This window comes from Cenococcum geophilum (genome assembly GCF_001692895.1).
Source record: "Cenococcum geophilum 1.58 unplaced genomic scaffold K441scaffold_21, whole genome shotgun sequence".
Taxonomy (NCBI): domain Eukaryota; kingdom Fungi; phylum Ascomycota; class Dothideomycetes; order Gloniales; family Gloniaceae; genus Cenococcum; species Cenococcum geophilum.
This window is the reverse complement of record NW_027137579.1, coordinates 1792672-1862349: the sequence shown is the minus strand read 5'-3', so window position 1 is coordinate 1862349 and position 69678 is coordinate 1792672. Positions and strand designations below refer to the sequence as shown.

Below are 69678 nucleotides of genomic sequence, written 5' to 3'. Positions count from 1 at the left end.
TTAGGGGTTAAGGTATTCTAGTTATAGTAATATCTAAGTCTATAATAAGATCTTCACAGCCGTCTAGTTATTTAGGTCTTACTTACGCCTTATAAGAGCGTCCGCACGGGTTATAGCGCCTAGTCTATATATAATTAAAAAGTTAAACTAAAATAGAGTATCCGCCTAATATGCCTAATAGGCTATAAGGGCCTTAGTTATTATAAAGTATTCTAGGGCCTTATAATCTAAAACTACCTTAATTAGCTTAGGGGTCCCCTCTAGCTGTATACGCTAGTGCTAAAAGCTAGAGATAATAGCCAGCATTTCTTTATTATAGATGTGGTAGTTTAGCTTAGCATTTATTATAGTCTTTAAATAGTATGTAATAGGGTACCATTCTCCGTCCAGTTACTTCTAGAAAAAAATACTAGCTATTACGCCGTCTAACGTCAGGAAAACGGGGGGTGGCGTACGAAATTTAGTTTCGCTAAAAGTGTTTTTGGGGCCCGGGGCTAGCTCTCCGCTATATTAGCTGACCCCCTAGAGCTCTACGCTAGCTTTCCGCCATATTAGCTGACCCCCTAGAGCTCTACGCCAGCTTTCTGCCATATTAGCTAGGCCCTAGAGCTATACGCTAGCATTATGCTAGCTTATGGCTATAAAATAAATATTATTACTATTATTGCGTTTATTGCTATTAGGGTATTAAAATCCTAAAGGCCTCCTAGTAGGCTCCTAGCAGGCTTTCTAGCAGGCTCCTAGTAGGACTTTAATTTTCCTGGTTATCTTAATCGTCCTAACAGCGACCTACAGTGCTATTGGGTCCCCACTATATTCCCGGCAGCCTTTACGTGTCTTTGTATACCCCTTATACACCACCTCGTTAATTCCGGTTGTTAGCGCCTTACTAGTGACGCCTCTTGGGCGGAAATCCTTATATAGATTAGTATGAGTTTCCCCGTCTTAGCAGCGAGCTTTAAAAGACCTTAATATTAAAAATTTATAAAGCTTTTTAAAACTAATGATTGTATGGTAGACTGTCTATATATAAATATTTCTGAAGTCATAGTAGCCAAATGAGTATTAAAATTAACGCTTAGCAATTAAATGACTGTCTAAATGTCTCCTTTAAGCTCTTGATCGTCCTCTAAGCTCCTAATCGTCCTCTAAGATCCTAATCGTCCTCTAAGCTTTCTACTGTCCTCTACCACTTGGTAGGTCCCCCTTCTGCTTTAATTACTGCCTAAAGGCGTGCAGGTATAGAAGTAACCAGTTCCTTAAAGTAGCAGGCCTCCAGATTCTCCTATTCAGATTTAATGGCTGCTTGTATTACTTCTTTTATTAATGGGCGAGGCTTCCGCTTAGCTAATTAAGTCTTTATTAAATTCCAAACGGCCTTAATTGGGTTAAGATCTGGGCTGTTTGCTGGCCACTAAAGTAACTTAATATCGTCTTCCTGGAACTTAGCCATGGTAATACGAGCTTTATAATAGGGAGCTCTATCCATTTATATAATTGTTAGGGTACTTCTAAATTCGTAATTAGGGAAATATACGCTATACTTAGCGTTATAGAAGTCGTAGAATTCTTTAAGCTTTAGATAGATGTGATCTAGGAAGCCCTGCGCCGTAATATTGCCCCATTCTTCCTTGTTCCAAAATAGTAGAGGCCCTTTTTCTACACCGTAGAATGCAGCCTATACCATCGTATGAGGTATATTAGTGAACTTAGGACAGAGGCAGTTAGGATAATATTGTTTACTAGGTCTTCTAATAACATAGAGCCGCTAGTGCCCACCACGATGCATAGCTGCCTTATCTATCTATATAACTCTCCACCAATCCTCTTTTTGGAAGTGACGGTAAGCTAATATAAATGCCAACCGGGCGCGATAGTAAGCTGTAGTAAGCTAGGGCTTTACATAAGCAACGCAGCGTTAAAAGCCCTCCTTCTTAAGATATTGGGCGACTGTAGAGTCGGAACAAGGGACTCCTACATAGAAGGAAAGCTCTAAGTAGGTAAAGCGACGCGCCTAAGTATTTAACTCTAGGAAATTAACTAGTTAACGCTAAATTGGCGAGCCGTATGTAAGAGCATTTTAATAGCCACCACGTATTGGGGTCTGCGCTTTATTAACAATGTAGTAAACAGTAGAATATAGTTGCTTAACTAATGCAGCAATGCAAGAGATAGGTTCTTAAAGATAGCGATAGAGGCCTTTAATTGTGCATCTTAGGGAGTAAGGAACAAGCGCTTAAGCGTTGCTTTCCTAAAGCTGTCGGCGACGTTAAATACGTTCTGCAGCTCGCTCCTCCCGCTCCTATTCCTTACGTCTCTCCCGTCTATTAAGACGGGCAATTGCTCGGCGAATGCGACGGTTGGGGGTAGTAGGCGTTAGAGTAGAAGAACTAGATACAGTAGAGCGAATAGAGGGAGTATTCAGCACAGTTATATTACTAGGTAAGGAAGGAGTAAATAAGCTAAAGAAGCTTCTAAAGCTAGGAAGGCGTAGTGGAGCTTTAGGATTAGGTAAAGTAGGTTCTGGAGTTCCTTTTGTACGGGAAGGATCGTACCTAGAAGATGGTATGGTGGATACCTTTAAGGATAGAATCTAAAAGATTTTAGTTAGGACTTATTGTAGGAATATGCAAATTTAGTATAAAAAGTGGTAAGGATGGTATTACCTTATAACAGGCGCAGATAAACATCTTTATACTTAAATCTGCAGAGCCATCTAAAGTCCCTTACGATCGCGCTAAGACTTAGTATTCACCCAAACTTAGAAACCTTATCTGTGACCACCGCCATTAATATCCGTTTTAATAGCGTAATTAATACATCTAAGGGCCTATTTCTAACTTCTGTAAAGTCACCCAGGATAAAAGCAAGCCATTTTTGAACTGATTACCGCCGGAAAGGTTATTCGGACGTAAGAGCTGGCAATTGTCGTGATAGAGGCTTAAGGAAGGCCGTAATAGAGGAGGAAGGTCGTGATAGAGGCTTAAGGAAGGTCGTAATAGAGGCTTAAGGAAGTTAAGGATTGTTATAAATAACGCGTCGGCGGCTTAGAAGAGGGGTAGGAAACTAGAAAACGTGTTATTAGTAGACTTCCTGAGTTAGGTTCCTTACCGCGTGGAGCTTACTAATATACCTAATCACGATGCGGCTGGCAGAGGCGTCGAAAAGCTTCAAATTTGACTGTCAGGTGAGGTTGTTCGGCAGTCTCTTTCTGATATTCAGCTGCCAAGCCGGATAGACTGAATTCGTGTTAGTTGGTGGCTTAATCAAAAGCGCTAACAACCGGAATTGACGAGGTGGTGTACACCTAAATACCACTTATTTTTTTTTACCCTTCCTTCCATCCTCTCTACCTAGGGAGGCACTACAATGGCAGCTAGTAGATGACTGTGGCTAGAACCAGACGACCGTCGCCAGAACTAGATGACTGTTATTAGGACGACCGTCATTAGGACCAGACGACCGTCGTTAGGACCAGACAACCGTCGTCAGGACCACCGTCGCCAGAACCAGACGACCGTTGCCAGAACCAGACGACCGTCGCCAGAATTAGACAACCGTTGTCAGGACCACCGTCGCCAGAACCAGACGACCGTCGCCAGAATTAGACGACCGTCGCCAGAACTAGACGACCGTCATCAGGACGGACGTCATCAGGACCAGACGACCGTCGCCAGAACTAGACGACCGTCGTCAGGACCAGACAACCGTCGTCAGGACCAGACGACCGTCGCCAGAACCAGACGACCGTCGCCAGAATTAGACGACCGTCGCCAGAAACTAGACGACCGTCGCCAGAACTAGACGACCGTCGTCAGGACCAGACAACCGTCGTCAGGACCAGACGACCGTCGCCAGAACCAGACGACCCGTCGCCAGAATTAGACGACCGTCGCCAGAACTAGACGACCGTCGCCAGAACTAGACGGACCGTCATCAGAACCAGACGACCGTCGCCAGAACTAGACGACGATCGTTCGAAACAACCAGTTCAGCAACACCACGAACGACTTAATCGATCGATCGAATCGAACCAGAGCCTCGATATCAAGCCCGCTACCGAATCAAATTGAATTAGGATACCATGAGACAGATATAGACGGTAGGCCACAGACAGGTAGGCATAATACAGGTAGGCATAGATAGGTATAGGCAGGCAGGTAGGCAGGCAGGTAGGCAGGCAGGTAGGCCAGGCAGGTAGGCAGGCCAGGTAGGCAGGTAGGTAGGTAGGCAGGTAAGGCAGGCAAGTAGGCAAAGCAGGTAGGTAGGCAGGCACACAGGTAGGCGGGTGCTAGGCCTAGTTAGGAAATCAGTACACGGCCGGTGGATCGTCAGGAATTATCGCCAATTGACGATTTGGAGCCTCTGCAAGAGGCTTCCCACTTATTTTAATTAATTGCTTAATAACCAAATTTTAAAATTTAAAACCTATTATTATTCCCATATAAATATTGCAGTTATAGAAAATATTTATAACTATTATAGTAAAAAGATATATTATAATTTTTAAAATTAATAATTATTAATATTACTAATATTTGCTATATTGCTAATATTGCTAATGTTGCTAATGTTGCCTAATGTTGCTAATGTTGCTAATGGGGCCCGGGGCGCGTAAAAAGTGTACATGAGCAGATCAGCGGATCCAGCTAAAATGACCCCGGCCAGCCCCGGGCCAGCCCCGGGCCAGCCCTGGCTAGCCCCTACTACTCTCCCGTTTTCCTGACGAAGGCATTAGTTTTTTAGTATTAAGGGCCGTTCTAGGTTTAAATGGGGTAAGTTAGGGAAGCCGATACTAGCCGTTTCTTAAGCTTATTTAAAGGCCTGCCTATATATAACGTTAAAGTAGAAGGGCTAGTCTTTTTAGTAAGGCGGTTAAGAGGCTAGGTTAATTCTACTATAGTTTTTAATAAAAGGTTATAGAAGTTATAAAAACCTAAAAATAATTGTACCCCCTTTACGGTCCGTGGGGGTGCCTACTAGTTAACTACAGCTGTCTTCTTTAGGTTAGTTTTAATTCCGTCTATACTAATAATAAAACCTAGGTACTTTATACGCTTAACACTAAACTCTAACTTCTTAATATTAACCTANAGGCTAGCCTCGCGGAGCCNTTATAGGACTTTATAGANNTNCTNNTNNTATTCTAGCTNNTTNTTAGAGTAGATTATAATATTATCTAAATAGGCTGTATAGAAGTCGTTAAGGTAGTTAAAAAGTATATCGTTTATATACTGCTAGTATATAGCTAGTCCGTTAGTTAGTCTAAAAGGAAGTACTTTATATTTATACGTTCCGTAATAGGTCTAAAATATAGTAAAATCTTTAAACCCGGGGTTTATTCTAATTCGGTAAAAGGCCTAGCGGATATTAAGCTTTATAAAGACCTTAGCTCTACTTATTTAGGCTANAGTCTTATTAAGTAGGGGTAGNGGATAGNGNTCCTTNNGGGTTATATTATTTAGCTTATAGTAGTTAATNNAGAANNAGAGTCCTCTATTTAGCTTTTTAATAAAGAGAATAGGTAAGGTAAAAGGGGCTTAGCTAGGCTTAATAAAGCCCTTATTTAGGTTATTAATAAGATACTACTTTATAGCCTATAATTTAGTAATAAACTGCTTATAAAGGGGGCTAAAGCTAAGGGTGTTTTCTTTACCCTACTTAATTTTAATCTTATAGTTATACGGTCGGTAAGGTGGAAGTATATTAAACACTACTTTGGAGAATATATCCTTAAATTTCTGGTGTTAATAAGGTAGCTTTTATTCTACTAGTTCCTTACTTATAAGCTTACTTTCTTATCTACTAAGCTTACTTCCCTTTTCCTTAATTATTTAATTAATTTCGTATAAGCTCGTTATAAAGGTGATAGTATTAGGCTAAACTAAGTTCTAGTAGAATCCTATAGCACTAATACAGCAGATATTAACTGGTGGGAGGTCTACTAGTTTCCTTATAGCCGTTTTCTAAACCGTATTTTGCGGTCTAGGGTTTATAATCTTTTTTAGCTTCTATTTTATCTTCCGTAAGTTATTCCTCTAATTTATTAGTTTAATATAATGTCTAACGTCCCTTACTATTCTTTATAGCTATATAGGGCCTAAGTTCTCTATAAGGGGCTTTTTTAGGTTACTACTAACTTTCTAGGTCTTTAATACGGGTGGCGTAATATAGGTAGTCTGGGGGCAATATAGTATACAAATCCGTTGCAAATTAAGCTATATATCTTTCTTAAAGGCCTAGTCCCTACGCATAGCATTAGCCTAGTAAATAGTATTAATCTAGGGCCGTATAAGGTTTTCTATTATAATACTAATTTCTTTTATAAAGGAAGGGGTTAGGGGTAAGGTTTTAGGCTAGATAAGCTATCTACTCTATACGTTAAGCTATAAACCTAAATAGGCTAGCTATTTTTGCCTTAAGATTATATTATAGCTACCTAGGTCTATAATAAGGAAGGGGATATTATACTACCTTTATTTATTAACACGGAGGTAAATTCGCAAAATAGTTATAATAGGTAGCCCCATCCGCCCGTTATACCTATAGATAGGAATTAGTTTAAGCAGTTCTTTAACAGGTATATTTAGAAAGTTAGGCAGCTTTATAGCATACTAGGTGTTTATTAAGGCAAAGGTATTTACTTTAGAGTTAGCTAAAGCAAAGGTTAAAACTTAGTATTTATTACGGAATAAAGTATAAGGGATAGTTAGCTTCTTCTACTAACTAGCCGACCTAGATTAATATCTAATATATTAATCCCTTTAACCCTTAGAGAGGAGTCTTTCTCTAGGGTTCCTCTTTTTCTAACTCCGTATTATTCTCCTGGATTAATAAAACCTTGTCCGCTTTTACGTTTATTAGGCAATCGTTTATATAGTAACCTTTCTATCCGTAAGAGAAGTAAGCTCCTTAATTACTAAGGGCCTATATATAGGGGTTGCTATACATAGGCCGAGCATTTACTAGACCTATAGTAGGACTGGCCGTATAGCTAGCTACTAAATTAGCGGCGGGCTATACGGGTAGTGCTATGGGGGTTGCTAATTATGCTAGGGCATTGCAGGCCGTTCTTATATTACTTATAGTCTGATTTAAAGGGTTTCTAGCTTTATACCGTTTGGCGCATGCCTTAATTTAATAAAGGCCTTAGTTAATAGCCAAGCACTAGTCTATAAGTTTCTTTAGCGTCTATATAGTAGTAAAAACTAGCAGTACGGCTCGCTAGAGGTCTAGGGTAAGCTTATTAAATAAGTCTAGTATTAAATCTTTCTAGGGAATTTAAGCCTAGCCGGCTAGGTGTAGAAAGCGGGTCTAAAAGGCTAAAAAGGTCTCTATCGTTTTTATATTTAGGCTTTTATAATTAAGTTAGGCGTTTTATACTTTAAAGGGGTCCTTATAAATAGAAGATAGGTAAATAATTATCTCTTCTTTAGAGAGGAAGGGCTCTATTAAGTCCTATACGTCCCTACCAGTACGGCTAAAGACGTAGGCCATTTTAGCTTAAGTAGTAGGGAAGTAGTCTATATTAACTTCGAGCTTATCTTATAATTAAAGCTTCTAATTATTAAATATAGGGTTAGTTCCGTCTATAAGTAATAGGGGGTCTGCAACCTTTATAGACCGCAATAATACTAATACTATATATTAGGCTAGAGCCTTAAGGACTATAGTAAGTCTTTAGGTATCTAATAATTCCTTACTAGACGTAGGGGGTTCTCTAGCTTTAAGTAACTCTTAAAGTCGTTTAATTTTGGCATTAGCTGCTATAAGCTCCACCTAAGAGTTTAAGTTAGTTGCTGTTTTACTATTAAAGGTATTTAAGGGTCCTGCGGCTGCTTTACCGGCTACTATATTTCTTAGCATTATAGTATAGTTATTAGGGTAACCTTTAGTAGGATTCTATAGGGGTTCTATTTTATATATATTTTATAGGTCTTATTATTCTTTTCTATTCTTTTAGTTTTGGTAATATTCTTTAGGTCTAATTTTATATTTTATATTATATTATATTATATTATGTTATAATATTTAATTACGCTATTGCGGCTCCCGTTAGGGTCTATGTAGCGGGTCTATATGGGTCTATATATATATATATATAAGAGGGGAACCGTACCGCTGGGGCCGGATAAAACCTCTCCTTCTCTTGTTATACGGCCTATATAGCTTATTATGCGGCCTATATAGCCTCTCTTCTAATTAGTAACTGCCAAGCATAAGTAGACGTCTCTTTAAGGCGCTATAGAAAAGCCATCTTAATGCGTACTCCTGGGTTTATCCGGTGGGGTGTATAGCTAGGGCCTAGGTTCCGTTCCTGGCTGCTCTAATTATCCAGGTAGGGCGTAGGCCGGTAGCCCATAAGGCTAGTAGTAGTGTAAAAGGTTCCATTATTTATATCTACGTTAATATACGCAGCTTTATACCTTGCCAAGTTTTATTAAGTTCTATTAGGATATTAACCTCTACTAAATTCTGCCAGGTTACCAAATTTTATTAAATTCTACCAGGTTGCTAAAGTTCTGCTAACTTCTATTAGGTTATTAAATTCTGCTAGGTTACTAAGATTCTACTAAATTCTATTAGGTTGCTAAAACTCTACTAAATTCTATTAGGTTGCCAAAACTCTACTAAATTCTATTAGGTTGCTAAAATTCTACTAAATTCTATTAGGTTGCTAAATTCTGCCAAATTTTACCAGGTTAATAAGTTCTACTAAATTCTACTAGGTTACTAGAGTTCTGCCAACTTCTACTAGGTTACTATCTGCAAAATTCTGCTATATTCTACTATCCCTGTAGTATTTATCCTCCGCCTCTTAAAGTACTTCCTAGCCTCCTCTTTTTACCCTAGCCAGCTCTCTAGTAAATAAAAGGTGTAATAAGAGGTTTATCTGCATAAACTAGTCCGTAACTACCTTAGCAGCCTTTAGCTTAGTTAGAAGCTCTTTATATCCCTTGGCCCGCTAATTTGCGTCCAGAAGCTATCGATAAGGATTAGCCAATTAGGTAGCTGTGTCCTACGCAGTTTTTGGTGTTCTCGTGCACGGTCCAACTATTTATCGATAAGCTCTAGACACCAGCGGGTCAAGGGATAAGGATATTCTAGTATAGTAATATATTTCCGCCCGGCTAGTAGCGTATTTAGGGCAGAATACCACTACGTGCATTATTAATTGTTAGCTATAGCCGCATAGGTAGGCCGGGGTTAGGTACCCTAGTACTTTTTAGTAGTAGAGGTATTTATTAAGCCCTATATACTTAGTTCTAAGTAGCGTATTAATTATACTCTCTACCTTTATAAGCCTTACGTGGCGTTTAAAGACTTCCTTATTCTATAGCTCGGCCTAGGCCATTATATAGTGGGTGAGCGTGCTCTAGTACTTTTCCTATTCCCTTTTCCACCGCTCCTTAAACGCCTCTTATACCCTAGCCCTTCTACTTCTCTTATACTGCGCTTTAGATAAGTCTATTAGCTGTATATCTATCCCTAAGATAGCGGCCGCTATCCTCTTAAGCTTATCCCGTCTAGTAGGCCACATTAATAGCTTTATTCTAGGCCGGAGTTAGTAGGCTATTATGGCCCGTATAGTATTACACTCCCTCTTAATATACTCTCTTGCTAGTCCTTCCCACGTCCTCTCTACATAGGCTATAGCTAGCTTTTTAAAGTATATCTAAAGCGGCGGGAACCCCGTCTTATACTTTAGTACTACTATTAGCGTTAATTTATACGCCCCCGCAATAGTGCGGAGGTATAGGTTCTGTGCTATACCTAGCTAGCATAGCTTAGTTTTACTTATCTTTTTAGGCTTTATCTACTCCGGTGGTAAGTACTAGATACTATATCTATATAAGATTGCCAGCTGGACTACGGCGGAGTATATTATCCGCGCCTTTTAGAAGAAGGCGCCCTATATAGAGGCCGTGAGCCAGGTTAGTGCGGCTATTCAAATAATCGCCTTTATCTTAACAATGTTAACGTATAGTCCCTATTTAAGCTTTAAGTTAACTTATACCCCTAATATACGTAGGTTACTAACTAGGCCTTCCGTGAAGCTATATATATTAGCTATAGCCTTTATATTAAACTTCTTATAGCTCCTTATAAAATAGATAAGGTAGTACTTTTTAGGGGCAAATACTACCCTATACTAGTATACCCACGCCGTGTATACTTTATGCGCCCTTTCTATAGTTCTATAGTTTTCCTCTATAGTCTTGCTATATATTAATATATTAGAGTTATTAACAAATCTAAATACTGTAGTAGTTCCCCCTTATAGCTCTAGTAGGAGTATATAGGCAAAAAAGAGGAATAGGATTGGCGATAGCGCTAAGCCTTAGGGTATACTAGTGTTTATTTATATTATTTATACCATATATCCTCCAATTAAGAGCCTCGTTATTTAATCCTTAAGGAAGGACTTTATAAACTATACTATCTAGTAGGGCATGGCTTAGGCCTTTACATTATAGATTATTCTTTTATAAGAGACTTAGTTAAAGGCTTTGGAAATATTAAGGCTAAGTAATAAGGCTACTAGGTTTAGGTTACTCCTCTATACTATATATACCTATTAGGTTAGTAGCTCCAGTGCTATCTACGTTAAGTACCCCAGCCTTACTTCTATTTAACTAGCCGGTAGTATACCCGTCTCCTCCGCAATTTTAGATAGTTAGCTAGCTACTATTCTCTTAAGTAGCTTCCTAATAGTGTTAAGCAGCGCAATCGGCTAGTAGGCCTTTACCGTAGTATAGGATGGCTTCTATAGTTTCTAGAGGACTACTATAATAGAGTCTTTAAACGGTTTTAGGTAATATCTAATTACTATATAGCTGCTAAAGAGTTTAGCTAGTACTAGGGCTAGCTACTCTCCGCACGTCTTAAGGAATTAGTTAGTAATTTTCTTTAGACCTAGGGCCTTATTAGGGGCAAGCCCCTTTAGGGCTATAATAATGTCCTCCTCCTTAACTACTTCCTTTACTATTCGCGGCTCTGGGTATATAAACCCTAGTATATCGCTAAGGTCCGCCTTTACCAGTAGCGGGAAGAACTGCTCTATAAGGATAGTAGCCTTCTCCTTATTATTATAGTGTAGGGTCTCCTCTTCTGGTCTGCTAATAGGAGGAAACTATAATAGGGCCTTCGGCTTCCCGTCCGCTATATATACCCATTTTGCTATCCTTTATATCCCTTTAGGGTTATTTATTAGCTTTTTAATAGTCCTCCTCTATAGCTTATTAGCCTCTTATTAGATTACCCTTTTCTTCTTATTCTATACAACTCTATAGTTAATTTAGTTAGGTACTAACTAAGAGACCTTTTACGCCTAAAAGGCCTATTGGGTTTCCTTTACTACTTCTATATATTCCTCTAACTATACTTTAAAGGCTTACGGCAAGGGCCGCACGTTAGGTACTATTTTTGCTATAGTGTTTTTAATTACTTAGTATATAGCCTCCGCTAGTACGTTTAGTTTATCTTTTATATCGTATAGGAGTCTATATAGAGGCTAGAGTTAGCCCTCTAGCTCTCTCTATACCACCTTCTAATTAGCCTTCTTCTATAGTAGTCTCCTAGGTAAGGGGGGCCCCTTTAGTATCTCTACGTCCACCTCCGTAATAATAGGAAAGTGGTTAGACCCTGTATGCCAGCGGTCTTATCTTTAACTCTATAGCAGCCTATTAGTGATTTAGGGGAAGGTAAATACCAGGTCTAGCATGCTCCTTAATATGCCCTTTACCCACATCTCCATGCCCGCCTTAGTGGCTAGGCTTAGGCCGGCTGCCTCTATAGCGCAGATAAGGTTATCTACCGCGTTGTCTATATATATTACTATTACACCCCCCTAGAAGGGGTGGTATAGATTAAAATCACCTAATAGTATATATTCTCCTTTGGCCCTTAGCAGCTCTAGTAGCATATAAATACTACTATTTGTTTATTAGGGGTTATAAATATTATAAATCTAGATAGTCCTCTTGCAGCCCTTTAGCTTAATTATATATGCGTCCACTAAGTAGTATATAGGCGCCTACTTATTTATATTAATAGCCTTATTTATATAAAAGCAGACCCTTATATTATCTACTCCCGCGTATACTAGGTGGTAGGATTTTGTAGTATATATTATATTTCCTTAGTCCCTTCGCCATAGCTCTTAGATAGCTAATATATCTAGCTAGGGGTCTGCCTACTTTACCTCTTATAGGAAGTAAAGCAGTACGCCGTTCCTACTGTTATTGGTATTATACTATATAATTATAAGTGTTTTCCGGTGTCCTAATATAAGAGGTCTATACTAGCCTCTAAGTTAGGGGGTGTTTGGTTGCACCTCTATATTCAATATAGAGGTTCTATATTATAACCGAAATGGAGCTTAAATCTGAATATAAGGTGGGTGTTCGGTAAATATGACGACTTTTGAATATGGAGCTCCTCCATATCGGTAAGCGCGTTAAATTTGCAAGCTATACTGTATACAGTAGTTAAAATGAGGTTCTTGGCACCATTTTAATATGGAGCTTTAAGCTCCCGTTCCATATTCCATATTAATATAGAGCTCCCATATACGCGCCAAAGTGACAACCTCTCGTGATATGGCGACTCCACACACCTCAATCGCGATACTACTGTCGCATTTGCAAGCCTTATATAATATTATTATCTTAACCTTTATGATCGTAATAGGCTTCTTTCTAGGGGCGTTGTTGTAGCTCTGCTACGGCTCCTACGGGAGGTAGGCGAAGGTGTAGAAAGCGTTAGTTATAAAGGGGGCGTTGGCCAAGGAGGAGGTTCCATTATTACACCAAAGTAGGGAGTCGCGATAGAGGCCTGGTGGTAGAGGGTCTCACTTAAATCGCTCACCGACGTCAATTATGCATTATGCGAAGTCAAATATAGAACCTTATCTGGAGCCCAACCGAACAGTCGACTCAATTACATATTTAAATGGTAGCCGCCACTAATTACAAAACGGGTGACACTAAAAGGCGCACAGATTGAGAGATTATAAATATGGAGGCGATTTGCAACCGAACACCCCCTTCTAAGTTGGTACCCTTTAGCGTCCGTTTACTTTCTTATAACGCAGTTTCGGAGCCTCTAGATGCCTCTCTTCAGATCTAGGCTTCTACTTCCACCTCTATATTAAACTCTGTGTTTAGTAGAGGCTCCTAGGTTACTAAGATTTAAATTAGGGCGTATATACTACTATATAGTGCTATTTAGAGTGTTAATTAGAGGGTCCTCTAGCCTATTTCCTTCTTAAAATAATTAAAAGTTTACGGCCGGCCGACCTTCTAGGGGGCTTCCTCTACCTATATAGAGCTCTCTTGCGTAACTGTCTCCTTTAGCTTCCTTTTCTTAGCTCGTTATAAGACCTCCTTAATAATAATTGTAACGGCGCTATCGCACGTTACCTGCCAAATTTTGCCATATTCTGCCGACCTGCGATTGGCCCGCCTAAAGCTAGCGCCTTAGCGGCTTACCCTATATATTTATTTACATCGGTCTTAGCGACCCCTTTTCCTTCTCTTTAGCTTAGTATCTTGGTAATACAGCATTCGTTCAAGCTTCGGTTTAGAGGCATTTGTTTAAGCCGTAACATTATACTAAGCTCTCCCTACCTTGCCTAGGAAGGCCTTAATAATATCCCACCCTAAAGAAACTTCGTCTGCAACGACGCATTAACGCGCTATACTTAGATACTAAAACAACTCTACATTGCCTGGGAAGGCCTGGATAATATCTTACCTTATAAGCCAGATAGGACTAGACCTGTACCCCCAGAATTAAAACTAAAGCGTATAATACTAACGAACCTTAGGAAGCTAATAATGGCACCTAAAGTAAGCTTATTTAAGAGAGCTGCCTCTACCTAAGAGGAACCTAAGATCCAATTGGGATCAGAAATTAAAGATAATAATAATATCGTAGATATACGCGAGCAGATTCGCGCCTTTACAGCTAGCTAGGAAGCTAATTGTCTTAAAGTGAGAAATACACAAAAGACCCTATAAGAGATCCTAGAAAGCCTTACGGCCCTATAAAATAGCCTAGCTTCCCCTTCTTAAAGCCCTAGTTAACCTATTTACTCTACTAAATACGATATACTAGGGAGTACGGATATAATAACGAAGCAATTAAAGTCCGTTAAGCTCCTTAACCCCCTACTACTATTTAATGGGATAGACCCTACCTTTAAGAATTAGAGGATTTAAGTATAAGGAAAGCTCCGCGTTAACTATAACTATTTCCTTTCTAAAGAAGCTAAAATGCTCTACCTCTTTGGTCAAACCACTGGGGACGTCTAACGGCACCTTTAAGCCAAGTTTGAGGACGACTCCCCTGTCCGATTTATATCTGTTAATGAAATAATACGGTACCTAGCGGCTATCTATATTAACCCGAATAAAGTATAGGATGCCCGTTATAACTATAATTACCTAATAATAAAACCGAACTAACCCTTTGCCAAATTCTAGACTTAATTCCTACACCTTACAGGAGAAGGCTAGGTTCCCCTTAAGAACTACTGATTAAACCTATATAATAAGCTAACAATCCGGCTATAAGAAAAGATTACTATAACCTTAAATGACCTACTAACCTATAAAAGACTCGCAGCTTATTACCTATTATTAGACTTAGAACTAAAGCGGATTAACGCCCGCCCTAATTAGCAAAAGCGACTCCGTAACAATTGGAACTCGCTAGCTATACCTATAGGAACTAGAGCAGGAAAATAAGTTACGACTGCTCTTATACTAAAGGCGGTTATAACTACGCACTAATAAGCCTTACCTAACTAGCTATGTACCACGCTATTAACTAGTATTTACTATAATACTCCAATTGACCTTACCTTGGCTATGTGCTTTAACTGTAATAAGTAAGGTTACTTTACCTTATTTTACCCAGAGCTAAAGGATATAAGCAATATTAAGGAGATAGAGGAAGGAGAAACGTCCGATAAGTTAGAAAAAAAAGAACCCTAGGGAAAAACTCCCCCCTAGGGTACCCTATTAATCTCAAAGAGATTAATCTTAGTTAGTTAATAGGTAGAAAGTATTTTACGGTTCTATATATAGTATCTTAAAATGGATATAGAGTTAATATAACCGCCCTTATTAATACTAGAGCAAATAGCTTCGCCTTTATAAATACTGCCTGTGTAAATAATGTTGCTAAGTTTTTAAATATAGAAGCCATCTAACTAGAGAAGCCTATTTAGGTAAAGGGCTATAACGGCTAAGCCAGTTAGCCCGTTACCTACGTCTTAAAGTTATATATCGCTTTTAACGGACGACGCTAATATAGTATCCCCTTTTATATCTTAGACCTAGGGTCCCACGATATAATCCTTAGACAAAAATAGATATCCTATTTTAATATTTGGTTAAACGTATAAAAAAAACAGTTTGTCTAGCCGGAGGATAGACTAAGGTTGCCCTCCTTTATTAGGGAGATCTAAACTGACCGTAAGACACTAGCTATAAGGGCTGATCTTACCTACTAGTAGGATATTTAGGCCCGTGACCTAGCTTTTACCTAAAAGGACGCCTGCCGTAAAGCTGGAAAGAACTCTGTACCGATAAAGATACTCTCCTAAAGCGCTACATTTAAAGAGGACTTTACGTATGGAAGCGGGACAGATAATGATGTAGATAACGTCTAAATTGCATAGATTTAACCGTTATGGAAAAGAACGTATTAACAGGATATAAGGGATGACCTTTAAAAGATATAATAGGAGCTAAAAGGAGTAATAATAACGCCAGTACCCTAGAAGTCCCTAAAGTTATATACGCCCCTATTATTAGTTAACCCCTCTACTATAGATATCGCCGCAATTAGCGCTATAGCGTTTCACTTTAATATATACCAAAAGGACAATAAGGTCTTTATAACGAGCCTATATAAGATTAACCAAATTATTAATAATAAAGAGGAAAGGCTAGATAAGGAAACCGACAAGGAACTAGTTAAACGCCTCCTTTTTACCATTTATATAGGCTATAAGGATGCATTCTTAAAGGCGGCCTTAGATAAGTTACCCCCTTACTAGATATATAATTATAAGATTTAATTAGAGGCCTATAACTCGCTAGGCTATAGCCCCCTCTACTATTAATTAACAGATAAGCTAAAAGTAATAAAGTAGTACTTAATTAACAACCTGGATAAAGGGTTTATTGAGCTAAATTAAGCCCCTTTTACTTCCCCTATTCTATTCGTAAAAAAGCCTAATAGAGGCCTTTATTTTTATATCAACTATTAAAAGCTAAACGCTATTACTTAAAAGGACCGGTATTTTATTCCTTTAATTAACGAGACCCTTGTATGTCTAAGCTAGGCAAAGATCTTTACTAAACTTAATATCCGCTAAGCTTTCTACTAAATTAGGATAAACCCTATATTTAAAGATTTAACAACGTTCCGTACCCGCTATAGTTCCTATAAATATAAAGTTTTTCCTTTTAGACTAATAAACGGACTGGCTATATACTAAAGGTATATAAATGACGTTCTTTTTAATTACCTCGATGAATTCTATACGGCATACCTAGATAACATTCTTATATACTTAGATAACAAACTTAAGTATTAAGTTTATGTTAAGAAGGTCCTAAAGAGACTACGGAACGTAAGCTTATAAGTTGATATTAAGAAATACAAGTTTAGGGTAAAACGTATAAAATACCTTGGGTTTATCGTAACTATAGAAGGAATTAAGGTTAACCCTAAGAAGGTAGAGGCAATCCGTAACTAGAAGCCCCCTTATATAGTAAAAGGAATCCAGTCCTTTCTTAATTTTTATAATTTCTACCGCCGGTTTATTTATAACTATAGAATTATGGCAAAACCTCTCATATAACTAACTAGGAAGGATACACCTTTTGTCTTTAATAATAGCTATATAGAGGCCTTTAAAGAGGTAAAGGATCGGCTTATCTCTTCCCTAATTTTTCGTTACTATAACCTAGACCTTGAATTAATGCTAGAAACAAACGCCTCTAATATAGTTATAGCGGGAATCCTATTACAGTTATATCCAGACAGTAAATGGTACCCTATAGCTTTCTTCTTAAAGATAATAGACCCGGCTAAGTGTAACTATAAAGTATATGATAAAGAAATATTAGCTATTATTTAATTACTCTTCTAATGGCGCGCAGAGCTTAAAGGTATAAACTCCTAGATTAAGATATATATAGATTATAAAGCCCTAGAGTACTTTATAACTATAAAGCAGCTTATAGGGCAATAAGCCTAGTGGGCCAAAATACTCTCCTAATTCTTCTTTACGATTATATATTATTTTGGTAAGTAAAACTCTAAGGCTAATACCTTAACCTAAAGAGAACAAGATATAGGACCCTAGGATAAGCTAAAGACCCAATATCGGACACGCGCCCTCCTCTATTTAGAATAGCTTAACCCACGGATCCTTAAGGAGCTAGACTCTTAGTAAAACGAGCTAGCACTAATAGAGAAGTCCTTAGATAAGCTAATAGGGCTAATTAACCGCCTCCTAACTATAAACCGCACAGCTAATACCCTAAGGGCCCTCCGCGAATAAGCCGTAAAAGGAGACCCTAATTTTAAGATGGAGGAAGGATTGCTCCTATACTAGGAGCGGCTTATAGTCCCTGATATTAATAATTTATAGACCGAACTAATCTATAAAGCTTATTACTAAGTCTTTACGGCACACCCTAGTAAGAATAAGACCCGTAAAATTATTAACTACCGCTACTACTAGCCGAGAATAGTTATAAATATTAATTAATATATACGGAACTGCAAAGACTACTAGAGAGCTATAATCCCACAGAATAAGACTCTAGGACTACTTAAGCCACTCTTAATACTAGAGCGCCCTTGGTAGTATATCTTTATAAACTTTTATAAACTACCTAGGGACCGTAACGGATATAATATAGTTATAGTTATAGTTAACCGCTTTAGTAAACGCCCATTCTTAATTCCATGTTATAAGAATATCAATACTAAAGAGGCAGCCCAGCTATATATCCATTATGTCTACCAAATCTACAGACTACTAGATACTATTATATCCGATCACAGGCCGTAGTTTATATCGGCCTTCTGGAATAAGTTTACCCAAATCCTAGGTATTAAGCTAAAGCTTTCTACGGCTTATTACCCCTAGATAGACGGTTAGACAGAGATTATAAATTAGTACCTAGACTAGAGGCTTAGGCCCTTTATTAACTATTTCCAGGACAACTAGTCTAAACTACTACCCTTAATAGACTACGCGCAAGCAACCCTACCCTATAACTCCACAGGGTTTACCCCGATTTAGCTAGAAATAGGATACTTACCCTATATAAGCTTTAACTGGAAAAGGCTAGAAGAACCCTAAACTGTATAAGAGAAGCTATCCTATACTAAGGCCTAATAGTACGCTAAATAATTGGAGGAGGTCTAGACGGTAGCCCGCGAGAACCTAAAAAAAGCTTAGAGGTTAATAGAATAGTAGGTAAACAAACACCGTTAAGAGCCTGATTTTGCCCCTGGCGATATAGTCTAGGTTATAATAAGGAATTGGAGGACTGAACGACCTAGCCGTAAGCTAGACTACTAGATGGTAGGACCGTATAAGGTTTTTAAGAAGATAGGCAACTTATATAAGATAAAGCTCCCAAACTTAATTAGGGTTTACCCTATTTTCTCGCTAGATAAGTTATAGAAAGCTATAAACGACCTATTACCTAGACAAAAGAACAAGCCTCCCCTACTAGTTTAAGTAAACGGTAATAATAAATAGGAGGTTAATAAAATACTGGCCTATAAGATAGTACGGGGAGCGCTAAAATACCGTGTCTAATAGAAGGGCTACAATCCTAACCTAACCTAGTACCCTATATGGAACTTTATAAGCTGCCCCTAGAAGCTTAAAGAATTTTATAACTAATACCCTAATACGCCTAGACCCCTGAAGTACCTAGACGAATGGATGGAATACTAGTATAATAAAGATAATAAGTTACCGGAAGAATATAGGGATAAAAACGCCCTAAAGCCCTAATACAGCTGTCTGCCAAATTCTGCTATATTTTGCCGTTTTTTGCCAGTACCATAAAATTTTAAATGTTTAGGAATTTTGACCGCCGGTTAAAGTTATCTAATTGGTTAGATCCGTGCTAAGACTTTTAGCGGCTACTCTTTCTGGCCTAGTGCTTCCACTTAGCCTATAATTGCCCTTTATACTTAGTTAGGACGGACTTATATCCCCTTTTATCTCCTTATCTTATATTTTTGTAATCCTACATTTATAAGCCTAGTGCTACCCTATTTTTTCTAACTAAGCCTAAGGGCAGGCTTTCTTTCAAAGAGGGGGGTAATATAACGGCGCTATCGCACGTTACCTGCCAAATTCTGCTATATTCTGCTGACCTATAATTGGCCCACCTAAAGCTAGCGCCTTAGCGGCTTACTCTATATATTTGTTTACATCGGTCTTAGCGACCCCTTTTCCTTCTCTTTAGCTTAGTATCTTGGTAATACAGCATTCGTTCAAGCTTCGGTTTAGAGGCATTTATTCAAGCTATGACAATAATCTTATACTGTAATTGTAATTACTATCCGCTTATAGGTGCCTTATAGGTGCCTACGTAGTATATTAGCATATAGGCCCTAATTGCTACAGCCTTCTCCTACTATGTCCGCTTAACACTATACGCCCCATTCTATACCTTATAGTCTACTTTACAGTTAATACACTTTTTAGGTAGGTCTCCTATACATTTACTAATATTATATTACCTAGCGTAGCGTCCACATCTAGCTTCTCTCCTATAACTCTTAGCTATATAGTTAAAGCCTTAGTATTTAAAGCACTGTATTACTAAAAACGTTATCTTATACCTTATAACTAGGTAGTAGTCTCCTCCTAAGAAGAGGCCCTAATTAAATAGTGTATTTGCTAACTCTTTTAACTATATACCCATAATAAGTAACAATTTAACCTTTTATCCCATTCGGACTTTTCCTAGCCTTTTTTACGCTAGCCTTTCTACTATAAGCCCCGCTATAGTACAGTTCTGCTTTATTATATCTTCTATTATCTACTTAGCCTCCAGGCCTTAAATAGTGAGGCTTATAGGTACCGCGTGGACTTCTACTAGTACTAGCGGAACAGCTAGTATAGTAGAGCGTCTAAGGACCTTCGTCTACTCTATTTCTTATAGCAACCTATTTTTTACGTCTTTATCCATAATATACGCCCTAACGTTACCGCTTTATAACTTCTTTACGGCCTATATCCTATAGGTATCTAGGGGTCCTGCGGCCTAGAGTTTATATACTAGGGCTTAGCTATTCTACTTTAAGGTTTTCTTACGGTCGGCGGCGTCGCCTATGTGGATTATAATCTTATGTACTTCTATAGGTTTATAGGCAACTTATTTTATAGCTTGGGGCATTATAGGTATAGTGGCAGCAACGTGTGCGTACGACAGCGGGCCTATGGACGTCAGTCCACTCTTTATAGCCATCATTGCGGCCTTCCTAAGGGCGCCAATATCTGTCCAGATTACCTTTATGTCCTAGGCATATTACTCCTGGGTTCCTTGGGTCCAGATAAGCTCCGCCAACGTGGCGAAGGCTATCTAGAGGGTTATAATCGCGGTAGTAAGAAAGGAGAGCATGGTGGAGCGCTCCTCGTCTCCATCAAGAGATCGTTTCTGTAGTGCCTGCTGGGTTTGTTCTGCGGTTTGTATAGTCTATAGAACGCGTTCTTAAAAGGCGCGCTGTTCAATTAGGGTTGGTAATTTTATATTTTATTTTAGTTTATAGTCCGTAAATATATTTAAGTTCCTTCTTAGAAAGAAAGGGTAGTTAAGCTTTAAATAATATTAGCGACTTAGTTAATTAAGGCATGAGTATAGTAAGAGGGACGCGCAAGCCTATACGATTAGTAGTCTATAAACGAGGATCTAAAGCTAGAGAAAGGAAAGGAGATAGAGGGCGGCGCCGCTCGACGTTATATACAATCCTCTGGTCACGTGACGGCAACTGTCTAGAACTGTATAAGACTGTCTACAACTGTCTGCGACTGTCCGCTATAATCCACTAATATCTATTAGCCACAATCTACCAGTTTCTACTAGTTTCTACTAGTTTCCACTAGCGCCGTAACACCGTATATTAATTAAGGACGTCGTACTTTTAACCTAAGGTAGTAGGGGTGGGTGCATTTTTTTAATTCCTAAAGTCATTCGTATACCCTTTTAAGGCCGTTAATAAGGGGAAGGTAGGCCACCAATATAAAATAAACAATGTAGTTACTAATATCATTTATAGCCTCTTCTTACTTCTAGTGTATACGGAGATTATCTTTATATTCAGCATAAAGCTAGTTATAGGTAGTAAGCCGGTTTTAGTCTAGCCTTGCTATTAATATAGTAGTAGGTAGTACGTCCGCTAATATAGGCCGATTTAGTAGTTCCAGCTTTAGAAGCTCCTTTTTCTTCTTAGATAGGTTAATATACTACTATACCTTATTAGTTTTAGCAGTGTATTAGATATTAAAGAACTACTAAATCTAATTAGATAGCTTGTTAAGGATAAAGTTAATTTTAGAATAAGATTTGTTTAAGGTGGTCGCTATTTTAGGGTTTAAAAGCGTCCAGAGAAGGGTCTAGTTAGTGTCTTGGCGTAACCTTATTTAGACCTTCCGAACTTTTATTTTGATTTGTTAGTTTGTTTGTCGGTTAGGTACGTTTATCCGTGTGTTTAGGAAATAAAGGAGCTTAAGATGTAAAGATGGAAGAAGTAAGGACTTTTAAATAAGGGAGTAGATTTATTGCTTAATAGATAGTGCAACAGGTAGTGCGATCCGGTTAATTACTCAGCAGGTAGTGCGGTCCGGGCTTACAACTATAAGCTTTACAGTATGGGAGTTAAACTAGCGACTTAATTATAAATGTAGCTCTAAAGTCTCTATATATACTCGAGGTAGGTAGTAGGAAGATAACGACGATAATCTACAATTGCCACCATAGACAACGTCGCTTAGTCGGTAATAGGTAATGAAAATAGGTAATGGAAATAAGTAGTGAGACATATATGTTAAGAAATAGGGTGGTGAGTTATAAGGTGGTGCAAGCTTTAGTACCGGTAGCCGGTTACAGCTATCAACCTTATATTGAGCGACTTAACCCCTAAAATTGGGCGTGTATATCAAATTACCATAAAATTAAAAGCTTTATATTCTTCGGTATGGGCGTTAAATTCAGCATAATTGATTGGCTAGTTCTTATCGATAACCGTTAGGCGCGAATTGACGGGCCAAAGGATATACTTACTACCGCGATATAGGTATATTATAACCGTATAAGTGTATGTATATGCTTAGTATATATACCGTATATTCAGTGTATACGGTCGCTAAAGGTAAATTGTGGCTGCCGATATGCGTTCTACACCCTCTCGTCAATTCCGGTGGTTAGCGTGTTTTATTAACTTTCCCTTAAACAGCAAAAATACCAAAGCTTCCCCTACAAAAAGGCCGTGCAGACGTGGCTGCGCTAACCACCGGAATTGATGAGAGGGTGTATGTGGGTAAAAGTGTGGTGCTGCCGACCTCCACCAATGACCATGCCGACACCCATAGGTGACCACGTTGAGCTTTTCCGAAACCACGCTCAGCTGCACACCGATAGGGAGCAGTATGCCCGCACGTGCGTGTAGACGGTCCACCGAGGGTCTGATTAATGAGATAACGTAGGTGACAGGGTTATGACGGGTGTCAGAGTTATGACGGTTAGGAACACCAAAATTCTGCCGGATGGGCCCAACCATAGTAAATTAGCAGTAAAATTCATCCTACAGCATCCCGCAGTTTCTTTTATTATCCTAAAAAATGAAGCTTTATATTTGTATATAAATTACCTTATTTAGATATTTACTAGAGGCGAGGGCTAATAAGGGCTCCTTAGTCCTCCAGCTATATATATATATCCTTATCTAGCGCCTTATTATCGCTCGAATATACAAAGTCCTCAATAGGCTTATTAACAAGCTTATCTTCCAGCGTCTCCTCTATCTACTTACCCTCTTCTATAACCTTTTTAGAGGCCGCAAGTAATTCTTTATAATGCGCTGCAGCTGCTACATAAGTAGTAGTAGATGATTCCGCTAGTATGTTCTTTACAGCTTAATCTGCTTCTACTACTGCCGCTAATATAGTAGCAGCGGCAGCAGCGTCTTAGGCCTCTAACGTATTCTTCTTCTTTGCGATATTAGTGGCTAAATCTAAAGCCTTACGCGCCTTTTTTGCTAATCTTACTGCCGCCTAAGCGTCCTTCTGGTGTTATTCCGCGATCTTTTTAGCAGTAGAGGTAGTAGAGCGAGCTTCCTTCCGCGCTATTACTTGCTCCTTCTTAAGCGCTACTATATTCTCCCTCCTCTCCTTATCTCACTCCCTCTGTATTCTAGCGTCCTCTTTAGCTTAATTGGCGGCCTCTTGTTTAGCAACAATTTCTCTCATTAAGTCTACAGTAAGTACTGATCCAGTAGAGAGGACCTAGCGCTTACGCTCCTTCCTTACCCTCCTTTCTATAGCGGCCTGCCAAAGCTTATTATTTTCTATTTATAAAAGATGTTCCTAATCCTTGCATAATTCTATATACATTATTAGTTTCTTTACCACTGCCTCTATTGCCTTAGGTGTAGTTTTGGGATAGAGAATCGTATAGGCGTACTATGTATAATTATCGCGATTTTTAGGGGTATAGGGGTGTAAAGGTAAGGATAGGATTGTTGCTTGCTGTATAGAGGATAAGGGGGTAAAAGGTTAAGAGGGCGTAGAAGGATTTATATAGCGCTTAAGTACTTTATCTAGATTATAAGGAAGAAGGCCTGCGGCTTTAAAGGCGCTATTAATTAGTCTTGGTGTATATATCTAAGGGCGGATCTCGCCTAGAATCCTTAGAAAATATTCCTTATTAATTCTAGTAATACCCTACGTTGTATATTTGTCGACTTTAGATAAGTAGAGTTGCTTAAGTTATAAAGAATATTATAAGATCTAGAGGCTGTAAAAGGTGTGTTAAATAAGGTGGCAGGCAGATTAGTATAATTTTATAATCTTCGTAGAATTATATAAACTTAAGATTAATATAACTACTATAGCCGTCTATAATAAGCATTTGATAACTATAGATATAGTTATTATCCTAGCCTTTACTAAGGGCCTTCCATTTGCGTATATATTAAGTATAATACTTAAAATAGCGCAGCTGTTACGGACGCTTTAAGTACGATGTTATAACTACTTGGAGAAGAGACGGAAGAAGCTAGTTGGTTGATTTAGGCATGGTCCGGAATAGAGCCGATAGAACTATATGATGAGGAATAGTAACCAAGGTTATATAATGTGCTACATATTAAACAAGAGGAACGAGAGGAACTTATATACCTTATATATAAGACGTATATTATATATAAGAAGGATTTTATAGGAGTATAGTTGTGTATTTAAGGACCCTTAATCCCTACCTAGATAGTTCCTTCCTTATAGTAATTCTTAGAATATAATTAGAGTTAATCTGTTAGGTAACTACTCCACTAGTTATTATTACGTTGTTAACTTTTATACTTATATTTTTTATATACCTAGCCTATTAACGAACCTATTATAGTTCTTGCTATAAGGTTCTATTATATAATTACTACCTAGTTATAGTATTAATATAAGAAGTTGAATAATATGCCACTAAAAGCAGCTACTATAATGCTATTGACGGTAGTAACTACTTTAAGGATAGGAGGTGATACTAGTATAGCGGATACTAACTTATAGCAACCTATGACGGTTAAATAGCTATAGGAAATAGTTAATTAGCTAATAGCTAATAATATAGTGTTAGAAGAAAGACTTAATGGGATAGGAGCAGTAAAGATTAAGCTACTATTAATTGAGAGATTTATAGGAGAGAAGTTAAAGCTTAAAGGATTCCTTACGTAGATGCACTTTAAGGTCTTATAGGAAGGAGTAAAGTTACCTATACCCGTGGATTGGATAGCCTATATAGGACTATTCTTATTAGGAAAAGCACTTAAGTAGTTTAAACCTTACTTTATGGAGATATAGGCAAATGGAATAATGACCACTAATTAAGACGTATAATTTATGTTCTTAAGTTGGGAAGGATTTGTAGAATAACTTATATAGATATTTGGAGACCTAGAAGGAAAAACTATAGTAGAAAGAAAACTCTAGAACCTTATGTAATAAACTTTAGCAATTAAGTATATAATATAGTTCTAGATACTAGTAATATAAGTAGAGTAGAATAATAGGGCGCTTATGGTATAGTATAAATAGGGACTTAAGGCTAAAGTCTAGGACGTGATTATCCTAATGGAAGATGCGGATACCCTAAAGGAACTAATAGATTAGGCGATTAAGATTAATAATTAGATCTACTAAAGGGAATAGGCTAAGAGAGGCTAGGATAGAGTTCTATAGTTATATAAGGCGNANANTANNNANNANNNAAAGCTAANTTANAAANTATNGTANNGCGNAGAGCTAATNGACCTAAGTGGTACTAAAGAAGCCTATAAGAGATAGAGCAAACTATAGAAACCTAGAGGATAAGGATTAAGTAATTAAAGGTCTAAGGAGTAGAGGCTGAATTAGGGATCTTAATAGCAGAAGATATTTAGGCGGACTCTATAATAAGAGAAATAGTTTAAAGAAGGAGCTTATATAAATTGCGGAAAATAGGGTTATTATGCTAGAGACTATAGAAGTGGGCAGAGTTACTACGTAGTAAAGGGTATAAGATTAGTAGATGATATATATATATAAAGGGACGATAATGTGCTGCGAGGAATAAAAGAGTGTTTAATTAGAAGTTTTGCGTTTTGTTATAATAACGTATACTAAATTTATAAGGACGCTAAGTATAGCGTAAGCTATTAGCTATAAGAGCTAGCACCTATAGGATGTAGAGGAACTAATGAACTAGTTTATAGATTAGATATTAAGAATAATGAATTCAACCTAGGCGAAATATTCCGTAATAATAAGGTAATAAGGGCTGCTTACTAGGAGTGAGTAGACCTTGGAGATGTTATACTAGAGGTAGAGGATAATTCTATTATAGAATAAGGAATATTAGTAGGGATTAAAACCCTACTAGATACAATGTCTATCGCTTCGCAAGATATAAGAGAAGTAGGATAGTAAACCACTTTAGCACTCGATAAAGGCAAAAGGCTAAAAGCTTAAGATTCTTAAAATAAGATAAGAGATAACTAAGATTCTTAAAATGAGATAAGGTAAGCTTAAGGACCTATAATGGATAGAAACTAATGGAGTAAAGTAGCGGCTTAGTTTAAAGATATATAAATAAGCTTGGGATAAGAATTCCTAACGGCATAAGATTTTTAAGACGAGATAAGTGAGATTTAGGACTCTTAAGATAAGATAAGGATACTAGTTAAGCTTAGTTGGACTAAGGTAGGGGCTAAGCTTAAGTTAGAAGCAAGCTTAGGATTAAAGAACCTAAGGGGTTAAGAATTTAGGGTACGAATTAGGATACCCATAGATAAGAGGCTAGGAGCTTCTTTATAGATTAGAGAATCTGCGGTATAAATAGTAATTAGACTAGGAGATGAATATATAGACCTAGAAGATTTACTAGTTAAATAAAGTGTTCGGACTAAAGATCGAAAAGCCGATATTAGGATTAAGAAGTAAGATAACTTTAAGAATTAGAGCGTAAGGCGTAAACTAAAAGAAACTATAGAAGAGTTTAGGTAAAGAATTATTGTATAGTAAGAACAGAAACTAGATAAAAGATCTAGTATATTAGGATGTATAAAGAATAGAGCGCTAGTACAAAGAATTACTAATAGGCTAAGAGCAGGCATACTAAGAGCTAAGTGGCTTACTAAACTGGAATAAGAAGAGGATTTAGGGATTCCTACTAGGTTTAAGGAATGATATACTAAAGGCTGTTATAACGCAGTAATAAAGAGATATTTCCTTACGGATAGACTGTATATACTCTAGCAGCTGTATTAAAAGTGGTATAGGCAACGATATAGTAATAAGTAGGAAGATTTCTATATATAGTTAGATAAAAAAGTTATCTAGGACTACCTAATTATAGAGAAGGCTATGACGTATATTAAAGGAGCCTTAATTATAACATTAAAGGATCTAGAGGAATGTTTAGAGGACTAGAGAAGCGAGAGACGTATCTTAGTACCTATAAATAAAGTCGTAATGTTTAGATTAGCATAATAAAGGTTTAAACTTAGGGATAAAGACGAGCTAAGAGTTAACCTAAAGCACCTAGTATACTATATAATATTATAGATTATATGTGTAGATAATATATGTGAAATATATAAGAATCCGAAAGAAAAGAATCGGAAATACCCTATAAGGATGTACTGGATAATAGATAAGCAATAGTACAGGAATGCTAAATATATGCATAAATAGCATCTAATAGAGATTTAAGAGGAAGGAAGTTTAGTACTTTAATTAGAAAGATTCCTTATAGAAGAATACTTAGACGGACAATAGTAATGGGAATGCTTAGAGAATACGTATCTATAGTATATTAAAGATAAAAAGCGAACTAGGTATTGGCTAAAGAGTGAGCCAAGTGTACTAGGATTAAGTAGCTAATAGTTAGGAAAAGTAGAGGCCTATGGGACTAGAGGAAGCTAGTGGTAGAGCCTTAGACCCTTAAAGGAATTTAAGGATAACACCTAAATTTATAAGTTAATTAGCAAGATTAGCAGTTTAAAGCGCTAATAGATAGTAGAGTAATATAAAACTATATTTCACTAGTAGCAGTTAAGAGAATGGGATTACCTTATAGATAAAAGGAGTAACTTTACCTATTAGTTACGATTTTAGGAGATCTAATAACCTATAGAGGAGGGATTATTAATCTTAAAATAGGACCTATTTANATAACTATTAAAGGNAGANAAATTAAGATNTCTTTTNATATNCTACTATTNGGANNGNANNAGGNAGTNTTANNNATNCCTTAGTTATAGGAATATAATCTAAGGATTAATTAGATTATAGGTTAGGTTAATATTAGAGATACTTAACGCTGTAAGATATAATAATAAGCTAAGATAGTATGGTATTAAGTAGGAGCAACCTATAAAGAAATAGAAAGAGGACTAAGCTATGTACTAAAGAGATACTATAAGTATAGTAAGAAACTATGGTCACTGGAAAGTAAAAAGCTGTTAGAATATATAGTATAGGACTATAAAATAGAGTTAGAACTAGGAATAAGTCTAAGGTTCTTTCTAATCTATAAGCTTACCGAAGAAGAAGGTAGAGCGTTAAAAGAATTTGTTTAGGAAAATCTATAGAAGGGATATATTAGACTATTGTAATTATTAGCGGGTTATCTAGTACTATTTATACTAAAGAAGAATGGTAAACTAAGGCTATATATTAACTATAGATAGTTAAACAGCATTACTAGAAAGGATAGGTATTCTTTACCCTTAATTAGCGAAATTTAAAATAGGATAGGTAATATATAAATCTTTATAAAGATAGATCTGAGATAGGCATACTATTAGATTAGGATTAAGGAAGGCAATAAATGGAAGGCAGCCTTTAGGTTAAAGGAAGGACTGTATAAACTATTAGTTATGTAATTTAGGCTTATAAACGTACTAGTAACGTTCTAGAAGTGTATTAATAATGTATTAGGAGAATACTTGGATGAATTTGTTATAGTATATCTTAATGATATTATTATCTACTTAATAACTAAGGAAGAATATGGGGAACATGTTAAATAGGTCTTAAAGAGACTATAAGAAAAATAGATACTAGTAGCAATTAAGAAATGCGAGTTCTTTACTAGGAAGACCAATTTTGTTAGATTTATTATTAAACTAGGCTAACTTAGTATAGATCTAAAGAAGATTAAGGCTATAGTAAATTAGTAGGAACTAGAGAATATTATATAGTTAAGATTGTTTTTAGGGTTTTGCAATTACTGTAGAAGGTTTATAGCGCAATAGTTAAAGGATATTAAGCTATTTATACGGTTAATAAAGAAAGAAGAACTATAGGCATAGGGGGAGGAGTAAAGAGAACTCTTTAAGAAAGTTAAAGAGTTGTTTACCTAGGAGCCAGTTCTTAAGATCTATTAACTAGGACTAGAGATAGTTGTAGAAATAGATATATTAGACTATATACTAGGGGCGTGCTTTATATAAAGGTATTAAAATAGATGGTACCTAGTGGCATACTATAGTTAGAAGATAATACTATTAGAGTTAAACTATAATATCTATAATAAGGAGTTATTAGGTATAGTTGTAGTATTAAAGGAATAGAGAGTATTCTTATAAGGTATAGAGAAACTATTTATGGTTAAGATAGATTATAAGAACCTAATAGGATTCCTAATAACAAAGGAACTTAACTAAAGATAGGTTAGATGGGTAGAGATGCTTGCGGAATACTATTTCAAGATTTAGTATACTAAAGGTATAGATAATACGCGGGTAGATACTCTAAGCCGCAAAGCTAAACTATAAAATAAGGAAAAGCCATTAGGGGCTTTATTGCGAAAGGATATAGACGGATTGATTAGGTATAATCACCCGAAAATTATAGCAACTTAAGAAGACGATAAACTAGAGAAAGTCTATAAGATACTAGAAAGCTTTTAGGTATAAAGAATTCTAGAAGTATAGCTAGAAGATTTATAGATGGATATATATAAGAATTAAGAAGCTAAGTATATTCTAAGAAGTATAGCAAAGTAGTTCATAGAGGACTTCTATAAGGGACTAACCTAAGGATATAATAGAGCTATGAGCTTAGTATTAAGACTCTAGGAGGAGTACATTATTAATAGAATCTAGAGGATAGCTAGAAAGGTTATAAAGGAATATCTAGATTACTAAAGGAATAAATTAATAAGGTATAAGCTATATAGAGGGCTATAACCTATTAAAATACCAAAGAGACTATAGGAGGTTATATTATAGGACTTTATTATTAAGTTGCTAAAATTAAAAGATCCTATTACCAGACAAGATTATAACGTAATCTTAGTAATAGTAGATAAGCTTATAAAGTAGGGATACTTTATAGCATGCACAGAAGAAATTTTAGCGGAAGATGTCGCTAGAATCTATGTTAAAGAAGTGTTTATAAGACATAGAGTACTAAGTAAGATTATATCAGATAGAGATCTAAGATTTATAGTAGCATTCTGGGAAGTGTTCTTAGCGGAGTAAGGAGTTTAAGTAGTAACTTTTACCGTATATTATCTATAGACAGACAGTTAAACGGAAAGGTTAAATTAGACGCTAGAGTAGTACCTAAGGTATTATGTTAATTATGTATAGAACAATTAGGTATTGCTATTACTAGTTATATAGTTTGTATATAATATAACACCTTAAGAAGAAATAGGTATATTACTATTTAAGGCAAATTATAGATATACGCTAAGAATATTATTGTTACTATGGCAAGTAAAGAAAATAAGTAGTATAGCTAAAGAGAGAATAAAGACATTAATAAATCTTTATACAGACCTTATGGAATTAGTAAAGAAAGTATAAGAGAGAATAAAAAAGTACTATAATGCTAAGAGATTTAAGGGACTAGATCTTAAGGAGGGAGATAAAGTATAGCTACTATATAAAAATTTTAAGAGTTAACGACTAAGTAAGAAATTGGACTACGTTAGACTAAGACCTTTTAAAATTATATAAAGGATTTCACTAGTTATATTTAAGATTAACCTACTAGCTAAAATAAAGATCTACCCTATATAGTATATTACGATACTAGAGCTAGTATACGGAGATATTAAGCTACTAATCTATAAAGCAGATATATATAGAGGATAAGAGGAAGATAAATGGCAAGTATTAAAGATTGTTAATTATAAGGATATTAATGACGAAACATAGTATAAGGTTAAGTAAATAGGCTACACTAAGACTACCTAGGAGCTACTAAAGAATTTAAAGAACGCTATAAGAAAGGTATAGGAGTATTAGAAGAGATTAGGTTAGGTAGCATTAATAAAAAAGAATTACTAGAGAATAAGTCACCTAAGGGGGACCTAAGAAGAGTAGTTGCTAAGCTACTTAGATCTATTCCCTTCTCTATTAAAAGAGAATCTGTTTTTTTATTACCTAGTTCCTATAGACCTTATTTTATAAGTTTCTACTCCTTAAAATAAACCTTCTTACAAACCTTCTTAAGACAAAGTAAACGAGTAGATGCCGTAATTTAAGTATTTAGGGCCTTCTATTCCGCATTACGGGAACGTTTTAACTTAGTAAGGGCTTATAATAGTTTACTATCTAGCCGCGTAGTAGTAGATTAAATATAAGACCCTAAGATAAATTAATTAGGGAACTAGATAACTATTAAGAGTAATAGGTTATATATATTTAGTATTAGAAGTAGAGCAAATATTATAGGACAAATAAATATTCGCTTTAGTATACTCTAAGTAAGAGGATAGTTATTACAAAGATAGGTTTGCCAACGCAATATAAACTAACCCCTTTTTTAAATAATAAGAATATAGAGACGGTATAATCTTACTAAGAGATAATATTGCAGTAATAGTGCGAGCACGACGTTGGGCGTGTAAAGAAGAAATTGCTTTAGGTATAATAAGCAATAATATTAACTAAATTAATTAAACGGATATTATACCTCTAGTGAATAACTTAGAGATGTTTTAAATCTTTAAGGATAAAGATAAAGAGGAGGGAGATGGTGTTACGGACGCTTTAAGTACAATGTTATAACTACTTGGAGAAGAGACGGAAGAAGCTAGTTAGTTAATTTAGGCATAGTCTAGAATAGAGCCGATAGAACTATATAATAAGGAATAGTAACTAAGGTTATATAATGTGCTATATATTAAATAAAAGGAACAAGAGGAACTTACATACCTTATATATAAGACGTATATTATGTATAAGAAGGATTTTATAGGAGTATGGTTGTGTATTTAAGGACCCTTAGTCCCTACCTAGATAGTTCCTTCCTTATAGTAATTCTCAGAATATAATTAGAGTTAATCTGTTGGGCAACCACTCCACCAGTTATTATTACGTTGTTGACTTTTGTACTTGCATTTCCTATACACCTAGCCTATTGATGAACCCATCGTAGTTCTTGCTACAAGGTTCCGTTATAGTAGCCACTATATACTAAGTTCTTAATTTAACTATCTATTATCTAACATTCTAATAGCACAGTCGCCTATAGCGCTTACAGCCTCCTACCATAGTAAGTCTGTATACTACCGTCCCTTAAAGATAATAAATAATAGTATAGTCTGGCCGTATATACCAATTACGTTAATCTAGCTTACCTACTCCCTTAAGCCGTTAATCGTCTTAAAGTTGCTTATATTACCGCGTAGTATAACTACTTTAGCGCTATAAGTAAAGCCTATAGTAAAGCCTGTCTTATTTATATTCCAAGTATTAATATCTACAATATTATATTAAGTTTTAACATTAGCGTAGTCTGTAAAGAAACTTATAACTAGGGCGGGATTATTACCAGCTATAGCCCGTTCTTAATTAATTAAACGTATATAGTAAGTACGCAATTCTTTCTACCAATTTAGAAAGTAATATACCTATTATTTGCCTAGTGGGGGGGGTGGCTGAAGGCGAGGGATCCTCTAATACTCGCGTAGGTAGATTATTGTTGCTATTATTTAAACGGTATTAATTTAACATAGAAATCCGCCTTTAGTAAGATATATATAATGTTAAACAATTATACCTTCGCTAGAAGACGAAATACGTTATTAATTATTATAGGCGACTTTATAGGACTGCTGCTTTTGGTTAATCCTCCTACGAAATGTATTTGGGTTAATATTATATGCTTTTACGCAGGCTTCCTTGCTCTTATAGTAGCCCAAATTCCAGGTAGTAATAGCTATATCTATCTTCTTATCCGAATTAGGTTTGCGAGGCTAGTGGGGTATTAGAGCGTTGGTAATAAGTATTTAAATTAAGTAGTAACAATTAGGGGGAAGACAAGATTTAGAAAGTCGAGGCAGCAGAATACTGAATTGGGTGAGTGCTAAGCCTAATACGGCAGGCGGTGTTACGCGACCGTTATAACTCTGACACCCGTCATAACCCTGTCACCTACGTTAATCCCATGCACTCCCAAGCCTTGAAAGGCACGTGGTTACCTGTGGCCACTCTTCCTTCTCAGCCACGCAAGCCTTGCAGGCTGCCAGCCACGCTTCCTGACGTTCTTCTACTCCCTCCACTCCCTCCACTCATTTCTCACCTACCTACATCTATCTGTGCATCTCACCTACCCTCTATACTCTTGCTGTCCACCCGACACAAGCGCTCCAACAGAGAACATAATAGCAATGATACCAGCCCGCTCACTCTAACTAGCCTTCATCGGTGGTCGCCTTCACAACTCCACGGAGCTGCCACGTGCTTGGCCGTGCCGCGATTCGAGTACTGAACATAGCACCACAGGGGTACAATAATAGCCTCAGCGAACTTGTCATGGCTTCACTCCTCCACCGACTCAAGGCACTCACCCAGGATCAGCCTCAATCCCAGCTCTCATCGCCTCGGACCCCAAAAACTATCCATCAACCAATTATGCCCAAGGATCCTAATGCGCCCGATAGTCGCTTTCAGCTCCAGCAGAAGTGTATCTATGAGCGCACTTTGCCAGGGAAGGCTTACATTTCGGCCCATGTTAACCGCCTCCAACATGGCTTCTACCAAAGTAACGCAACGCATGAGCACCAGCTAGATAATGTATATTTTGTCTCTGTCCATTTCGTTTTCCATCCTGCCGATGCAATTTCACACCGCTTCAAATCGGCAACCATCCGTGTTGGTGTCCACAGTGACTTCAATCAGTCCGATGACCCCAAATATAACTGGTACTACCCGCCCTTTGCCAGCCCAAAGTTCCTAAAACATGCGCCTGAACTTATTTACGGCGCCGTCTCCCCAGAAACTTTACAGTGGAACTTCAGCCTGTCAAGCTCCCTAGGAGTAACACAGACGCCCGTATCTGCGAGCCTTAACCCTTCTGGTGGTGTTAAAGCAAGTTACAAAGTTTACACCATGATGAGTATTCAAGGCTCCCTTCGCACATTGCGTAGTCCGCTTAGCCCAGCTTATGATGTGGAGGATGGCTTAGCCGTCTGGACCCTTGAGGAGAATTCTCTACAAAGGTCTGGCCTGCCCCGAGAATTTGATTTCGTTTTGCTAGTGCATAGGCCCGATGATGTGCAGAATATGTACTTGAGCGTAGATGTCGACTCCGTTATCGATGCTTGGTTCGGGCATTATCCCCAGTGGTACATAAATCTACAGTCGCACCAACCACCACTCCACAGACAATTTCTCAATTTCCATACCGAAATTGGGCAGAAATTTCAACCGTCTAAGCCTGGGAAAGGTTTCAATTTCGCAGATCTTCCGAAGCCACTTAATGATTATGTTTCCATGCCCGGGACCATATATCCAACAAACGTAGGTTATGGCTTAATTGTACATGAATATGATTCTGACTATCCCCATAGGACACGGCAAGCCCCGCTGGTTCAAGCTCGAGCCAACATCCAACGGCCATTCAGAATACTCAATCAAATGCTCACAATCAGCAGGTGAATAACTCTAGAGGAAATCGCACCTCGAGCAAGCATAGTCTCGGTCTTGGTAACTCCAGCAACAGGAACAGCTGGGGTCTAGACACTTTGAATGTCCGCGTATTGCTTGAGCACTCCAATTCTCAATCTCCGTCGTCTCGACGTTACTCGGGCTCCCCACGAGGTGGTCAGGAACCATTGCGGCACAGATCAATTCGGCGGTCAAAATCGCGTACTGGCCTAAACGAGTATAGCACGCAGCAAGCAGCACATGACGCGTGATGGTTCCCGTATGGATTAATACAAATCAAAATCCCATGAACAGGGCAAGCTCAGCATACGTTCTGCTTGCTACGTCTACCGCGCAGATCCGCTTCCATTTCTCTTAACTATCTCCTGGAACTAGACACTACGAGCACAATATCTCTCCAGGTATTGGACCTACGCAAATAGCGGTTTCAACTCTTCAACAGATGCAAAATCCACTCAAGACCTGGCCGGCGAGTAAAAATATTCACTCCTGCTGCAAATTCTAATCCCGATCAATTTTTTGCAACTTAGACTTGAAATTGGTCTGAGGCTTAGGTGAGCGCCTACATTCATGAACAGGTCATTATCACCCCCCGTGAAACCGAAAGTGGAGTCGAAGGCTCTAGTTATTATCATTTAAGCCAAATCCAAGGTTTATTATGGTCCCCAATGTCCACCACCGACACCAAATTTTTTCGGTTTCCCGTAGAAATTCTGGCTACAGCAAAGAGCGCCCATACGCTGTGACTAGTTATACTTTCAATCTGCCAGGGACCTCGTGTCGGAAGAAGGCGTCGTAGTTTTCGGGTATATTTTCAAAAAGGTCTTGGGAACGTTTTCGTTAGCGTTATCAGACTCCTCGAGAGAGTCTTTGTACCTTCATGAGTAAACATCCGAGACGGGTCGTATTTTCCCTTCGAGTACCAAGTTCAGGAGGAATGGATAATGCTAGAGAAGCGGCCGACCAGTCATAACACATTAATATTTCAACTTGAAGAGGTTTTCTTGCCTTTTGGGCCATCAGTTGACCACCGCGTACTGTGACTAAATTTTCCATCGTCATCCCGATTGAAAAGTCATTGGTTGTATAAAAGAAATCGCCAATCAATGCCGCATTTCCACATTTCCGAGTCGCTTTGATAACTAGCGAGCGGACAGCGAGCGATTCAATTAATACAGTTAGTTAGCGAAGCTCGCTGAACGCCACACTGCTTGCGAGTGCCTCTGAGAGTGGCTAGGTACGTTATAATTCCCGATTGCGCTGGGTAGGTGGAGCCCCGCAGGTGAAGAGGAGAAAAGGTAAAAGGTGAAGAGGCGGTCACGTGGTAGTGGATGTCGCGGAGTAGCTTCCGCCCAGCATTATGCGCCCTTACGTCATCCTTTTGCGGGGAAGCTATAACACGCCAGAATGGGGGGTAGTGGCAGTTGCACGGGCATATGTACTATACCAGCACCCCTCTTACTTCTTTGTAGTTTCCATCTCCTTCATCTTCATCTTCATCTTCTTCATCTCCTTCATCCTTCACATCATCCTTCCTCCTCTATACCAACCCGCCAATAATGGCTTCCTCATGGTTTCAACGTTCAGCACCGTCCGAGGGACGACATTACTCGGATTTAAAGCCACCCGATGTCGAAGTCCAAGTGGCTAATCGCGAGCCGCACCAATATCACTTCAACTCTACCGCATTGCCTCAAGCTACACGATCTGAACACTCTCACTCTCAGCTGCATGTCCAGTCAGCTTCTCTCTTCGATATTGGCATTTTCAAAGACACCCTTGCTCCCTCTTTGGCATTACATTCCTCATTCGCATTCTTGTCGTGGGCCGTTGGACGACAAATAAACCGCGTCGACGCCAAAGACTGGTTATGGCCCACTGCACAAGTGGTAAATGGATGGTGGTCTGCTGTTGGCCGCCGTGTATTCGAAGGCATGTCACTTTCTCAAGCCTTAAGGCGCTTGTCCTGGCCTGAGCGTTTGATTCTGACCGGTGTAACTGTGTGGGGAGGCCGTCTATTCTATCGCATTGCCTCGCGGTCCGTGAAGCGCGGCGCCGATGATCCAAGATACGAAGAAAGCGGCATCAAGAAAGAAGAGGGCTTCTGGAACAAGGCGTTTTTTACCATATTCCTGCCTGAGGCCGTTTTCCAAAGCATCATCAGTCTGCCTTTCACCGCTCCCTTTAGGCATGAGGGTGCCGTCTTGACAGGATATCATCCATATATACAGATGCTGGCTGTAGGTTTATTCTCTGCCGGCTTTGCGCTCGAGACATTAGCAGACTATCAGCTTGATGTCAGCAAAGAACAGAAGAGCGGCGGTTCGAAGAGAGACGGTGTTTGGAGTATTGTGAGGCATCCAAAGTATGTAGCAACTCCCTACGATGCCCATATCTGTATACATTGTGCGTCTAATTTCCTTTGATATCTAGTTACCTTGGAGACACTCTCGTTCACCTCTCGTTTCCTCTTCTCCTCTTCGGATCCGACATGCTTGCGCCCATCGAGCTGCTGGGGCCATTAGCAAACTACGCTTTCTTACGTTATTTTGGCGGGGACAAAGAGAATGAGACAAACCAAGAGGAGCGGGAGCTCATGGAGTGGCGCAAGGAGAAGAACTCATTCTGGCCACAGATGCGGGAATTTAGGAATAAGTGGACCTGGGTTGTGATCGGATGTGGTGCCTTGGGCGTTGTGATCGAGGAGGGCGTGCGGACATTCCATTGAACTCCGGGCTATTAAATACATCTGAACTTCAAGCTAATGATTAAGGCATTCCAGGCAGACCAGGGATTACTGCGGGCGTTAGAGGTGTTGTCGACCTGAATCGGACTTGCTTACTACCCTCTTACTACTATCTTTGATGCCTACCACCTTATGACTGACCACCCTGCTGCTTACCACCCTACGTCTTACCACCTGTTCCTGTTGCCTGCACCTACATCATGTATATATGGTATATACCGTCCTTGCTTGTCCCTGATAGTGCTAAGATATACACCTGTCGAACGGTAGAACTCACGTGTTGACCGATCTGTGAAAGAAAAGAGATTGCATTAAAAAGAAATTTCCACATAATACGCCAGGAAGCTCCATTAAGTATCCGTTCGCTTTAGCGTCGTTAGCCATTTCTCGTGAGTTGTGTGATCTAGTCCTCGAAGCCACTCAACGGTTTTATTTCTTACCGGATTTGGAAGTCTTTCGTATTCCCCTCCGTTAGTCATTAGCGTCTCCGAAATTGTTACCCAAAGGTCAATATCTTGATCTAGAATGATATAATTATCAAGCCCAATTCTCTTGTCTGTCAGAGCATTTACGGGAATGATGTGTGGGATGCCGGGTTTAGCCTCCGGGATCCCGCCCGCATTTGAGGAAACGACTGGAGTACCACGAAGTTGTGCTTCAGTCACGACAATCCCCCAAGATTCTAGCCAGAGTAATTGTTGAAATAAACGACGGAGGGGAGTCAAAAGTATGGTAGAAAGGTTGATTGATATTTGGTAGATATCGTTTACGCGCTTAACAAATGTTGCGAAACCCCCTCAGACGTGATTTCGATGGTGCATCACGAACGTGGTTAGTCACCCGCTTGCGGGCCGATTGACTCCGCACCAACGGAATCACGTCTGAGCTTGCTGAGGTAATACCACGATCGTAGTTAGTCATTCGCTTGCGGGCCGATTGACTCTGCACCAATAGAATCGCAGCTGAGCTTGCTGAGGTAAGAGCTTGCTGAAGTAAACAACGGCGACACTCTCCAGGTTCTGAAGCTAGAAAAGCCACCTCACTAACCACCTGTATCCCTCTTCTACAGCTATCATATCCCAACCCCATTTCTTAGGCCAGCCTTTATTCTCTGAACTTCTCGGCCGCAACTACAAAATCGGCACAGGCACAGAACGAGAAGCACTTCATTTCATTATATCGCACAAGGTACCATCATGGGTGCGTTGACGAACGTAATCCGAATGTCTATCTCTTCTAGGTAGCCCAGAACGACAGCACATGCTAACAGCAGCCAAGTATCCTACTTATACTAAGCCTCGCTTCTTTCATCCCCCAATATCGTCACATTCTGTCCCGCGGAAACTGCGCCGGAATTGTTCCCAACTATGTCCTCTTTAACCTCATCGCAGCCACGGAGCAGTTTGCACTTGGACTATACTTTATCATTGACAATACCGAGGTGGAGGATAGTATCGTACGGTCCCCGCCAACACTAGGTGACTGGCTCAACCTGGCCCAGTTTACCGTCGTCTGGCTATGCCATTTAGTTCTGTGAGTGCAACCCTTGCTAACTCCTTAGCACCCTTGCGCTGTTGGGGCGCGTATGGACGGCAGTGCAGTTAATTAACCCTTTATTCAAGCTTCGGACTATATCTCTACCACCCACCATCACGCCCCTCCGCCAAAAGAACCATAATCGCCATCTACATCGCTTTTCTCCTTATCTCACTCGCGCCAGTCATCTTCGAATCTACCCTACCGCCCCCCGGCACCGACCCTAACCACGACCGCCGCTGGGTCTCTGCCATCTTCTTCTACACGCACAGCATCCTTGTGAACCCCATCGTCACCGCCATCGCCGTCGCCGCGCTGTTCCCCCAGGCGCGCGAGACGTGGTCTCGCTCAGACCCCGGCGCGCTGAGCGTCCATGCCTTGGCCGCGCAGGCTGTCGTTTTCGCTGTAGTGGCCTTCTGCTGGCCGCTGCGTATGACACTACATGCCTTGGCCGCGCAGGCTGTCGTTTTCGCTGTAGTGGCCTTCTGCTGGCCGCTGCGTATGACACTACATGCCTTGGCCGCGCAGGCTGTCGTTTTCGCTGTAGTGGCCTTCTGCTGGCCGCTGCGTATGACACTACCATTGGGTGTCGGTTTCATCACGTGGTATCAGCTCATCGGTTGGGCAGCCGTGGACAACTTTGTGTTTGCCATTGTCCAGTCGGTGCTATGGTGGATCTCAAGGCGAGCCAGATTAAGTGGGTCTATAGAGGGCGAGGAGACTACACCTCTAATATAACCAGATTTTTATAATAGTTTTTATTATCTTTTTAATATATTTATAACGTAGGTAATAGAGTTATAACGGCAATAGAGCTATAATAGTTTATAGTAATTGATAAGTAATTTCTATGGAAACAAACCAAAAAACGAACAAAGGGAATCTGCTTATATAAGTAGGAAACGCGTGTGGAGGACTCTTCCAGATCCATCCTTAGAGAGAAGCATGTTATAATTGAAACTCGATATATGCGGAATTTTCTTAATTTATAAAGATGTCATCCAGTGCCAAGTAATCCTTACTCAAACACGCAAGCCGAACCAGCAGCCATGAGTCAGGTATTGGATGAACACCAATCGGACCCAAAAGCTCCCAGATTCTATCCTCTTATTTTATGACTCTCTTCTCCAGATATCGCCAATCCATACACAGCCCCCGCGCTCTTTTAGATACTGCGAAATCGCTAATTCCGCTCCGCATCCGTCCCTCGCTTGTAAATCAGAGGATACTCCAGCGCACGATGGCAACTGCAATGGCTAAGCGCCTCGAAGGCAAAACAATTGTCGTGACGGGGGCTTCATCTGGTATTGGACGGAGCACGGCTATGGAATTTGCGCGGACAGCACCCAAGAATCTCAAGCTTATCCTCACAGCGCGACGTATCGACACTCTGAAAGAAATAGCGGCGGAGATAAACAAAGAGGTGGGCGAGGGTGTGAAGGTGTTACCCATAAAACTCGATGTGAGCAAGCCGGAGAAGGTAAAGGCATTCGTGGGGAGGCTGCCAGAGGAGTTTAGGGAGATCGACGTGTTGGTTAATAATGCGTATGGTTTCCTTCTGCCCGACTTCTCATTTACATAACTTCTAACTTTGGAGATCTTGGATAACATTGCTAATAATATATTTGCATACAGTGGCCTTGTGAAAGGCGTAGCACAAGCTCCCTCTATCGCCGAAGAAGACATAAACGTTATGTTCGCGACCAACGTAACCGGCCTCATAAATATGACACAAGCTATCTTACCTATTTTCAAAGCTCGCCCAGATGGCGGCAAAGGTGACATTATCAACATTGGTAGTATAGCAGGGCGAGAACCGTATCATGGGGGAAGCATCTACTGCGCGACAAAGGCTGCTGTACGGAGCTTCACCGACGCGCTGAGGAGGGAGCTCATCGCAACGCGGATTAGGATTATTGAGGTCGATCCGGGACAAGTGGAAACTGAGTTCTCGGTGGTGCGATTTTACGGGGATAAGAAAAAGGCAGACGCTATATATGCGTAAGAGATGCCTGAGGTTGCATCATCGAGGTCGCCAGCTAATTTTCGTAGGGGCTGTGAACCTCTTACACCAGACGATATCGCCGAAGTCATAGTGTTCGCTGCTGGTAGGAGGGAAAATGTAGTCATTGCTGATACATTAATCTTCCCAAACCACCAAGTAAGTCATCATCTACTTTCTTAGGGCCCCTGGACTCGGGCTAATATATGGAAAGGCTGCGGCGACTGTCATGCATAAGAAGTCGGTGTAAAGGCAATTATGCTGGCAAAGAGTAGGCTAGCATAGGTGGTGAGATGTATAAAAAGTCATCATAACGAGCGTTGTATAGAAATTCGATCCGGGATGACAATGAGTTATTTGAGAGGAATCTGTCGAGGCATCACATAGACGATACATGGATAGACAGTCTAGCCTTCGTAGGCAATTTAAAATATATTTTACAGCACCATGTACAGGTATATCTATGTGCTATCTATTTTCTGCATTTCCTCTTCAGCTCCTCTTCTTCCTCTTCCCTTAATCGCTGGTCAATCTTGGCACCTTTGCGTGGCTCGTTACCGTGCAATTGTACCCGTATGAACCAATCAGCGCCCTCCCAAGTACAGCTGTGCTGAGGGACCGGTGGCCTAAGCCGACATACCGGTAATGTAGCATCCTCATGAAATCGTTGTCTCAAGACTCTTTGGATTTGGTTCATGTTCAAACCGCAGAACCCGTTAGTCCTATACGACTATGCTCAGGGCAGCACGGGGAAAATTACCCTTTCCTGACGCACGAGCTTGTTGGAGATAGGTCGTTGATCCTTTGAAATGATACTGTTAGTAAACAGTACCGCTGCCGGTGTCGCGTGATTACACAACGTTCTTGAATCGTTAGCAGGATGGCTGTTAGGCCTGGCGTCCTTGTATCGTTCCGCTGTGTTGATCTCCTCATTCCTGTATTTCCCCTAGAGGGATAAAAATATCAGAAACATAATGCATAGAATTAAAGGTGCTTGGGTCTCACCTAGTCGCCATCCTCATAGATGGACCGTTGACCGACGCTTGGTTCCGCTTATGGTGGAAATTTGGGATGACTGTTTAAGTTCGAATAGGAGATAAAACGAGCTAGATTTAGAGCTCAAAAGTTGGGTAATTGAGAGGTATTGCGTGGTGTCGAGAAATCGGTGCTGGGAATTTATGGAGCTCCACAGAACCTATGATGTTGTGATGAGTGCACGCCTAAACTTGCTCACCCAGCAAACACCGAGCGCGAATTCCCCCGAGACTTTTTAGCAGCATCTCGGCCTACTCATTGTTTCATTTCTTCTTTAACATAAAATCTAGGAGGGTATCTGGAGCAAAGTGTGAAGGGAAATGTCTATCCTTCTATAACTTTCCAAAACCAAAACGCCTTCTAGCATAACCACCACAGCAACCAGTCACCTAACAGCAACAGCATGCATGACCCAAATTAAAGAGTAAAGAAATACACAGAGAGTAATTTTGACGGAGGGAGTTGAGTCCTCACTCCATCTCAATAGTGCCAGGAGGCTTGCTAGTGACTGTATGGTTGTTAGTATACGGCCAGGGTTTGGGAATTTAGACAAAGACTCACCGTCGTATACAACGCGGCAAACTCCACCAACCTCATTGACGATCCTCCGGCTCACTTTCTTCAGGAACTGCCCGTCAAATGGATACCAGTCTGCCGTCATGAAATCGCTGGTTTCCACTGCTCTCAGCGCAATGACTTGATCGTGCACCCTCTTATCTCCCATGACGCCAACAGCTTTGACCGGAAGCAGAGCTGCGAATGCCTGACTAATTTTACGGTAGAGCCCAGCAGCCTTGATCTCCTCAATAAAGATGTGATCCGCTTCGCGTGCGATGCGGACTTGTTCAGGGGTAACTTCGCCCAAGATTCGGATGGCGATTCCAGGTCCTAATTACGCTATGAGTTGACTTGGAGTAAGAAGTTTTAGAGAAAGACAAACCAGGGAATGGGTGACGCCAGACCAACTCCTCTGGAATCCCCAGATTCGTGCCGAGCTCGCGGACTTCGTCTTTGAAGAGCTCACGGAGGGGCTCGATGAGTTTGAGGTGCATACCGGCGAGAAGGCCGCCAACATTGTGGTGGGTTTTGATCGTAGCGCTCGGGCCTTTGAAAGATATACTCTCAATCACATCTGGGTAGAGAGTGCCTTGTAATAACCATTCAATCTCGCCAGCCTTCGATGATCCAGCTGCTTCTGCGGCGATCTTCTTTGCCTCCTCTTGAAAGACTTCAATGAAGGTGTTCCCGATAACCTTACGCTTTTTCTCTGGGTCGTCCTTGACTCCTTTGAGCAGGCCCAAGAATCGTTCGCTAGCATCCACGACTGTGAGGTTGATGCCCAAGTGCTTAGTCAGGGTTTCTTTGACTTGCTGCGCTTCGTTAAGACGTAGAACTCCATTATCGACCAAGACGGCATGGAAGCGATCGCCAATAGCTTCTTGCATCAATTTCGCGGCGACTGTAGAATCGACACCTCCACTGACAGCGCCAATGACTTGACCCTTTTCTCCGACCAGAGCTCGGATCCTAGCAATCTCTTGATCGACGAACTTGCCCATAGTCCAGTCCTGTCTTGCCTTGCAAATATCCACGGCAAAGTTCCTGAGCAACTGTGTCCCACGAGGAGTATGAGTGACTTCCGGATGGAATTGAATGCCGTAATACGGCTTGTCTTCATGTGCCATGCCCGCAAATGGAGCATTTGAAGTTGTTGCGATCGTGACAAAAGATGGAGGCAGATTCGACAGTTTATCTCCGTGTGACATCCATACTTCCATATCGTCCTCAAGTCCGTTGAAAAGAGCGTCTACATGGATATCCTTGCCTGAATTTCTCTCAACCTTTAGAAACGCATGTCCATATTCCCGTTTCTCTCCTGCCAGCACGTTCTTTCCGAAATGCCATGCAATTTCTTGCAAGCCGTAGCAAATCCCTAGGATTGGAACATCAAGATCGAAAACGGCGGGGNCGACATGGGGTGCATCGTCCCAGTAAACGGAGTACGGTCCCCCGGATAGAATAATCCCTTTTGGCTTCCAGGTGAGCTCGGAAAGCTTTTGGGTGCAGGGAAGCATCTCAGAGTAGACATTGAGCTCACGCAGACGTCGAGTGATGAGATGCGAATATTGGGAGCCGAAATCAAGGACGAGAATGGTGTCGAATGTCTTGTGAGGCTCGATCGTTAGTTCCCCGTTAGCAGCCATGTCGAGGATGTCTAGACTGGACTGGGGGCAGTATAAAAAGGGAATATGATGCGAGGAGGGGATGCTCACGATGCTCGGCTTTGACTCTTCGATTTTTTTTTTGGTGGAGCGAGGGGTATGCATAGGGCTGAAGATTAGAGTAGTGGACCGTGCGCTTATCCACCAGATTTTCATGCCGAAGCCATTGCAGGAGCCCAGGACTGATCCGTTCTAACTTACATCTTCCAACATGGTGAAACGGAAGCAGAACAGAGATTCGGAGACGTTAGAAGATGCGCCTCCGCGTAAGGACAAAAATGGGGAGGATGATAGCAGTGATGAGGTTGGTATTCTCTCCCACAGATGACGGATCGACTTTTGCTAATTCGAAGCATCTTGTAGGATATGGACATGCTCGATGTTGAATTCGAATGGTTTGATCCGCAGCCGAATGTCGACTTTCACGGCTTGAAGACTCTACTACGGCAGCTCCTTGATATCGATGCGCAGTTGTTTGACCTCTCTGCTCTCGCCGACTTGATACTGTCACAACCGCTGCTCGGCTCAACTGTAAAGGTTGATGGGAACGAATCAGACCCATATGCCTTTCTGACAGTCCTAAACTTGCATACACATCGTGTAAGTATGGCCAATGCTGGATAGGAGAACACTAGCTGAATTACAAAATCTAGGAGAAACAAGTTATCAAAGATCTCACACAATACCTTCTCGAGAAATCCTCCACCAATTCGTCTCTCTCCCAGCTTTCGACTTTCCTTTCTCCCTCATCAGACGCACAAGTTGGTCTCATTCTCACAGAACGCTTCATAAACATGCCACCCGAAATTGTGCCGCCTATGTACAAAATGCTGCTCGAAGAAATTTCCTGGGCGCTTGAGGAAAAGGAACCCTATCAGTTTTCTCATTACCTTATTCTTTCCAAAACGTATACTGAGGTTGAGTCAAAGTTAGATCAGGAGGAAAGCCGACCTCAGAAAAAGAAGAAGAAAGATGCACAAACGGAGACATTCTTTTTCCACCCTGAGGATGAAGTGTTACATAAGCGTGCGTTGGGGAATACAACTTTTGACTACACTAAACAGGGTGATAATGGAGCTTCAGACTCCAAACGGGCCTTCCAGGAGTTGGGGGTGCGGCCTCAGGGGCATATGATTCTGATAGAAGGCGGAAGCTTTGAGGGAGCTGTCAAGGCAATAGGCGAGTATCTAGCCTCCCAATCATAACGAAGTTGAATGTCTTCCCCTGATATGCGAGGGAATGAGATTCGAAAAATAAGTCGGAATATGTAGAAAGCATCGGGATCAACGCTCATATGACGTTTCGTGGGCAAGATATTAAAAGGGGGCAATATCGGCGTGGACTTGAGTCTAAGCGAGATAAAAACTTCTGTGGCCAACAGATTGGTCTCAATCGCTGGGATTTATCACCTACTATTCACACGCTTTAAGTGGTTATATTTCTATGCAAGCTAACCAGGGATGCATATCCCTTCCGACGGTGGAATTCGTCCTACGGTTATCGATAAGAGCTAGTCAATAGAATCAGTAGGAAAGGCTCCGTGACCATACGCGTACTTTTAATTCTAGTGTTCGCGCACGGTCCAACTCTCGTAGGACACCACCGTTGGAAGGGATAACTATTCTATTACTTATATAAGTTATAATTACTATATAATCTAACTAATTATAATCATAATCAGTCTTTTAACTATAATTACGTGTTTACAATTAATATAATTATAAATAGTAAAAATAGGTAGGAATAGAATATACCAATAAAGCTCTAGTGTTTAAAAAGCTAGCTTTGATATATTGTTAAGGCGGGAGGCCTCGCGACGGGAGATATAGCCGTTAAAGCTATTAACCTTAAGGAATCTATTAATAAAATGATGAGTGGCGACACGGGTAGGAATACGGTAAGTAATAAGGAAGCAAATAAGGCAGTAGTGGATAAGAGAATTAAGTAGTAAGTATAACTCGTAGAGCTAAGATCAATCTAATCCTAATCAGGAAACTGGTGTGTAATTAGTGTAATTAACGTAATCAATTAAAACCAGGTACGGTGATTTTATAATAATCAAAACCAATGGGCTGAATACGATTACGTTGATTATGTGCATCCCTGAGCTATCTAATTTCAAATCGCTTGAGAACTCACCCATTTTCATTTCTGCGCAGACATAAATGAGGCGTCTCGCTTTCTCCTTCCTCATGCACCTTCTTCCAGCTTGCCAAAGAGGACGTGTTTTGAATAGGCTGATCAACACATGCAAGAGCCCCACAATTGTATTCGATGTTCTCCAATTCTTGTTAAAATAGCGCCGTGGGATTGACTTTTCGTTGAATAAGTGGACCTGTGATCTTCCCAGGACGGTATGTAGTTACATCCAATAACGTTCTACCTGCTAACTCCAATTGAAGGGCGACGAAGTTACTCCTGCTGAATCTGCTCCAAAGCCGAGCCTCGAGCGTAGAGTGAACAGCGAGCCCAAAGTTGCCCCCGAAGCAGCTGTTTGCTTTAGCAGCCCTCCTGTCAACGAAAGATCAATAAATCTCCCGCGCTTTCCTGAACTTGCGGCTGAACTGGAACTGTGCGTACTCGCAATGGCCGTGGTCTCCCATAAGCCAATTGTGGATTTCAAGCCGGCCCGGAATGGAATCGGTCTGAGTATTCCGCGCGTCAACAAGTTTATGTACGAGAATGGTAATTTCGCGTTCCTCCCAAAGAACGTCTCCCACAGAACGTCTCCCACTTCACTAATGCACAGGTATTCATGGATCGAGTGATTAAAGGTATGCGGCTTCTCTTGGAATATCCTCGTCTCTAAACTTACTGCTCCGAACGAAGAAGTGAGCTTACTCATGTAACAACTAGGCATGACGCTATTTCCTAATCCTAAACAGCCTGTTGCAAAGCTAATTTACCATATATCCATAGGCTTTGCTTTAGCGACTGAAGATATAAATTACAAAACATTCTCTCAGTTCCAATTACCGTGGTACATCGTCGACCTACAAAAATCATACCACGTTCTCCCTTTGTTCTAACCAAATTACACTTTAGCAAATACGTTTGCATTGGCTGGTATCTAGCGGCTCTTTTGTGTGCCCCGGCGTTTTGACTCATCAATTCACGGTTTCCTGCCACCGTATGGGGTTATAGACATGAAAACCAAATTCCCTTGGATAACCGATATTTACGCCACATGCCAAGGATGGAACAGTGGGGAGAGGATGGATTATATCTCGAGTCTTAGGCTGCCTTTCCGTTCCGTAACGTTGCGTTTGGCGGGAGCCGACATTCTCGACCTTGGTGCTTCCCATTCTACAAATCGTTCCGATGGATGGCAACGGTATTTCGCTCGTAATACTTGGAATGCAGTGGATATGATGCCGGAGCTGCAGAAAGTAACGCTTGTTGGATTGCCAACTGACGCACTACGACGAAAGTACCGAGACGCAATGCTCAGTGAATCTTTACGTGCTAATACGAAGCCCGAGGACAAGACTGATAGGAAGGAAGAGAAGTAGAAATTGGAGAGTATAGATGAGGGTCGAAAGCTCTTGGGAGGCAAAGTTGATATCAAAGACGGCGGTGTTCAGACTAACGAATGAGCCCACGAGAGTCCTGACGACAGGTGAGGTAACTCCTAGAGAACAGAATGAGTTGAGGTGAAGACATGCGAGTGGACTACTGTGGAACAAGTGTCGAGAAGCTGGAAAATGTAAATTTAGCACTTCTCGAACAAATCACCCGGACTCTATACTACCAGTAGCTAGCAATCAATCAATGGGCCACAACGCTACAAGCACAGTTCGACAAACTTATTCCGTTGCCTCTAACGCTCCTATCAACACAGCCCAATGCTTCCTCCAATTACTATGAAATTTCTACTTTACAGGCGGACAGTTTTAACCAATGACGACCTTGTCCTCTTCTGGGAAGTCATACTCTGGCACCTCCAAATTCAGTGGCGCCGGTCCTTTTCTTACGCGGCCCGAGATATCGTAGTGGGAACCGTGGCAGGGACAGAACCAGCCGCCGAAGTCTCCGGCTTCGCCGATTGGGACGCATCCGAGGTGAGTGCAGACACCTGAATCAATGCTTGATGAGCTCAAGCTCATATTGTTTGATATTGACTCTAAGGGAACTGAGGGGTGAGCATACCAAGCATAATCAACCACTCGGGCTTCTTTACACGGTCAGAGTCTGGCTGAGGATCTCGTAGTGATTCCCACTTGGTGTCCCCGGCCTCTTTAATCTCATCGGCAGTACGATGGCGGATGAAAACCGGCTTGCCTCGCCACTTGACGATGACCTGGACTAGCTGTGAGCTTTCTACTCCAGGCCGGAAATTTGATGAAATTGTAGGTTCCTTACGTTCTTGCCCTCGGGAATGGCAGCAAGGTCAATTTCGACCTTAGCTTGAGCGAGCACGTCGGCGGATGCGGACATATTGACGAGGAAATCTGCAAAACTCGTCAATCAGCAATTGTGCCCAAACTAACACACGGTATCTCCAATGCTACCATGCCCTCAATTGCCCTTCCCTACCCTCAATCCGCGCAATTGACTTCATATTCAACCGATACATCGCTTGAACCATCCCATAGAGAGTGAAACCCACCTTGCACAGTTGCCTTTGCCCCCAACGCACTCAACGCGCCCATGGTGCCCACCATGAAGTATTGAAACACCTTCGGCCCGCTCTCATCCCCAGGCTTGTTCCTGTACTTCGCGAAACTGGGGATCCGTGTCGTCTTCTCCGAGCTGCCCACGCCCTTGAAAGGACTATCGAAGGATGATGAAATCGAGACCTCGGAGATGGAGCGGGAGTGGCTGCTCAGCGCGGTGCAGGCGCGCACGGCGGGCAATTGGTGTGTTGTCCATGTGCGCGCGAGTGCACGGGTTGTGGTTGCAAGTGCTGGCATCGCGGATGCGTGAGAGTGGAGAGGCGGTGGAAAGATTGAAGCTTTGGTGGAGGTGATGTGAGGTTTCTTGTGGGAGAAAACGGGAATGCTGAGGTTAGGTTAGGTGCGACGTGATTGGCCGGGACGTCGGATCACCGCTGATTGACGATTTCCGCTGTTAGGCAGCACGGCCAGCTTGCTCTCCGCCAATCTGAAAGCGGCTTAGAAAGATATGGCTACAGCTACTCATGAACACTCCAGTTCCAGTGATAACGAAATTGAACAAGAGCTTTCAACCAAGGAACCACCTACTCCAGCAACAGACTCCTCGCATCCTAAAACTCTCATTCTCTCCCACCACGTCGGTGATATCTTCTCTGCTCCGCCGTCAACACTACTCATTCATGCGTGCAATACACAAGGAAGCTGGGGCGCTGGGATAGCTCTAGAATTTAAGAAGCGCTATCCACGGGCCTATGCCACGTACCGCACCTATTGCCTCACCGAACATTCTCCAACGACAGACCCGGTCCACACGGGTACGGCCCTTCTCATTCCGCCATGCGAGACTTCCCCAGATGCACCAGAACACTGGATTGGGTGTCTGTTTACCAGTGCCAGATACGGCAAGGGAAAAGACCGCCCAGAGCAGATCTTGGCAAACACGGGGCCCGCTATGATGGAGCTGTTGGGGAAGGTGAGAGATGTAAAAGGTGAGCGGGTGGCGGGTGTGCGGATGTGCAAAATTAATTCTGCGCGGTTTGGTGTTTCATGGGAAAGAACACTCGAAGTTTTAGAGGGTCTAGAAGTTAAAGAAGGCTGGAAAAGTGCTGTGGAGGTCTGGTCAATTGGTTAAGCCGGTTTTGGAGGTCGGCCATTATTCTACTTTCCTCCAATATCTCTCTTGGGCACTGCGAGTTGCTGTGAGGTTCATCCTGGTGTTCGGACTTGGATCTGTAATTCATATTTAATATACCCCGGCCAGAGTAAAGATGCTGGATATGATTTAGACATGATAACTTGCAATTCTCGGGTTTAAATTTGGTGACTTCTGGGTAGATTCGTCAATGTCTAGGAATACATTAGTTCCCAATAGAGAATGTGTAACATGATTAAGCAGGAGGAATGTTATGGTCACAGCCAAACCATTATTGATTTACAATAAACAGGCGCTTAGGTACGCCAATGTTTCAAAGATAATTTTCCATACACAATTAATGATCTGTTTGGTACACCATAAACTCTTAACACGTAAAAGTAACATTCGTAAGTCCCCATTCTGTGGCTCATGATACCCCAGAGCTCGTGGGATTGTCCCGTACTCCAGCGCCATTAGCGGCTGAGGCATAAGATTGAGCATAACCTTGTCCCGCATTTCCATTCGTCCTTGGCCCTCGCATCTCCATTTCCAGCCGCATCGCAGCAGGGCCGCCCAACTCTCGACCGCGTCCGGCTTCGTGGGGGTCCACTTCCATCTCTTCATAACCTTCTTCCTCATCATCATCGGCTTCGGGTTTGGTATGACTATTACGCTCTGAAGAATGTTCGCCATTCCCGTTTGTTACGCTTGTATTCGAAGGACCTGCTAGTGTAGTTTGGCCGTTAGCTAGAGTTGAAGTGGATGAGGACGTAGCCGCTTTGGCGGCCTTCTGCTCTTTGTATTTCTTATAGGGCATTGTTTTGGGGACGACGTCGGATAGAAATTCGAGGTTATCGATACGAGCAACTGCATTAGCTGTTCATCCCTCAAAGATCAGCATATTATCCGTTCCAGTGGAAATTTATTGAAAGGAAGTAATATGGGAGAAAGGCTGATGACATACCAACGTCCCGGTACTGTATATTCCGCCGCGGTTTCCGTTCCGTCTTGACAACTGTGTGGGTTTGTTCGGCAAAGTACTGAATGAACATTTCTGTTGCAAGGGCGATAACGAAGGCAGCGTTATTGGAGCAGGCACCGACGTCCTCGTCGGCATTGATAATCTTCTTGACGCGGGCCACTGACAGGAGCAGAAGCATTAGCAAGCTACCCCAATACGTTCTGTCTGGGCGGTGGCTGTGCGTCATAGGGCAGAACATGACTGTGAGACTTGAAGTGAACATGATGGGTGTCTCTTGGAGCACTTCTCCGTTCTGTAATCCAGGGCATTCTCAGATATTATTGTGGCGATATAGGATGTATACGGGGGCGTATAAAGAGGGTTACTCTCTCCTTGATTTGTTGAGAGCGAGCGAGCGTGAAATTTATGGTTTGCATGGATTTCGAGACTTCCATTTGGGCATATTGGGCAGATAGTGTTCCAAATGAATGAGAATATTGTAGTCACACATGAGATAGAATCAATTACTTACACGGGAGTGATACCGCCCCAACATATTCCTGAGGAGGAGCAATTGGAGTGTTGTTGTAAGGCATAATAAGTTGTGAAACTATTCGTGATGAATGGTATAATCTTCTCTTCAAGTCCAGGCTGCGGGGAAAGAGACAATTTATCGATGAGATTCTGGGCTTGCTCCAGTTATGCGGCGTTGTGGTTCTAGTGCCTTTACGATCTGACGCGCTCTTTGCCGACGGATTTCGAATTGCTCGTATAGTAACGCGTGTGGGGTGGAGGTGTGATGGGACTGTCGGAGGGAGAGTTTTGCGAGACGATACGTGTGGTCTCCCGTACATAAATCTACGGCATACATTACATTCCTCATCCGCGCATACCATTGATGGCGCAGCGAGCTCCAATGAGCTTGAATAGGGATTCAACTAGCCGCTTAATGAAATGAGCAGAGCCCTTTTATATTTTATGTACATGATGCAATGAACCGCCGATCGAGCTTCAACTCCGCGTCTCGCCAACCGACGCGCACTGGATCCTACACTCCATCTATACGATCGCTCACTCGACGAGTCCCCACTCTCTCTAGCGCAGAACAAGGGAATGATGAGGCAACGACAAGCGCGGACCATGCTATAAATGAGGAGATTGAGGAGATCAAAAGATATGAGGTATGCTGGAGCATTTCGGAACTTGTACTGTTCAAAATACTAACAGGCATCTAGGATTTTACTACGATAGGTACTTAAACCCCATATATAGCTTTTAACCCTAATTCAATCCACATATACTAAGCGTCATTTTAGACTGGGTGCAGGATGCTGCGCGAGAACAACTTCGAAGAAAAGCACGGCGGCAGGAGAAGGCAGGATTCTTCGAACGGGAAGGAGGCATAGGTTGGAGAAGAAAGTTATGGGATTCTTATGATGCTGGACAGGCATGGATAGTTGTCACCATAGTTGGTATATATTGGAACCCATCTGCAACTCGGACGAAAAGAGAGCTGACCACTGCAAGGTTCGGCTATTGGATTAAATGCTGCGTTCCTGAACATTGTGACGGAGTGGCTTTCTGATATCAAGCTTGGACATTGTACTACTGCATTTTATTTGAACGAGAATTTTTGCTGCTGGGGTGCAGAAAACGGTAAGTTATTATATGCTCTTAGCTGGATTCTTCTGACAAGACTAGGGTGTCCTGAATGGAAGCGATGGAGTGGCTTTTGGCTGTGGAATTATATTCTTTATATCCTCTTCGCAGTACGTTCAGAATATTCTTATCCTTATCAGCCAGCTAACATCGACATAGACAATATTCGCATTTACTTCTGCTAGACTGGTCAAATCATTTGCTCCATACGCCGCCGGATCGGGCATCTCGGAGATTAAATGTATTATTGCAGGTTTTGTCATGAAAGGATTCCTTAGTGCGATGACATTACTCATAAAGTCTATCGGTCTACCTCTTGCTATTGCCTCAGGTTTATCAGTAGGCAAAGAAGGCCCCAGTGTTCACTACGCTGTGTGTACTGGAAATGTCATATCTCGATTTTTCGACAAGTACAGGCGCAATGCTGCTAAGACTCGTGAGATTCTTAGCGCTTCTGCGGCGGCTGGTGTAGCCGTGGCTTTTGGTAGTCCGATAGGAGGTGTACTATTTTCTCTTGAGGTATAATGGAGTGCTTCCGAGACCAATGTAACGCTAATCCAGACCTCAGGAAATGTCAAACTATTTTCCACTCAAGACTATGTGGAGGAGCTACTTTTGTGCACTGGTGGCCACTGCCGTTCTTGCTGTAGGTATTTCTTTCTGTTACATATTTGTATGCTGATGAGGTGTTGCAGGCAATGAATCCATTCCGAACGGGGCAGCTCGTCATGTTTCAAGTCAAATACGATCGCTCTTGGCACTTCTTTGAGATCTTGTTCTATCTCATCATTGGGGTGTTCGGAGGACTTTACGGTGCATTCGTCATTAAGTGGAACCTCCGAGTACAAGCATTTCGCAAAAAATACCTCAAAAGCTATCCAATATTGGAAGCTACCTTGTTGGCAGTCATCACGGCCATCATTTGTTATCCAAATATGTTCCTGCGCATCGATATGACGGAAAGCATGGAGATTTTGTTTCTGGAATGCGAAGGCGGGCATGATTATGACGAACTTTGCGAGTAAATATTTTGGTTATCACCTTCCGGCGTAAACACCCTACTAATTCAAAGTAGTCGTAAGAACCGGTGGCGAATGATCTTTTCACTCGCGATTGCTACGATTATTCGAACTTTGCTAGTAATAATATCGTACGGTTGCAAAGTCCCAGCCGGCATCTTCGTACCATCTATGGCCATTGGAGCTTCGTTTGGCAGAATGGTTGGCATCTTTGTGCAGCATCTGCATGAGTCATTCCCAAGCTCGGCCTTCTTCGCTGCTTGTCAACCTGATGTTCCATGCATTACTCCGGGGACGTATGCTTTCCTCGGAGCTGCAGCAGCTCTAAGTGGAATCATGCACATAACGGTATCTGTCGTGGTTATCATGTTTGAACTGACTGGAGCTCTCACATATATCCTTCCAACTATGGTAAGTTTATCTTTACACGAAGAAAGTTCCATTTCTAATCACCTCCTAGATCGTGGTGGGTGTGACCAAAGCTGTAAGCGAACGCTTTGGCAAAGGTGGCATTGCGGACCGCGCAATCTGGTTTAACGGCTTTCCCTTCCTGGATAACAAAGAAGAACATACCTTTGGTGTTCCAGTCTCGCAAGTCATGACATCTAACGTCGTGATACTCCCCGCCACAGGACTCGAACTACGCAACGTTGAGCGTATCATGGCAGAAAACAAATACCAAGGCTATCCTATTGTCGAGGACGTAGGCTCAAAAATCCTCTTAGGCTATATTGGCCGTACAGAGTTGCGGTACGCGGTAGATAAAGCGAAAAGGGAGCAGTTAGCCCCCGCGCACGCGAAATGCTACTTTACGCCATCTCCGTCTAGGCCTCCGACGACTCCTTCGTCATCGATGCCTGCTGTAACCTTCGATACGATAGCGGCGACGTCAGCGCAAATGCGTCTTGATCTCTCCCGCTTCATTGATTCCACCCCTCTCTCCGTACACCCACGCCTACCTCTCGAGACTGTCATGGAGTTATTCAAGAAGATGGGCCCACGCGTCATACTTATTGAGTACCGAGGTCGTCTAACAGGGTTAGTGACCGTGAAAGACTGTCTTAAATACCAATTCAAGGTCGAAGCACAGGAGAATCCAAGAGATGAACATGCATTAGACGAAGGGCAAGAGAGGGTATGGAGCGTTATGAAACGGGTTGCATTTTGGTTTGATGGTAGGCTGAATGATATAAGAACTAAGTTAAGAATAGATAGACATCAGGGAATTGAGCTGGTAAGCCCTACTAGTCAGGGCAGCTCTTTGGAAAGAAGTCGATATAGTTCTGATGACGGGACATCGGTGGAACTGGAGAATAGGGCCGAGCGTGAAAGTGCAGGGGGCTAGGCTAGGCGTTCAGAATTGGACCGATGGCTTTGTATTAGTAACACAACGACGGCAAGCTTAAGGCTTATCGCCATTCTAATGGATCACAACAATTAACCTTCTGTCCTGTCAGAGGGTCTATTTGAACTGCGTTGTCTATCAATGAATTCTTAATTGCAGAGGAATGGTAGGCTCGGCATGTGTCTGACTCTGCTCTAATAGGACTCTTTCATATCTGTTCGGATTTTCTTTCGCCTGCCAGTAAGCTAGTGCTATCCCATGATTCGTTCAAAACGGCATGCATACACGAGGGGCTATTCATTTGCTCTTTGTTACGCGATGTAGGTTTTGGGTACTTCAAAACTAGATATTCTGAGAAAACTGCCCAGGTTCTCCAACTTACGGAGGCAACTCTCGGATGCATAACGAGTATATTAAATTGAATGTACGTTTCATCTGTTCATGCAACACATCTTTTTATTGAAGAATATCCAATATTACTGTACTCAGCCTGTTCAAAGATATCTTATCCCACAAACGCCGATCCTCCTAATTCAAATTCATAGCAATGAGCGCTCGCATAGCCAAACCTCCTAACTAGATATCTTTCCATCTGCAAATGCATCATCTCCCCAAGCGTTATTCCAATGCATAACGTCTTTCGCAAGCAACTTGTGCACTGGGCCAAGCACTTCGTTTAGGCCCTGATCCTTCGCGTTCTCGCGCCGTCCCTGACCATATACATCTACACACTCTTTCATGAGGAGACACGTCTGTTTGACGTTCTCCATTATGTCCCGGCTGCCTCCGTCGGAAATGGCATTGAGGCCCGCAATGTCGGCTAGAACCTGCTCAAAGCCTGATTTTATACTCAGGTTGTTCTGGAACCGGGTGGCTCCCTCGCCCTTGCCTAGAAAAGTTATCCAGCCATAATCGCTGACGACCTTTCACTGCAGTCTTTTCTGGAAGGGAAAGAAATAACACGCAATCAGCACCACGTCTTCTGTCTCAAAGACGCGCTCCTCAATCCAAGACGATGCGTACAGTACTTCCGACTCCAGGTCTTTGATCTTCCGTCTAAGCCATATTTCTGGTTTCCAGAATTTATAAAGCTGGAAGATTCGACGCTGGAGGGCACGGAAATGATTACGGGAGAGGATTATGATGTCATTGCCGGCAAGATGTGTAGGGTACACAGAACCCTGGCGTCCTTGAGCGAACTCTCCACGTTCGCTGAGCTCACTTTGAGCTTTGTAAAATTCACGGAAGTGCTCCGGGATGTGAAAACATCGATTCCGAAGTGCCGCTCTCCGGATTCGGGCGATGGGAAGGAGTTCGGAGTATGAGGTTGCGAGAGGGACTTCGGTGCCTGATGCACTACAAAACTTTTGCACAGGCGAGCACAGTTCTTGAGGGGGCAGGGCGACCCGTTCAGGAGTCATCTCGCTCGATCCACATTGAGCTCGTGGCTAGAATGGCTCCGAGCTGCGCTGCTGACCTTAAGCCGTCGCTCATTCGACCATCTTGTAGGAATGAGGAGACTACGGCTGCAGCTGCTTGCTCCAGACCAAGCCGCGCTCTTTTGCAGATATATGTCTTGAGGTCATATTTGCTAAGCTCAAATCAGCATGCATCGAGCTCAGGGTGGAAAACGGATAACGGGGCGTTTGATCGATCATCCGCTTTAGGCAGGGATTGGTGGCGTCAGCGGTCAGCACCTAATTCTGAATCTCTGTAAGCACTGTGTGAGTCTGTTAACCTATTTCGAATTGAGCCTGAAGATGTGTGGCTGTCTCACCAACCTATCCAAAGCCTCTCCCCTGGAGTTAAGGACTGTTCGGTTGCAAGTTTTGGCTCTAGATCAGATGGGTTTGATTCTAATTCTGACGCGATTGTTCGGTTAAACCCTTCAGAATCAGGACCCAGCCACGAAATTTCCAACGTTCCTTTCACCGCCAAAAAATAAGTAGTTGAAATGGGGCTCTTGGCGTCAATTTAATATGGAGCTTGAAGGATTCCATTTCAATCTGAAGCCTCCATATTGCATACGGCCGTGCCACAGACACGTGTCAATTAGAAGGAACGCGTTCTTTCTGCCGGACTTTCAATTCGGATTTAATGCTTTTGCAACCGAATGAACCCTTAATCTAAATAGTGCAATCTCCTGCAAGGATGTATATACCCCCGAAGCTTCCAATTTAGATCCGCAAGATTACTGACGATGGTACTGGAGGAGTCCTCCACATGCGTTTCCTGCTTACATAAGCAGAGTCCCTTCTTGTTCGGTCTCCGCAGCAACTACTTCGGTATCCGTAGTAGTTACCCTGGACCCCGTAGATATAGACCTATATTAAGGCCTATATTCCTTATAATTAGATTCCATAGATTCATTCATTCATTTATCCTTAGATCTAGTTTATTAGGTTATGAGCACTCATTGCTACTAAGCTGTGATGTTAGAAGATTGACACCTTACTATAGGTTGTATTAAGGGTTACTACACCCGTGCTAGGTTATTCCTTACTGCTCTATATTATTTCTTATTATCAAATCTACGCGTTAAGTTTGTGTATTTACGCGTTAAATCCTTTTATTTACGCGTTACCATGGGTAAAGATTATCTAGGTATTTAACGCCTTAAGAAAGATGGCTTAAATTGGCCCTAATATTGGACGCAGCTCAGCACGTACCTACGTGGTAAGGGCCTTTTGCATATTATTTAGGAAGATGTGGGCCCACCCCTCTACCTAAAGCTCTAGGAAGAGAAGCCTATAATATCTATTAATTGAGTACTAAAGGACGCCGATAAGGAGGAGCGAGACAAGATCCTTAAGAGGTCTTAAATTATTGCAGATACTAATGATTTAATTCGCTTAGCCAATAAGGTACTCTCCTATGAGTATAATAAGGAGTTTAAATAGTATAGTAAGGAAGACAGCAAAGTCTGTTTAGTTATCCTTGGTATAATTAATAATGAGATCCTTACTACCTTAGAATATAAGCAGACGGTAAAGGACTATATTAATTACCTTAAGCAGACGTTTAAGGCCCGTGGCTTAATCCATGAGGCTAATATATAGGAGACTTTTGTTAAGCTCTGTTTTTAATTAGACTAAGCGGTTACTACTTTCTTAAGCCGTTACTAAGAAGCGGTTTAAGGAGTTAAGTAGGTAAAGCTTGCCCTAGATAACAAGATTATTAACTATTAATTTATTAACGCCGTCGACGAATACTTCCCTATGTAGGCTTAAATCCAATATAATAAGATTCGCGACGGCTACACGATTATACTGGTCTAATTAATTACTAACTTTACCGATAAGGCTTAGCAAAAGGACTTACTTAAGAGCTTCGCCTTAGTTAATAAGCTACTAGGTGACTCTGGTTAAAGATATAGTAACAGCCGTGGTCGCAGTAATGGTTAAGGCAGAGGCGGGGGAGCCAGCTATAGTGCCTTATTAGGCAATTAAGGCTTTGCCAAGGATGCTTTAAATAAGTATAAATGGTGCAAGCTAGGTTATCTAGGTGGCGAGGACGATTACTAGATAAAGTACCCCTATCTAAGGCCTGAATGGTAGAGACCTGGAGAGAGACGACCGCGCTTAGGTAACGGAGCAGCCTTAACGACTACTAATGAGGCCTCTAAGGGGACATCTAATCGCCCCTCTTAAGCTACTAATTTGGTAATTAGAGGGATCTTTACTACGTAGGCTATTAGGCTAGCAGCTATAGCTTTAGGAACAAATATTAAGGACTCCTGGATAGCCGATAGTTGCTTAAATATTTATATAGGCAACGATATTAGGAAGTTCGTACAGTATAAGGAAATTAAACCTCTCTAAATCTAGATAGGAGGAGGCCTAATAAAGGCCATTAGCGTTGGATTAGTTAAGCTTATAGTTGCCCAAACTAACTACTTAGCCTATATAATTATATTTACTAAAGTGTATTACTGTCCTAACTTCTTTATAAATGTCGTCTTGCTTAATATTCTATAGGGGAAGGGCACGTTCTTTAACGGTCTCTATAATATAATTAACTTCGTTAAAGACCGGGCGGAAATAGTCTATATTCTATGTGTTAACGGACTTAATACGTTTATACTAGTAGATAACCCTATAGAGGTTTCTTTTGTAATAGCTCTGGCTACCGCACGATTATGCCTTTATGAGAAAGGCGTACTTGCTAAAGCTACTATGGAGATTTGGTATAAGAGACTATAATATCTTCCTCCTGACTAGATACGTTAACTGGCCAGAAGTATAAAGGGGATTGTGGTTACTAAGGACAAGCTATTTTACTACGAGGACTGTTACCTTGGAAAGGTTAAGAAGCAAATATTAAGACGCCCTTAATAATGTAGTAATCGTATATTTAAAAAGGTGCATGTTAATATAGTTGGGCTATTAAAATACGAAGGTCTCTATGGTGAAAAGTACTAGGTACTATTTACTAATGACTGAATACGCTTTAGATGGATCTACTATATATTGAATAGAGGCTCCGCGGCCTCTACCTTAAAGTAGTTTATTTGTATAATTAAGACTTAAATAGGGATAACGATTGGCTGCTTCCGATTAGATGGAGCTGCTGAGTGGTTTAGTAAGGATATAATTGATTTCTTTAAGAACGAAGGTATAGTTACTGAGGCCTTTACCCCATACACTGTATACTAAAATAGAATAGTAGAGAAGGCCAACTACCTGGTTAAAGAAAGGGTTAGGGTGATATTAATTGAGACTTAATTACCACTAAAGCTCTAGCCTAAAGTCGCTAAGGTAGCTGTATACGGGCTTAATATGTTACCTATATTAGTTAATAAGGATAAAGCTCCACCCGCTTAAGTAATGGCCCTCACCCTAGGGGATACTAATTCTATAATTACGTACGCTAACTAGAAGATCTATAGCTGTTCTGCTTACGTCTATATTAATGAAAAAGACCCTTAGTAGTAGTGGGGTAATAAGTTTATTACAAGAGCTTAGAAAGGATAATTGGTTGGCTATAAAGGTTTATATATATATCGCGTCTATCTACCTTATAAGAATAGGGTTGTTTAATTAAGTAGCGTTACCTTTAACAAATCAGGAACCTTTCTTACTACACCGATTAGTAAGGAAGAAGGTGGCGACGGTAATATCTGCTGGGTATTACTTAAGGAACTTCCTACCAACAACACTGCACTAGAGGTCTCTCAGTTACTATAGGGAGAAGGTAAGGTCTCTCGGTCACCGTAGGAAGGAACTAAGGCTGCTTAGTTACTATAGGAGGCAGATGAGGTCTCTCGGGCTTTGTAGTTGGGGGGTAACTCTTAGTCGGAGGGTGCCTCTAGTGATTACGATATTGCACTGTAGCCTAATTGACCTCCCCTTACTGACGACAAATAGGTAGGCCTTAACTAGCAAGAGCTTCCTAATCTAGGAGGATACCTCTATTAGGAAGGGACTCCCCTAAGGGATATCTACTAGGAGGATCTGGAGTAGATTCTGCCTAAGTACTTAGATAATAAACCTGAACCTATAGCGAATACTTATACACGGTTAAAGCCACGGCTTAACTATAGCGTACTCCATAGAACTAGAAGGAAGGAGCTGGCTATAAAGGCTACCTACCTTACCCCGTCCTTCGCCTATACGTTTATAAGTGCTCTATTGTAGCCTTAGTAGATAAAAATAACTAAAGGACTACCTCCGGAACCTCGTAACTAGAAGGAAGCCGTGAATTTAATATTCGAGAAGGAGTGGAAGGCTGCAGTAGATGAGGAATGGGAGTCTTAAATGGTAAATGTCTTATTTAAGATTATTAAACTTCCACCTAGAGCTAAGGCTCTACCTATTAAATGGGTCTTTATATATAAATTTGATAAGAACAACGTCCTATTTAGATGGAAAGCACGGCTGGTATTATGCGGTAATCTGTGTCCAGGTGCGCTGCCTATTTAAGTTTAGCGGGGCCCCGACACCCGTTTTCGGGCATCGCTCTCTCGCTTAGCCGACCGCCGCTTTTGACGTCTATAAAATGCTCCATCGCCTTTACTGCCCTCTCTACTAGCTCTTTCTCCCTTGGATTTTACTTCTGCCCTAGCCTTACCCCTACTATAAGGCCCCACCCTCATGGCCTGCGCCCGCCCCTTAATACTAAACTTCTAATTATGACTAATACCGAGATGCACGCTCTTTTAGCTGACGACTTTTAAATATTTAACTATCGTTTCCACTTTTGCGGCCTATATGCTACCGTTGTAATCTCGGCATGGACTACCTTAAATAGATACGCTAGATTTGGGGAGGCTGATATTGCGTCTTCTCTCTAAGCCTTGTTTTCTCTTTACGCTTCTTCTATTTATTTTCCTCTCTAGTATTCTTATTGGAACATTAATTACGTGACGTAGTTATGGGACTATGAAGCGAGACTAACTGTCTGACCTTGGAGCAACCCCTTTCTTCTAGATAATAATTAACTATTAACTTTAATACCGCATACGTACTACTATAAGTAATATTCGTGCACGTTAATAAAGAGAGTTATACTAATAATTCTTTTTGTAGGCTATCTAGGTCTTTAGTTCTAACTTTTATATAGTCCCACTTTATCCGTATTTTATTATCTCAGCTTTATTAACTGATAGCCTACCCCGGAGTTGAGACGCCTATTTAAACACTTGGACGTCGCGCCAGAAATTACTTTAGCGCTAGCACTCTACCACGCCATTGCTATGGTTAATTAAAAAATATGTCTTATCCTTACCGCTTTAATAATATGACTTAGGAGGCTGTAATTAAAATAAGGAGCTGCGGAGCCTAAACCGTAACTAGTTACTAAAATAACTGCTATAGCAGCAGGAGTGTAAGTGGGGCAGGAGGGCGCAGCGAAAGGACGGCAAGGGGCTTAGATAAAGGGTGAACCTAACTAAAGGACCACTAAATCAATCTTCCGACTAATGAAGGAAATGCCTTATTATATGAAGCTATTATAGCGCCGGAACAGGTCAGCAGAGCTTTACGGATATTTTATATAACTGCTCGCTAATTACTCTAGATTAGTTGATTTTGTCTCCACTATAGAGTCCCTGTCTTATAAGAAAGAGCAGGTGGCATATTTTAGCGGATAAATAAGATAAATTAAGGCTAATGGGCTAGGATCTAGGGTATTCTATTGGCCCTCTATCCCCTAGGCATTAGTTTCGGCCCTCTTTAGGAAGACCTAAAATCAAAATCCGTGGAGAATAACCGGGAATATACGGTCTGGATTCGACGGCAATACTATAATATACTGTTAATCTGGGATGACCACGTTATACTACTATGCTAGGGGCACTTAAAGCATCCACTATTATGACCAGCGAAGGAGGGAAAGGTTATATGGCCGAAAGGGGTGGAGTAAGCTGATCCGGTACCGCTGATAGATATTAGTGTTGCCACTACTTACAGAAGTTGTAGATACAGCACTATTGACATAGATCCTAGTGCCGCAAGGCGTAGATAGCAGTGTTTGTTTGTGCATTTACTAACTAAAAGAAGCAATACTATGCGAGAATATTTGAAGGATTTGGTAGGGGAAGTAACGCGAAAGCCTTAGATAACTCCCTAAGTGGCTCTGGCTGGAAGTTAACCCACTAAGCCGATCCTAGTACCGTAGGCACCACCAATTCCTAGGGGATAGGCGCAATATTTATGTACTGTAACGCCTTGGCCCAAAGCTACGTGAACCAAGCCACCGCCGTTGCTATTGGGTTCGGCGGTAAGTATGAAGAGGATAATAGATTGAACTAGCTGAGGACTAGGCTATGCCGAGAGCATATATATAAGAACACGCTCTCTCGCTGATTCCTGGATTATCTCACTCCTTAGAAAGATTTTTTTATTACTTCTATATCTTTCCATCCTAATCCTTAAATTATAATGGACTCTTAATCTTTTTATATACCTAGAGCACTAACTGCCCGGATTTCTAGGCCTAAGCTATACCCCTAATTACCCTATATGCAATTGCCTCTTATTATGGCTAGTAGATAAGGTAGGCAATTTACCAAAAGAAACAAGAGTTCTACGTTAATTATTGATCTTATAGCTCTTACCCCGGAAAAAACTGTTGTAGAGTGCTAGATAGCTAGAGGTGACCTAACTAGGGCCTAAGGTGAGTATATACGTAGTTAGATTGTAGCAATAGTATCTAATATAATATAGGAAACTCGTCTATCGCCTAAAATAATGTTACTAGGAAAACTTCTGGCGGCCCCCGCGGTGACGATGACGACTACCTTCTAGAAGTGGAAGACCTTATTTTTGGGAAACATTAGAGAAAAGAAATGGGAATTTTCAGCCTTAATCCTTAACATGCGACTGCTGGGCAGTTGTTTGACAATAGGAGTTAGGAAAGTGGCCTTCTCTATGACGGATATAGATTTAGAGCTGGGACTAAAGTATCGGTTAATAGTAAAGGTAAATATATTACATTTGAGATTTCTTTATAATCGGCTTAAGGAAATTGCTTATACTATACTATAGATAAACTAGCTACACCGAATACTAGAAAACTATATAGCGGCCTATCCCACTATAACGCCTAAAGCCCTAAGCCTACTACTGTTGGTGACTAAACTAGCTTTACTTCTATTTCTAGTATCTTAAGTAATATCACGGTTGGTTATCTAGGTGCTAAACTAGGAAGTACTAATGGCATTAATAATAGCCAGAGCCTTAACGACTAAAACCATAATATTAGCGAAAGTGCCGATAAGGTAGATAAGCAGCTAGAGAAGCTAGTTAGAACCATTTTAGTCTCGGAATACCCTCTAACCCCCTCTAAGAATTCCAACTAAGGTAACCCCTAGAGAACTATAAATGACACGGGCGTCCGGGGCGAGGAGTTGGCCCCTAATCGCTCCGAAACGTATAGGAGCGGCTCTGGCTCTAACAGCGCTAGCAACTATATAAGTAATTAGAACGTCAATACTCTCCAGTAGCAAGGAATTAGGCCATGGAATGGACTGGACCGCGCCTAAATAACTAGGATTAGACGTTCTAACTTCTGTGATGAACTTGCCGAAGAAGAACTACAGGACGAATCTGTAGTGGGGGTTAGCGATTTTTGCGCACTAAGTCCGACTGAGGTAGATACTGATGACGTTTACGGCGAATACCTTCGTAGTAAGGGGGTTAACTCTGGACAAGATAGTGACCAGCATTTAGAGTAAACACTTCCCTAAAGCGATTCAGCTATAGAGTATTGTATTAGTAGCAATCCTGCGGAGAGTAACGTAAGTACGAGAAGAGCGTATTCTTAAAGAGCTTATTAAGGTATGCTTAAGATAATATTAAAAGAACCCTAGCCCACCTAATGCGTTTTCTTAGAAAATGCTACCTACGAGCATGGCCTAGCTAAGAACGTGAGCAGATTAGACCCTGTGTACTAATTATCACCGGAGTAATAAAGTTAATACGCTTTACTTTAAGCCAAGGCTCCACTATCTAGCGTTGATGCTCTACCTCGGAATACTCTTACTTAGAAACGGCCTGTCTTACTTATTAATTCCTCTACGCTCCCTTAAGATGGTTAATCCGCTAAGCGACGCAAACGCTTAAGGGGAAAAACGGGGAAGGCTAGAATGGCGAAGGAAATGCTCCTTTACGCATATCCACCTAATGAAAAGAATATGGGTTATACGGTTGAGCGTGTTAAAGCTATTCACCTTATAGATGACGGGTCTATGCTATCCACTGTGAAATGGATGTTATTAGAGGTACTAACGGATAGTCTAGTAGGAGAAGAGTATTATAGCTAGTTTAAGGGCTTATTTAAGACGGAGTTTGGAGAAAAGGAGTAGGACCTGCAACGGGAGAAGCGGCTTTAGAAGATAGTGAGATATCTATGTTACGGAGAGGATAACGATTATATAGTTGAGTATGTTAAGGCTCTTCGCGTTGCAGAGGATGGATCTATACGATGCACTGTTAGATGGGCGTTATTAGTGGTAGCGGAGGATGATCTTGGAGAAGATCTGCTTAAATAGGCTAAGAAACTATTTAAGGAGAAGTACGGAGAGGAGAAGTGGGAGTAGTAGCTTTAGAAGAAGCAGGAGGCTACTAACTAAAAGCCCTAAAGCAAAGGTCAGAAGATTTGGAGAAGGTGACGGGATATTTTTGCTGGCTATAATAGTTTTAGTATCCCTTAACTGGCATCGGCGTTGAAGAAAGAAAGATATTTTTAGTATTTATTATCTGGTAACCTAACTAATTGCTTTCGGCTTAGGTGTAAAATATACTTTTAGTAATTAGATAAACTAGCGAGGTAGGTGAGATCTAGTAATTGCTTCTACTAAAAAGGGTCTCCCTTAAGAAGGTGACCCCTTTACTAAAATCACCCCTTACAAACCTACTTTATTAAGCGCTATAAATCTTACTACAAAAAAGCTAAAGCTAGTTCTTTATTGTAACCACTTATTATTTAAATATGTTTTTATTTTGGGATGACGATATACTTCTTCGGCCTGATATATCTATTGACATTAATGAAGTAAACTGTTTTATTAATGGCGACCACAATACACGTATTGCGATGTATTAGCAACACATAAGCCAGTTAATAAATTCGCATATCTGCTGAGCTTTCCTCGAAGAAATACCATATGACGATCGTGAGAAATTATTTAAGAGCATAGACAAACAAGCACTTTTGAGATCACTTCCCTATATAGACTACGACTAAGCTTAGAAGGTCCTTACAGAATACCATAGGGAAATTAACTCTATAATTGAAATTCTTAATTATGTTAATAACTAACAGCGAGCACTATTGATATTCGCGCTTATAAAAACAGCTTGTATAAAAATATTTTATAACATGGACGAGGAAAGTAAGGATAGAGCTATTTGCAGTCTTAATGGCAAAGCTGTCTATAACGGGAGAAAGCAGATAGGTGCTGTGGCACTTAGTAGTTATAGTGCCTATCCGTTAGACTAGACAAAATTCGAAGATTTGTGTGCTTCTTATAAGAAGAAATATAGCTTTAGAGATAAAATATAGAGAGCGAATTGTTGGGACTATACCTATTATGGAGACTGTTTGCTCAATCACTATAGAATGAACTGCATTTAATGCCAAGTTCCACCACATGTTATTCGCCTTTAAGATCGGTATTACTTGTAGGAACTTAGACTAACCAAGATAAAGGTTAACGGACTTATAGTCTACCCACAAGACCAAATTGTGTACGCGATGGCAAAATTTATAGAAGAAGGAGACCCTTACTGGTATAAAGCGGAAGTCCTTTATAACTATTGTGGCGCTGTATACAATATAGCGGTATTTAATTTCCTTAGTATACTAGCTTTTAGGCAAAGGCCTTGCCTATAAATAAGATATATGGGAGGCGGAGGTAGAGGCAATAATAGTGGGTAGTGCGGTGCTAACTAGTGTAGTAGATTTCTGTTGCTTTAAAGAGATGTCTATATACTCGCTATAGGTTTATATAGTAGCGCTCGAACGGCTCGTTCTATGAGATTAAACAATGGTGCTGCCGCGTAGAATAGATTTTGGAAGTTAAAAAGGTCTATAATATACTATTTTAAGATCGCAGTACTTTTTATACGGTTATGATGTTAAAATACTATTTTTTGCTAGTAATGTTCGCTACAGTTATTTCTAAGCAGATTGTTAGCTTTAATCATTTCTGGAGACGATTTTAATCCGTTTATAATAATGTAATGCTTTTATGCTATACTAAATATAAATATCTAACTAAAATGTATTATATTAGTGCGGAAGAACTGACGTATCGGTCTCTAGCTTTATAAGTAGTACTTAGCTGTTATTGCTTATTAAATCATAAGTGGTCTCTGCCTAAATCTATATGATGTGGGTAAAAGCAATGCCGCTTTCTAAGCGCTGTGCTACGGTTTCTAAGGCATGTAGCGTAAGTAAGGAGTTAGGAGATAAAGCTGCGGCGTATTTGGCTAGCTCTGACGTAACTGAGAAGAAGTTCAGGAATATAGTTCCTACTCTATTTGGAACCGGATAAGGGGCTCTATATACTAGTGTTTAGGGGTAGCCCTAATAGTTAATTATTGTTTAAAGCTAATGATCTAACCAAGCCAAGCTTTATGCTTAGAATTAAATAGGGAACTTACTTGATATTATAAGAAGGGCCTTAGACACTAGATACCGGTAGAGGCATTAGCTACTCAAATACCCGGAGGTTATGGGCGGTAAAAAGATTATCCTGCAACTATTAATGTGACTTAGTGTTGCGGCGAAGCAGCTTGCGTGGTTTGATATTTTTAGATTGGAGCTGTGCTTCTAGCGTTAGTTCCAGGCGCGAGGGTATAAAGGGCGTTATCGCGCAGTGTTTTTTTGCTCTATAGCACTTACAATTCTTAATTCTTTTATTCTGGCCCTAAGCTCTCGCCAGCCATACTTTCTCCAGTTAAGGACCACTTGTAGCCGTCTGGTCCCGGACAGGTGGGAATTTCTCACCTAATAACAGGCTTGTCTGACCCCGCGAATATAGTCGCCAGTGTTGAGCACGTTTCTCTAATGCCTCCTAGTAAGATAGCCAAATAATTATAGATCTTTTGATTATACTAACGGCCAAGCAGGTGATAATAAAGCTCACTTTGCGGATGTTTCTGATGACAGCTTAGATTGTGAAAGAGAAGATAAACAGCCTACTAGATTCCTAAGAAGACTAAACCAAATTTTAGAAGGCGTAACCGAAAACGGTGCACTTAAATACTAGGTGGAGTGGAAGCCTAGGCTGACGAGTATTAGAGCCGCGAAGAGCAATAAGGATTTAAGGTATTGCTCGGTTCACATTATAGATAAAGTGGCAGTTTTGTGCTAGAAGCCTACTAAGGAGCCTGTGACTAACCTAATGTCCTATAAACTTCGATCTTATTATAAAAGGAATCTTGGCAAGTTTATTAAGCATATTATAAGGTTCTGAGAGCTTAGAGAGGCGCTTGAGAAGGAAGACAGAAAAACACTTGTGGCTTTGGTAGATAAGAGTGGAATATAGAAGGGGCTTAGATTGACCCTATGAAATGCCATTAATAAAAGTAGTAAAAGGAGATCGACGGCGAATCTTTAAAAAAGAAAGAGAAGTAGAGATTACCCCCAAATATATAGCGTGTGGTAAGCTTAGGCCTAAATGATTTAGGAATAGAACTTTCTCCTATAGTACTTTGAGCTGCAAGAACTTTACTTCTAGTAGACTTCGCGATTGGCTTTCCTTCGCAGTGTCGTAATCTTTGTTAAATATCGTGAGGTTTCCGCCCGTACGATATTGCCAAATTTCGTCAGCAATTGTAGAGACAGTGTTATATTCCTGTTTTGGCGGCAATAACGGGGGCGTAGTTAAGGGGGAAGCGTACGTCTTTAATTTAATTCTCCTGGCCAACCTAGGCGATTCTCTAGGGCAACTATGGCGATTCTCTAGGGCAACCAAAAAGGCCCTTGCGTATAGGCACACGCGTTCGCTATAATAGCTCCAATTTATATAAATAAGGGTTTATTTACGCAATTTAAAGTCAAATTGGTGGAGGTTGCGGCGTTATAGCAAAATAAAATCAGCTCTGCTCGTTATAAAGAAGGCTTGCTTTATAAATCCGCATGTCCTAACTTTGCGCTTTCGGAATTAATAAGAGATTATTAAGTGTCGGATAGGGCGATTAAGAATAAGAACTCTGTTGATTAAAGCCGGCTCTAGAAGCTATCTATATACATAAGGTTTAGTCCGCGTGAGCCTAATAGGGATCCGAATTGGACGTTAAGCAATGAATAATTATATATAAGGTAGGTATAGGCAATAGAAACAGGTAGTAAGATATAATCAAGGTGGTGAGATATAGGGTGGTAGTGTTGAATTGAGGTTATAGAGCTAAAACTCTGTGTATTGCTTATTTTCTATATAGGTGGTTAAAGAGATTTTAAGGAACTTTGACCGCCGGTTAAAGTTGTCTAATTGGGTGCTTGTGGGGATTTAGCGACTCCTATCCCATGAACTCGCAGGTGCCTATTAAGATTTTCCGCTCGTAAAAAGTCTTTAGCGCATTTTGAGCCCTTAAATTTGGAATTTGGCATATCTAGAGGTATTAGAAAAAAAAAGGTCGTAGTATGAAGCCGAACTTACGAGTCCGTCTATATTGAAGCATGTCTTGCCTTCTAGCGTAGCTCCTCGAATATATATTATAATTTGCTTGTGGGGCTGGTGTGGACAGTTCCGAAGTGGAAGTGCTATTGCTGTTTATAGGAGAGGTCTTTTTCTGCCGTACGGGCAGTGCAAATGGATGACCTCTGTGCATTCCCAAAGAACTATCAGGAGTTGTTGGGAGGGTTTATAGTGGTTCTATCTGCCTAGTCTTTATACTTAACTAAGTAAGTAAATTATTAAATATTTCTGAGGACGAAGGGCTAGCCACCTAAAGGATCTTATTCTGAAGTGGTTGACGCTTTATTAACTCTGGATGCGCTATATGGCATATCTAAATCTCGCTTTAAATCTCTCCAATATGTTATTTATCTTTGGCATCGATATTAATAGTTTTACAATAAGCTGGGATATGTTCCTACTTTGTTTAAGCAGTGATTGAAGTAGTATAAGCTCTGTAGATGAATTATATTAGCATTTAGTAAAAATAGTAGGTGCGGTAATAATAGTAGATTAAATGAGACTAGATATATTTGATGGAGGTAGGCTATGTTAAAG

At 40.9% G+C, this 69678-nt stretch overlaps 12 protein-coding genes across 12 annotated transcripts; 8 read left to right on the top strand and 4 right to left on the bottom strand.

Annotated features, from left to right (window-relative positions):
* Window positions 1-1414: 1414 nt before the first annotated feature.
* K441DRAFT_659981 (uncharacterized protein) lies at window positions 1415-1789 on the bottom strand (the record flags this gene model as incomplete). Its single annotated transcript, XM_067648624.1, has 3 exons — window positions 1415-1479; window positions 1510-1659; window positions 1780-1789. 3 exons carry the CDS (start codon window positions 1787-1789, stop codon window positions 1415-1417), a joined length of 225 nt encoding a protein of 74 aa, XP_067504095.1.
* Window positions 1790-33325: 31536 nt separating this feature from the next.
* K441DRAFT_659969 (uncharacterized protein) lies at window positions 33326-35121 on the top strand. The gene is made up of 2 exons (XM_067648623.1): window positions 33326-34572; window positions 34623-35121. The coding sequence occupies exons 1-2, from the start codon at window positions 33586-33588 to the stop codon at window positions 34968-34970; spliced, it is 1335 nt and encodes a 444-aa protein (XP_067504094.1). The 5' UTR covers window positions 33326-33585; the 3' UTR covers window positions 34971-35121.
* A 1030-nt stretch (window positions 35122-36151) lies between these two features.
* Window positions 36152-37733, top strand: K441DRAFT_705589 (uncharacterized protein). Its single transcript, XM_067653607.1, has 2 exons — window positions 36152-37084; window positions 37153-37733. The coding sequence occupies exons 1-2, from the start codon at window positions 36279-36281 to the stop codon at window positions 37445-37447; spliced, it is 1101 nt and encodes a 366-aa protein (XP_067504093.1). The 5' UTR covers window positions 36152-36278; the 3' UTR covers window positions 37448-37733.
* A 1011-nt stretch (window positions 37734-38744) lies between these two features.
* K441DRAFT_560828 (uncharacterized protein) lies at window positions 38745-39739 on the top strand (the record flags this gene model as incomplete). Its single annotated transcript, XM_067643507.1, has 3 exons — window positions 38745-38998; window positions 39088-39394; window positions 39530-39739. Coding segments are annotated over 3 exons (771 nt in total), but the record flags the coding sequence as incomplete, so codon positions are not given.
* Window positions 39740-40060: 321 nt separating this feature from the next.
* Window positions 40061-41452, top strand: K441DRAFT_659963 (NADP-dependent L-serine/L-allo-threonine dehydrogenase-like protein ydfG). Its single transcript, XM_067648622.1, has 4 exons — window positions 40061-40546; window positions 40637-41002; window positions 41054-41162; window positions 41218-41452. Exons 1-4 carry the CDS (start codon window positions 40116-40118, stop codon window positions 41251-41253), a joined length of 942 nt encoding a protein of 313 aa, XP_067504091.1. The 5' UTR covers window positions 40061-40115; the 3' UTR covers window positions 41254-41452.
* An 808-nt stretch (window positions 41453-42260) lies between these two features.
* K441DRAFT_659962 (GMP synthase subunit B) lies at window positions 42261-44312 on the bottom strand. Its single transcript, XM_067648621.1, has 3 exons — window positions 42979-44312; window positions 42600-42926; window positions 42261-42546 (listed from the first exon to the last, which is right to left on the bottom strand). Exons 1-3 carry the CDS (start codon window positions 44240-44242, stop codon window positions 42509-42511), a joined length of 1629 nt encoding a protein of 542 aa, XP_067504090.1. The 5' UTR covers window positions 44243-44312; the 3' UTR covers window positions 42261-42508.
* A 309-nt stretch (window positions 44313-44621) lies between these two features.
* On the top strand, window positions 44622-45874 carry K441DRAFT_659961 (uncharacterized protein). Its single transcript, XM_067648620.1, has 2 exons — window positions 44622-44860; window positions 44914-45874. The coding sequence occupies exons 1-2, from the start codon at window positions 44627-44629 to the stop codon at window positions 45463-45465; spliced, it is 786 nt and encodes a 261-aa protein (XP_067504089.1). The 5' UTR covers window positions 44622-44626; the 3' UTR covers window positions 45466-45874.
* A 253-nt stretch (window positions 45875-46127) lies between these two features.
* K441DRAFT_696424 (uncharacterized protein) lies at window positions 46128-47002 on the top strand (the record flags this gene model as incomplete). Its single annotated transcript, XM_067652884.1, has 4 exons — window positions 46128-46157; window positions 46561-46614; window positions 46663-46945; window positions 46983-47002. The coding sequence occupies 4 exons, from the start codon at window positions 46128-46130 to the stop codon at window positions 47000-47002; spliced, it is 387 nt and encodes a 128-aa protein (XP_067504088.1).
* A 775-nt stretch (window positions 47003-47777) lies between these two features.
* Window positions 47778-49173, bottom strand: K441DRAFT_611133 (ubiquinol-cytochrome c r; the record flags this gene model as incomplete). The annotated part of the gene is made up of 4 exons (XM_067645561.1): window positions 47778-48335; window positions 48410-48560; window positions 48623-48711; window positions 48870-49173. 4 exons carry the CDS (start codon window positions 49171-49173, stop codon window positions 48154-48156), a joined length of 726 nt encoding a protein of 241 aa, XP_067504087.1. The 3' UTR covers window positions 47778-48153.
* Window positions 49174-49456: 283 nt separating this feature from the next.
* K441DRAFT_485142 (uncharacterized protein) lies at window positions 49457-49999 on the top strand (the record flags this gene model as incomplete). The annotated part of the gene is made up of 1 exon (XM_067641925.1): window positions 49457-49999. A coding segment is annotated over one exon (543 nt), but the record flags the coding sequence as incomplete, so codon positions are not given.
* A 796-nt stretch (window positions 50000-50795) lies between these two features.
* K441DRAFT_486617 (histone-fold-containing protein) lies at window positions 50796-51568 on the bottom strand (the record flags this gene model as incomplete). The annotated part of the gene is made up of 3 exons (XM_067641942.1): window positions 50796-50887; window positions 50976-51152; window positions 51505-51568. Coding segments are annotated over 3 exons (333 nt in total), but the record flags the coding sequence as incomplete, so codon positions are not given.
* A 306-nt stretch (window positions 51569-51874) lies between these two features.
* Window positions 51875-55099, top strand: K441DRAFT_659956 (chloride channel protein 3). Its single transcript, XM_067648619.1, has 10 exons — window positions 51875-52153; window positions 52208-52223; window positions 52289-52444; window positions 52500-52628; window positions 52674-52741; window positions 52791-53150; window positions 53200-53277; window positions 53327-53652; window positions 53707-54061; window positions 54111-55099. Exons 1-10 carry the CDS (start codon window positions 51965-51967, stop codon window positions 54993-54995), a joined length of 2562 nt encoding a protein of 853 aa, XP_067504084.1. The 5' UTR covers window positions 51875-51964; the 3' UTR covers window positions 54996-55099.
* The last annotated feature ends 14579 nt before the right edge of the window (window positions 55100-69678 follow it).

What these genes read in the sequence shown, in the direction of transcription:
- K441DRAFT_705589 (XM_067653607.1), top strand. Translation starts at nt 36,279, where the DNA reads ATGGCTTCCTCATGGTTTCAACGTTCAGCACCGTCCGAGGGACGACAT. An exon ending in AGTATTGTGAGGCATCCAAA is followed by an intron (nt 37,085 to 37,152) that starts GTATGTAGCAAC and finishes TTTGATATCTAG; the next exon opens with TTACCTTGGAGACACTCTCG.
- K441DRAFT_659956 (XM_067648619.1), top strand. Translation starts at nt 51,965, where the DNA reads ATGAACCGCCGATCGAGCTTCAACTCCGCGTCTCGCCAACCGACGCGC. An exon ending in GATAGTTGTCACCATAGTTG is followed by an intron (nt 52,445 to 52,499) that starts GTATATATTGGA and finishes GACCACTGCAAG; the next exon opens with GTTCGGCTATTGGATTAAAT. An exon ending in TTCTTTATATCCTCTTCGCA is followed by an intron (nt 52,742 to 52,790) that starts GTACGTTCAGAA and finishes ACATCGACATAG; the next exon opens with ACAATATTCGCATTTACTTC.
- K441DRAFT_659969 (XM_067648623.1), top strand. Translation starts at nt 33,586, where the DNA reads ATGGCTTCACTCCTCCACCGACTCAAGGCACTCACCCAGGATCAGCCT. An exon ending in GGACCATATATCCAACAAAC is followed by an intron (nt 34,573 to 34,622) that starts GTAGGTTATGGC and finishes CTATCCCCATAG; the next exon opens with GACACGGCAAGCCCCGCTGG.
- K441DRAFT_659961 (XM_067648620.1), top strand. Translation starts at nt 44,627, where the DNA reads ATGGACATGCTCGATGTTGAATTCGAATGGTTTGATCCGCAGCCGAAT. An exon ending in TAAACTTGCATACACATCGT is followed by an intron (nt 44,861 to 44,913) that starts GTAAGTATGGCC and finishes TACAAAATCTAG; the next exon opens with GAGAAACAAGTTATCAAAGA.
- K441DRAFT_659963 (XM_067648622.1), top strand. Translation starts at nt 40,116, where the DNA reads ATGACTCTCTTCTCCAGATATCGCCAATCCATACACAGCCCCCGCGCT. An exon ending in GACGTGTTGGTTAATAATGC is followed by an intron (nt 40,547 to 40,636) that starts GTATGGTTTCCT and finishes ATTTGCATACAG; the next exon opens with TGGCCTTGTGAAAGGCGTAG. An exon ending in TAATCTTCCCAAACCACCAA is followed by an intron (nt 41,163 to 41,217) that starts GTAAGTCATCAT and finishes ATATATGGAAAG; the next exon opens with GCTGCGGCGACTGTCATGCA.